This window comes from Otolemur garnettii, unplaced genomic scaffold (assembly GCF_000181295.1).
Source record: "Otolemur garnettii isolate 467f Iridium unplaced genomic scaffold, OtoGar3 scaffold00014, whole genome shotgun sequence".
NCBI classification, from domain to species: domain Eukaryota; kingdom Metazoa; phylum Chordata; class Mammalia; order Primates; family Galagidae; genus Otolemur; species Otolemur garnettii.
In genome coordinates, this window is record NW_003852409.1 from 3,725,671 (window position 1) to 3,791,276 (window position 65,606).

The 65,606-nt window shown below is 40.0% G+C and overlaps 1 protein-coding gene across 2 annotated transcripts; it reads left to right on the forward strand.

Moving 5' to 3' along the window:
• Positions 1–24,661: 24,661 nt before the first annotated feature.
• On the forward strand, positions 24,662–49,776 carry TGFBR1 (transforming growth factor beta receptor 1). 2 transcript variants are annotated; one of them, XM_023510517.1, is made up of 8 exons: positions 24,662–25,791; positions 28,193–28,435; positions 33,933–34,163; positions 38,224–38,391; positions 40,086–40,242; positions 42,246–42,370; positions 43,355–43,485; positions 45,243–49,776. In XM_023510517.1, the coding sequence occupies exons 1-8, from the start codon at positions 25,662–25,664 to the stop codon at positions 45,366–45,368; spliced, it is 1,311 nt and encodes a 436-aa protein (XP_023366285.1). In that variant the 5' UTR covers positions 24,662–25,661; the 3' UTR covers positions 45,369–49,776. The 2 variants fall into 2 exon arrangements, with proteins under 2 accessions (XP_023366285.1, XP_023366286.1); XM_023510518.1 differs by having other exon boundaries at positions 28,205–28,435.
• The last annotated feature ends 15,830 nt before the right edge of the window (positions 49,777–65,606 follow it).

Genomic DNA, 65,606 nt, shown 5'->3' on the forward strand with positions numbered 1-65,606 from the left:
CGTGCCCGGCAGCCCGAGGCCGCCCCGAGCCGAACTCCCCGGGGGAGGTGGCGTCGGGCGGAGTCGTCCGAAGTCTGGGGCTACCCTCTGGGTGTGAGTGGGCGAGGGTCGAGCGGCACGGCGGTTGAGGCTGGCAGAGCTGGGGCTGCCCCTGTGCCCAGTGGTACGGCGTGGCCTTGTCCTGGGAACCCACCCCCCTGGAGAGTCGGAGCTTGAGGCAGCCGGGGCGGGGTTGGGGGTCGCAGGCGGCTTTCCGGGCGGGACGGGAGCGCGGAGCCTCCGGGGCTGGCCGGAGCGGTGGGAGGGGGCGACGTGTGGCTCTGACCCCCCGGGTCAGCAGGCTGCCCTGGACTTGGGCCCCGGCCCCGACCCTGCTGAAAGAGGCTGCTTGTCCAGCCAGCGCGGTTTTGGAAAGGAGCTTCGGAGCTTTGTGTGAGAAGAAAGCACCAAGACGCGCGGAATGTTTCTTCTTTCCTGCGTCTGGAAGTGTTGAAGTGAATCCAGTAACCAGAAGGCTGTGGCTTGTTTTCTTAGTAGGAACTTGAACGTTTGCTCACTCTGCGGGGTTTGGGATTTGGGGGAATGACTCTTAGAAATTGATCGAACGCTTTTATTTCCTCGAAGGAACATCGCTTGTGTTCCTTTTCTTGAGTGACAGTGTTTTCAATCAGGCATTTGTGTAGCTGAGTTTCAAGGGAGAACATTTGCTGGCTTTTCCAAACTATTAAATCAGGCTGAGGGTAGGTGGTTGTCATGTACCTCAGTTAAACGCGGAGCAAAAACCTTATTAGCAGCCAAACTAAATTATATAGGAACTGAAAGAGCCTTAGTATTAGCAACTAAAATACAGTGAAGGTACATTTCTGTTTCTGAAATTGATCAATAAATGGGGAAAAAGAATTTAAAAAACTCAAGACTGAGGGTGTCAATTACTATTAGTCCTAATAGCTGTTGTCTGTTCAGAACTTATAGTGATAAGCACGAAATACACCAAAGAACATTGTTTAATCCCCACAACTAAACCTTCAGAGCTAGTGGCCATTTTATAGATGTGAAAACTGAGCTACAGAGAGGTCACGTATACAGTCATTAAGTGCTGAAGTTAGGATTTGACCTTAGGGCTCTCTGAATATCAGGTTGGCTTCATTCTGACTCCCAGCACTTTTCTGAGTCCCTCTGGGTAGGCCTGCATTGGAGGAAACAATGGATTTTTGATACTGGCCTGAGGAGGGAGGCAAGAACTGGACAGGCAGAGAATCAGTATAGTTATGTATCAAATACAAGTAACATTTCCACGTCACCATTAAGTTGGGTAACATGGTTCTTTTCTGCCTAGGGTAGCACAAAAAGTGTTCCTGTATTCAAACAACAGTAGTGGACTTTGTTGGATATACAGAACTTTGTTCACTGGTCCCAGGCCTGGAGGAGTTTAGAGTCTCGGTCGGCAGTGCATAGTCATAGCTGGTCCAGGTGCTTATTACTCTAAGCCCAGATGGCATCAGCTTGTCTGCCTGCCCTAATGGTTGTGATGATGTTTCAGTCCCTTGTTTTCATACATTCTGAAAAAGTGCAAAGCCCCCCCCCCCCAATTTAGCTTTCTTTTAAAGACCTGGAGTTGTTTGTTATTGTAGGGTATCAGTTTTATAGTTCCCTGCCCGGCTTCTCCTCTCTACAACATAGGTTTTTCTGCAGAAATTGGGTCCTTGTCCCTAGTACACAGTTTAGTACCACTCTGTCTACATGTACCTCCCATGTGAGAATGCTTCGCTTCCTTTCTGCCACTTTGTAGCTTTTTTCCTTTAACATGCCTAGAAATCCAATTCTGTATATTAATGTGTCTTGAATGTTTCCTCCTTTCTTAGTATGCAGCTTTCAGCTTAGTCTTGCCTGTCATCCCCAAATTTAGTTGCTTTCTAATGTTTCTCTCATCTACGCTTTTCTGTGGGTTACTGCCAAGCTGATCCTCCCCCACCATCTCCATGAAGTTTTGCATTTGTGTTCAGCACTCAAGCAACATTTGAGATTTATGGTTAGGGCCATCTCTGAGTAGCCAACCAGAAGTCCCATTTCATACTACTGCAAATCCTTAATTCCAGTAATTTTGGTTTTCCACTCCTGACTGTTCAGCTTTCCCACTACATATTTAATTTTGCCCCTTTTGGGAGGTATGGAGAGAAAAGTTCTCAGTCCTGACTTCCTGTGCCACTTTAGTGTCCATTTCTATAGTCTTGCACTGCTACTTAACTACACTCACATATGTAATAGCTCCCAGAGGCCAGTTTCTTTCCTTCATGGTATGGTCTCAGAACCCAGCACTATGTTGTACATTCGGGTGCATGTAAATGCTTGTTGAATAAATGAAGTCTATTTGATTAAGCATTCCTTTAGTGTGTGTACTGTTACACGTGAATTCTGTTGCAGTATCAGTGTACAATTCTGTGTATATAATCAGGGAAAGTTGTAGGGTGTGGTGAAAGCAGTCCGTTATTAGTCTCAAATTCACCTCCAATTATGCAGAAAACAGGGGGTGATGCCTACTTTGCCTAATTTGTGAGATTGTGAAGATGAGATGAGAAATTTGTATATGAGTTTGTATATGTATTATTAGTGATAAGGAGAGCTGATGATCAAGTAACAGTTTCCACTGGGCCACATGTGTTTTGGTTTAAAATCCTTTCTGATGGGTTGGTACCCTTGTAGTGCCAGTCATGATATCTTTTAATACCTCCCTGTAGAGAGTTATTAGTATTCAAAGAGGAAAATGATTAGTGTAGGCTGAAAGATGAAGGGTGCCTAGAATTCAGATGGGCAGAGAGGGGGATTTGATGAGTATTAAAGTCCCCTGTAAGTTGTCCTGTAGTCTTCTCAAGGGCAGGAATCGAAGCTTTTATTCAGCAAAAGTAGGTTCCTTATTCTGTACTGTGGGATTTGGATGTATTAACCTTTCACCCTCCCCCCCCCCCATGGTAAAAACTCTTTAATATGTGGCTAGAAATAAAACAGAAAGGTAATCTAAATGGGATGAGTGAGGGAGAATAGCATCATGAATGCCCACCAGGCATTCAGACAGTGAGAATTACAAGTATATTGTCAGTTTCAGTTTACAGATGGAATAACAGAACTCAGATTAGGTGAATTGCTTAGGGTTGCCCAGGGACAGAACGGAGACAAGAACTTTGATTTTCTGATTCCAAATGTTGTGTGCTGTATAGCGGTTTAGAATGTGAAGGACTTGGTGGGGAAGGAACAAGATTAATGGAGTAACTTACCTAAGGAGGGGGAATGATTACAGGCCAAAAGTCTTCAAGGGAAAGATCAGTTTCTTTTTTTATTACTGATAAAAGGACCTAGTATAGAACTTACTGATTGAGAAAAGTAGTCTTATAGTAGTTTGGAAGATGGTCTTTGGGTAAGTAAGGTTTAATTGTATTGGGGTGTAAGTTAAAGGCCTGGTTTAGGTTTAGAGGTTTAGATCTACATTGTTGTTGAAATTAAAAGGAGGATCAATCTTGTTCCTATCAGGAAGTCTGCTTATGTGGGAAAACTCCTGTTCAAAGGTTCTAGGCCTAGTTGAAACAGCTTTCTAGATGCAGCACCATTCTTGTATGTCATTGTATTGATTGCATCAAATATCCTCATGTGTAATAAAGAGAGTCTTGAAAACGCTGTTATCCTAAGGATGACACTTTTATCCTGAGAACATGTCTCTTCAAACCACAGAGGCCCCTGCAAGTGTTGACAGACCACATGCCTTTTGCTGTTCTTCTTGGTGGTGGCTTACATAATGCAGAGTTCTCTGAACAGATGGACTGTGGTTTGATATCATGTGATTGGGCCACATCTCTGCTTCCTGCTTCTGGAATTGAGGACAGATGCTGGCATGTTTCTCAGGGATTTTTATGCTTTCTGCTATAGAACTGGCTCAAGGAAACTTTTGGAGTCTTCTGAAAATTTATGGTCTGTCTTGATATATCCTAACTCCAATAGTTAGGATAATATTTAATGCCTTTCTTAACTGAATTTTCTCAGTGTCAAATCCAAGCAGTCTCCATAAACATTAAAATTTCCTGCTACTGTGAGTTAGATTCAATTTTACCTGTTTGGTTTGCTCTCAGCCCAAATAATGTAGATAGGTTTCTTGTGGCTGTCCTTCAGTATAAAAAAGGTTGAGTTTTTGCCTTAGATATCACTTTCTCAAACTCTAGTGGAGTAAGTCTGATTGGTTTTATGGCTCCAGTGTTATAGCTCAGATCTGGCCTTTTGTAAAGCTGCTCCTTTATTTTGCAGCCTGAGAGCAATATACATGATAAAGAATGACTTCTGACTTTTTAAGAAATTGTGACTTGAAGGATATATGAATAGATTGCTTTGATATTTCTTGAAGGAATATATTATAAGACTGTGTCAGGCATTTTACCTGCTTCATCTCATTTAATTCTCATAACCAGCCCTGGGTGGTAGTTGTAGTACAAAAAACTTCTTACATATTTGCTGGTTAATTTCCAGAAGATTCTTTGGAAGTTCATTTGTTCCCAGTTCTAGGTGACCAGTGCTCAGAAGATGATTGTAGGCTTTGATGACATTGGCTATAACCTAAGATTCTTTTCAATTCTCTTCAACATTATCCAAAAATGTATTTTGTCTTGCATCCTCTAATCATAAATACGTTTATAAATGGAAAACACTGCTTCAAATAGAACAGATGTAGACTAATAGTAGTCCAATCACTAAGTCTCAAATGATTGGGTCTTACCATTAACCTCATCTGCCTGGGTAGGCAAAGTTGCCAGGATTTTGCTCAAAGAGCAACTTGGTTTTTCTCTATGAAAGAAGAGCTTCTTTGTTGCCAGTTTATAGACCAGGAAACTGAGGTGCTATCAGTGAGTGGTGGAGCCTGCCTTTGAGCAGTCCATGGTATGTGCTCTTTCCTATACAAATGCTCCTGACTTAGCATGGGTTTACATGTATCATGCTGTTTTTATATACAGTAAAGATACTGTTAGAGTCACTTCAGCCGAAAAGTTTCCTTTTTTTTAACCACAAGAATTTGCGTAGCTTGTTTTAATTACAGCTTGACTTTTCCTTTGCAAGTACAGGTTCCTCAGATACTGGCAGTCTTCTTTGATCTTTTTTTAGATAATTTGAATTTCACTAATGAGTCCAATGATAGTTAATCACTTAATATTTGTATTAATTTGTATGTATTCATATCAGATTCCTTGCTTCTAAAAGTAACATAAGCATAGGACTGAAAATAACTGCACATTTGAATTAGAGGGGAAAAAAAAGCTATCCTCAGCTATCATTAACATTTTGGCTTATCCCATGAATTTTTTTTTAGCATAATAAACCATCTTTTATTCATTCTATTTCAGCAGTTTATCAAAGCTAATCAAAGTTAATTAAGAAAAGTTTTAAAGTTGACAAAGAGCTTCAGCTTATGGAAGAAATAGCTCATTTGTTCTTGGCAAATATTTGGTAATGGTCAACACGATGGGAAGCACAGGAAAAGTAAGAGGTAGGCTTGCTTTTAAGAAATAAGATGTTGAGGAAATAGGGCTGATAACAGACTCAACAACAGCAACTCTGGGACTACTTTACAGAGGTGGTAGGACCTGAGTTCCCTGCTTTGCATGAGGGATAGGGTTTAGAATGGGTGGAAAGGATGGCACGTGTGGAGGAGCATGCTAAGTGTCAGGAGTTTTAAGGAGAGGAATGGACGTTCATGATGTAAGATGGGCTCAGAGAATAATGGACCTTGGAAATCAGGCTGGTGGTTTCAGCATAGATAAAGAATGTCTAACTGTACTGCAGAAGGAATGAAGCAGAACGGCCATTTAGGGAGATTCTTGGAGTTAGCTTGATGGCACTGGGAATGGGGTGGAAGGGTGGCTCTTTGGTATTTCAAGGAAATGGGAGGAATTACAGTGGGGCCCTTGCTGGGCTTTTTCTCTTGCCTGCATGCTCCTTCCCCGCATACCTGCATGGCTTCCTTCTGTACTTCTGGCAAGTCTTTGCTCAATGGTCACCTTTTTCTCTGTTTTGCTTGCCCTCACCATCTTTTAAAAAAACTGTCATCATGGCTCGGCACCTGTGCTCAGTGGTTATGGCGCCAGCCACATACACCAGGGCTAGCGGGTTCAGGCCCAGCCCGGGCCTGCTAAACAACAATGACAACTACAACAACAACAAGGACAACAAAATAGCCCGGTGTTGTGGCGGGCGCCTGTAGTCCCAGCTACTTGAGAGGCTGAGTGAGGCAAGGCTTAAGCCCAAGAATGTGAGGTTGCTGTGAGCTGTGATGCAACAGCACTCTACCAAGGGCAACGTAGTGAGATTCTGTCTCAAAAAAAAACAAAACCTGTCATCATTCTGCTGTGTTTTTCTTTTCTTTAACACTTAATACTTTCTAACATACTGTATTTACTTATTCACTTAGGATATATATTTATTTATTAGGTTTATTGTTCCTTCCTTCCTACCAGAATGTAAGCTTTGTGAAAATGGTTATCTTTTGTTCACTAATGTATCTCAAGTGCATCGAAAGTGCCTGTGCATAGGCACTCAGTAAATGTTTGTTGAATTGGCAATGGGTCTTAGCTGTAACAAGGCGGAATACAAAAATTAAGAGTGACTTCATGAAAAAAAATGGCTCCAAGTTTTTTATACCTGGATAATGCCTTTAACTCATAAGGGATTTGGGGGAGAGAGAAAGATTAAGGGGAAGTGAATTCTGGTTCGAGCAGGTTGTGTTTGAGGTGAAGGTAGCCAAGTGAAATTGTTGAGTAGGCAGCAAAAATAAAAAATTGGAACTTGGTTAGAAATAGGAGAGGACCTTCAGCAAAGAAATGACTATTAGTATTTCCCCTTCACTTTATTCTCTCTCTCCCTCCCTCTCCCTCTCCTGTCCCTCCCTCTTTCCTTCCCTCTCTTTCTCTCCCTCCCTGTCCCTCTCTTTCTTTCTTTCTCTTTGGATTCCAGTGGCCTAAAAAGCCACCTTAAATGGAGGATCTAGAGTCCTGCTCATTTCACTGGGATATTTTTCCCTCCTGCTAGATGTTTCACATGTTGTTTTTTTCCGTGAATCACTTGTGCAGTTGTATCTCTAGGCCACCTTTATTTTTTCCATTTGGATTCATCCAAACTTAAGCTTGTTTTTCTTCCAGTTTTGAAGGCAGATTCAATTCATGTGACTTGGTTGCCAGAAATTTAATAAAAATCTTTGTTTACAGGAGTGGGTATATAACCCCTGACATCATTTGTCTGGAATTAGAATTAGATCAGAGCATCTCCCTGAGACTCACTTTTCAAAGAATCATAATTCCTAACTTACAGGATCGTTGTGCAGATAGTATACAGTAGTGTTTATAAAGTACCTAGCACATAGCCTGGCACCAGTAGATATTCAGTAAATGGGAATTGTTATATATTTAAATGACTAAAAGAATGTCTTTTGGAAGAAGAAATACATGACTATGTAATGAAGAACTAGAATTAATTGGTAGACTGAAAGGCAGAGTTCAGCTCAATATAAGGTAGAACTTTCTATCTCTGGTAGCTGTCACGAAAAGGGACATTGTAAATAGCCGTAGTCCCTGTCACTGAGTATTCAAGCAGAGGCTGGATAACTTTCTGAGAAATTGTAGAAGGAACTTCTTGCATTAGGTGGGAGGGTGGGCTTGATTGTCTCCAATCTATTTCTTCTCTGGAATTCTGTACTTTAGGTGTGTAGCCCAAGCTTCCTTACTTACCCTTTTTAGCCAACTTCAGGGCTGAACTCTTCAGGATTCATGGCTTCAAGGTGGGCACTATCTTGTAACTTACTGTATGAGAAAAGCTTGTTTATTTAAAAAACCTTTTTTGGGGGGGGTAAAGTTTATTGATTAACTTGTATTCTGGGCATTTTCCAAAAAGGACTTAGAAAGCTTGCAATAAAAACAAACTCACTGAAGACAAAGCTAAACACCATAAAAGATAAGAATCAGTAAGTAAAAAGGGAAAAGAAAGAGAACAGTTACCCATAAACTTAGCTGAGGAAAACTTTAGCAGTTGAGCACAATACTCAGTTCTGAGTTTTCTAGCAGCAAGGGCAAATAAGCCTGGTAACTGGCATCCATCAGCTTGTCTGTGATTGAGATTTCCTGAGGCAGCTGCCATCTTAATAGAAATGGAGCTCCGAACACCAAGATGGCAGGGCAGGGAAAATCTCCAAGTGGTAGGGGATTGTTGTTGGACCTGACAGTGCTGATTCTTGTTCTCAGGCTTCACTTTATCACATATGTGGTTCGACAATTAAGTTCATAAACTTGCCACTGTGCACTTATTCTGGCAGCACTGGGCAAACAATTCAGTAAGTTTCATAACCTTTGTATATCAGTGTCTTACAGCTGTGTTTGTGTTGATGTGGGGTGGTGTCTTGCTGAGTGGCGTTCATTATTGTTGTGTGTTTTTGTGTGCTGTCACAAGAATGGGGGAGCTTGCTTTAGAACAACAAATAACATTAAATTTCTTGTTCAACTTGGCAAGAGTGAAAGTGGTAACAGGGACATATTAGTACAAGTTTATAAGGATAATGCCATGAAGAAATTGGCAGTGTACAAATGGATTAAATGTTTTTTCTGAGGGGAGAGAAAACATCACTGATATAGGGAAGTCAGTGGCCATTAAAGAGTGGAACTGACAAAAACATTGTAAAGATTTATTGGACTGTGCATCAAAATTATCAGCCGACTATGAGAAGCAGAGCAGACCAAGTAAACACCCATAGAGAAATAGGACAATCTTACTGAAAACTTGGCCAACAACTCATGGCTCTTGCATCACGACAACGCACCAGCTCATACAGCACTGTCTGCGAGGGAGTTTTTAGTAAACAACTATATTGGAATACCCTCCCTACTCATCTGATCTGGCCCCCAATGACTTTTTTTGTTACCCAAAGATAAAGGAAATTTGAAAGGAAGACATTTTGAGGACATTCAGCATCAAGGGTAATATAACAGTAGCTTTGGTGACAAAGCTAGAAAACAGTTCCACAGTTGCTTTGAAGGGTGGACTAGTGGTTGGCACTGGTGTATAGCTTCCCAAGGGGAGTACTTTGAGGGTGACCATAGTGATATTCAGCAATGAGATATGTAGCACTTTTTCCAGGATGAGTTTGTGAATGTAATTGTCAGACTTTGTATTGAGGGTTCAATTTATTGCTGTTGCTGCCGTCTTTCTTCTCCATGTTAAGGCTCTGATCCAAGTATGGACACACTAGTCTTTCCCTAATGCCAGTGGAACAGCTGATGAAAGGCGTTTAAATCAAGCTTTACTAAAAGCTAGAGGATAATGAATAGAGAGCAACATGAACCTGTTCAGTCTGGATTACAAAGACATTTTTCTCCTGTCCTTATCTTTTGGCCTGTTTCCATTTGGCAGACTTCATCTGAGTATTGCTATCAGAGGTGGACAAAGCCAGACATTTACCTTTCTTTAAACAGGTCTAAGTCAGCAAGGTCCCAAGTGTCTTTGCTTGGGTTTCATGCTTGAAGAACTGCCTCATTTCTGGGTGTGGATGTTGGTAATGATTACTTTTAGGAGAGACCAAAGGGTGTGTCCCTACTGGACTCATCTCACAGTAATCCCAATTCATGTAAAAGATATGCACATACATAAGTGTGAGGACATTTTTTTGGTTAGAAACATTCTAATTTCATCTTCATATAAGGGTCCATGGGGAAATAAAGTGTACAATTTGGGTTTATCACTCTCCATGATTTATAGGTATTCACTTTCCTCTCTTTCTGTAGTTACTGAGCTGATTTAGATCTGTTCTGGTGTTTTCTTGTTTCACCAGTATGACTGTACCTCCTTATTTTTGTTCACTTGCTTCAGGGTAACCATTCCATCTAGATTTCCTAGGTGTGAACCTCACTGATTACATAATAGGGTGTATTTATAGTTCTAGGACACCTTGTGCCGGGCATCCTGTTTCATTTCTACAATATAAGTTCCTTAAATATGCATTGAAATACAAATAGCCCTATGGGCAAAAGCAAAAACAAATGGCTTTTTCTTCTAAAAACCAAGACTAATATACACATTTGAGAGCTCTGAACATGGTGGGTATGGTTAAACTTGAAGAGGAGTAGGGAGCTAGACAAGCCGGAGCTGGCTTTTCATTTGTGTGTACACACACTCATTCACAGCGAATGATACAAGGATGCATTGCTTTTTTTTTTTGCTTGATGTATTCACTCCCAAATCGAACTATAATGTGCTCTAATTGAGTCTCTTTGTTTAGCACATGGCTGTTGATTTGAGTGCTTTCTCCAATTGAAAAACCAACATTTTAATTTTGTTATTTGTTGTGCAATAGAGTTAAATAAAAACACCAAGATTATGTATTGTAGATTCCCTTCAACAATAATTATATATAATTATTTTACTAAAATAAGCAAGTTAAAGTAGGTTTAGTTGTTCTTTTCTCATTTTACATTTGGGGAAAAAATTACAAACCAGGGGCCAGAGTTTGCTCATGTTTCTCAGTGAGGAGATATAATTTTTTGATTGCCACTCCCCCCAAAACGTTGGCAAATTAACATGGTGCTGTAGATTACTTTCCTATGAACAAATGCTCTGTTTATTTTCCTCCCTTATTTTGCTTTCCTCTTTTCCACTGTGCGTTTTACTTTTGTTCTCTACTTGTTTTGATGAACGGATATTTATGCTCTCACATACTCTCTCTCCCTACCATCACCATTGTTTCCTCTGTTTTATTCTTAAGAAAAAATAAAATAACAAGGACACACAAACATTTTCTCTAGATCTCATCTATCATTTAAGTTTTGTCAGATCCAGCCTGCCCTTGCCTTTTGATGGGAGAAGGGAAAGGAGGGAGGAGTCTCAAGGATTTTAGGCATCAGGCAGGAATCTTAGGGGGTACTCAGCAAGGACCAACTGGCTCAGAATTAGTTATGCATTGCAGACAGATGGTGTGTCCCTGAGGAAATACTGTAGTTGCCCTAAGCAATTAGGTATTTCCATCTAATTTAGCTTAAGAGTCCCTGTAACTGGCAAGGAAAAAAGTCTCAGAGAAGAAATGGGTATAATCACCTATGAACCATTATAAACCATAGCTACAGCCTAACAATTATTGACTTGTATATAGATCTTATAATTCATCAATGTAGTATCTTCAATTCTCTGAGGAATAAATTACATCAAGACTCTTATACTTCCAACACTGACAGACTCTCCTTATCTTTCAATAACCAACCCCTTGTTAGAGGCCTTCTTCAATAACCAAGGTGCTATCTGCACTTGAGAACCCATATGCCTAGTGCTAAGTCTTTGGACGCCTAGACTTTGAGGTCTGAAAACTTTATCAGCTTAGTTGCCGTGGGTCCCAAGCATCAGTGTTCGTACACACATAGTCTAGTCCCAAAGGACAAGTGTTCCCCTGAAAGAAGTTTGGTGAACGCTAACTGCTTGCATCCTCATGTCCCGAGGGAATCCACAACTCAGTGGTTAGAAACATTATGAAAATATAAATATTATGGAAATAATATAAAGGCTTTTGCATTTTGGCTGTTGTTTATTTCTGTCCTTGCTTGGTTGAATGCAGCTGTGTTCTTCTGGAAGGTGGCAGTGAGAATTGAACTGTGTGCTTTGACATTTTGTTTGACAAGGGAGATGAAGATTTCAGATGGGAAGGCAAGCGCAGTAGAGCTTATGTATCTTATCTACATGTGTGACTCACCAAGCTCCAGACTTCTGACAGTTGCTATCTTTTGGTTAAGAGCAGTGACTTTTATTTCTTCTGCATAGAGGTGGGCGTGACACGAAGCTAAATAAATACCAAGAGACTCAGTTCACTGTTTGCTTCTGTGGAGCAGCAAATGGGAAGGGTTGAATGTTGGGCAACTGCTACCTTTAAAAAAACAAAAAAGAAACGGTAACAGCTTTGTAGAACTTTTTGTCATCATAAACTCTATACTATATAACTTCGTTAAAAATAAAATCTAAATTAAAAGAAAAGGATAATGACATGGCAGCCATAAACCTACAAAAGCTTAGTAAATCTGAAGGGTTAAGTTCCCTGCTGTAAAGCAGATTCTTAGATTGGATTAACACAAACACACAGAGGTCTGCAAATCTAGTTTTTATTTTTTTCCCAAGAGACACTTAACATGACACCAAAGTGTGAAAATAACAAAATAGAGAAAGGAATATCTGACAACAGCAAAAAGGTAGGTATGGTAAGATTAATACCTGACAAAATTCAAGCTACAAAGCATTAATGGGAAGAAAGAAGTCTGTAGTATATTTTATGTTGATAAGAAGTACCATTCCTCAAGGCAGGTCATTAATCTGTATGCAACAAATGGCCTCAAAATGTGCAACACCAAAACTGTTAGAAATACAAGAAGAAACTGATAAAATTCATGGTTCATAGATTAAGAAAGAACGAATAGTGAATAGCAATAAAAGAGATTTGATGTATTCCAATTTTATAATCATAAACAGCATTGTTCCAAAGTATTTCTGGCGTTTTCTGGGAAATTGGCTATGTGAAGGTTCACAGAGAACACTCAAATTAGAAATTAACAGTGGCTGTGAGCAGTGGCTCACATTTGTAATCCTAGCACTCTGGGAGGCCAAGGCAGGTGGATTGCTTGAGCTCAGGAGTTCAAGACCAGCCTTAGCAAGAGTGAGATCACCGTCTCTACTAAAAATAGAAAAACTAGCTAAGTGCTGTGGCACATGCCTATAGTGCCAGCCACTTGGGAGGCTGGGGCAGGAAGATTGCCCAAGCCTGAGAGTTTGTGGTTGCTGTCAGTGATGATGCCATGGCACTCTACCAGGGCAACAGAGTGAGTCTGTCTCAAAAAAAAAAAAAAAAAAACCAGCAAGTTTTTTAGAAAGGCAAAATAATAATATGTCTACTTGGAAATGTAAGATTATCATTCTCAATGATCTTTTAAAGAAGAGGTTATAGCTGTAATTAAAAAAAAATCTGTAAATGGACAAGAGCCCTACATACCAAAACTAGTGGGAGTTTTGAAAGCAAGAAGTTTGAAAGTCAAAGTAGAAAGGGAACAGCTCAGTAAGTACACACACGATCAAAATATAGAAAATAAGTTTAAGAATAGATTTGGTCAGTAAAATATGAAATTGTTTCTTTGTGAATACATTATTAAAATAGATAAATATTTGATAAATCTAAAAAAAGGGTCAACATGAATAGAAAAATGACAAAGAAGAATTGATGTTTTCTGATAAACTTTAACATGTTTTAATGTAGTCCCAACTGCACTTGCTTTCTTATTAAGGTTAGTACCTTTTGAGTCTGGTTTGATTAATCTTTCTGGGCCCAAATGTCTTTAAAATGTTTTCTTGTGTTTTCATCTAAAGGGTTTCTTATTTTCCTTTCATATTGAGATACATAGTCCATCTAGAATTTTTTATTATGTATATGAGGTTTTTCATTTTTAAAATATGGATATCAGGTTGATTCAGAACCATGCATTGGTAATACCTTCTTTCCCCCAGTGTACTACAGTGTCACCCTTATCGTAAATCAACCGGTTGTGTATGTATTGTATTCTGTTGCTGGAATCTGTTCTATTCCATTCGTCTGTTTGTCTGTCCTTGTGCCATTTCTACACTATCTTAATTATTGTCACGTTATGGATCTCGATATGTAGTAGTGTGGGTCTTCCACAAGCTTTGTTCTTCAAGATTGCGTTGGTTATTCTTGAGATGTTTTTCCATATAAATTTTAGAATCAGCTTGTCAGTTTGCACCAAAAAAAAAAAAAAAAAAACCTGTGGGGATTTTGTTGAATATACATACAGATCACTTTGTAAAACATTGACATATTTATAGGCATTGTGTCTTCCAGTTAGGAACTTGGCATGTTTGCTTATTTATAAATAAAATTTTAAATTTTGTTCTATCTTCCTTGTAGTGTACCAAAAGTAATGTTGTGAACCTTTCACTGTAGAGATCTTAACATGTTTTGTTAGATTTAGTCTTAGTTTTTGATATTTTTAAATTTTTGTTTTCTGTCGCTGGTTTAAGAAAAGCTGATATTTTTTGTGAGTGACCTCATATTCAAGGACCTTGCTAAATTTACTAATTGATTCTAATAGATGACCTGTAGGTTACTTTTCAATTTTTTATGTACATAATTGTCATCTGCAAATAATAAGGTCTAATTCTGTCTTTCCAATCTATTTTCCGTTCATTATTTTTTCTGATTTGTTATAGGCAGACTGCTAATATAATGTTGAGGATCAATAGTGATAGATAGCCTTTTCTTATCTGTCAGTCATGCATCATTAAGTGAAATGGTTGCTTTGTGTCTTTTCCTTAGTCTGATTATTTCAATTGTTTTTTATTCTACAGTTTACTAAGTCTTTTGAGAAAGCTTAATAAAGTATTGAATTTTACTTTACTCAGTAAATTATTGAACACATTTTGAATTTTATCGGCTTTTTGTTTTTGCTTAAATCACCCAAACCGCCAAACTCTCTTATTAGTACAAATGCATATATATAATATTTTTGCATGTAATTTGTCTGGAATGACTTTGCTTTCTTCATTAGCCTTCTCACTTCTTAGTTTAGATGTCATCTTTCAGAGAAATCGCCCTTTTCTGTTTTCTCTCTCTGAACATTACATCGCCATTTATCCCTGACACGTTTGTTCTTTACATTGTGAACTTGAGGGCAGGAATCTCATGGTAATCCACCCTGCCTTCTAAGGGTGTATTCTTCTTATGCAGGTTACACAGGCTGTTCTTTTCTGAGGAAAAGTGTTCAGGCCCTGCTTTCTGCTTCTAAAATTATTAACTACACAGCACTGTGAGCTCATTTCCACTGTGGCCCCAGTAGGTCTTTTGCTGTTTGCTGGCCCAGGTGTTAACGCTCCTCCGCCTTAAGTCAGTGGCAGCTGGGTGTGGTTACCACTTCCTTCTCTTACGACAGTTCTATTTCATACGTCATTCTCCTAGCCCCGATCGTCTGCCACTTGCATTTAGGTTCATCACTCGGCCTCATTGTCTCTGCAGCCAAGTCACACATGATACTGCCCACTGCTGCTCTTGTTTTCCAAAGGGAAAAAGTTGAGTTTTTTCATCTTGTCCTACTTGGGGGTAGTCATTGTAGATTATTCAGTGATTCTTTTTTCCTTTCTGTGCTGTTAGAATAAATCTACTTTATGTTGATGTAGGTCTTAGGACTTTTCTGTTTGTTTTGTTGTTGTCGGTGCAGTTTTTGGCCGGGGCTGGGTTTGAACTTGCCACCTCCTGCATATGGGGCCGCTGCCCTACTCCTTGAGCCACAGGCACCGCCTGACTTTTCAGTTTCTTATCTATAGAATAAGGGGCTAGAATCAGATATTTCTGTTCTGGTTTCTTCTAGCATGAACATATTAATGAGTTATTACTTGTTAGTTAGGGGCATTACATACACATGTGCAGGCTAGATGTGTTCCACTTTGGGCTGAGACTGAAAGCATGCTTCCTGTAGGTGTCTCCTAGCCCTGTTCAAATAGTCATATTGCTGAAAAACCCTGTGTGAGTATCTGAGTGGAGAAAGAGAAGTAATAGCAACCATGAATGTTCACTGCTTTCTGTGCACATATTTTGCTTTGTCCTATGTTATTGTTGCCTCCTGGAGCTTCCAGCATCTAGAACTGGCACGTAGTAGGAGCTCTGGAGAAATGCTTCTTAAATGAGTATATCAACACTATTTTGAGCACTTCGTTACATGCTGGGCACTGTGCTAAGTATTCTCTGTATATCGTCTAATTAACCCTCGGCCTGAGGTTGGTGCACTATCAGTGGTTCTCAATCTTCCTAATGCCGCGATGTATTTTCATTGTTACGAAGGAGTCGTGACCCACGGGTTGAGAACCGCTGTGCCATATGTTAAATGGAAGCGAGCTGAGGAAACTTAGGTTCACGTAAGTTAAGTGACTCCTCAGATTAAGCAGCAGCCGGCCAGCAAATATAGGAGTTGAATTTAAGTCTTTCTGTCTCTGAATTCCATGAGTTTAACTACCACATTCTTTTAATACCCACTGGGCAAACTACAGTCTAATAAGAACCTGGAAGCGTGCTTACTTTGAGGGAAAATAAGAAATTCCGTTACTGTTTTAGCACTCCCCATCAGGTTCCTCCCCTGCTCGGAGCCTGGGGTAAGACAGATGCACGCATCTGCTGTCTATATTAACATCCCCGCAACTCAGTGAAGTGGAGCAAAACCAAGATTCATTTGACAGGATCTTAATTGTCACCACACTGCCTACAGCTTTACTTCCTGCCCTTTAATAGTGTGGCGGTGTCCCTGTCCTTAAACATGGCTTCTAAAATATCAGCTTCAGTGGCGATACAGTCTTCCATTTACGATTATATCATAATTTATTCTGTCATTGTATTGTCATTTTTATAGGTTGTTTTAAATCATAAAATACTGTAACCAACATCTGTGTGCTTATCTTTGCTCTCATCTCCTATCATTTCCTTAGACTAAATTCAAGGAGTAGAATTAATGGATGCAAATATAGCGACTTTTGAAAGGCTCTTACTGTATTTAGGCAAAAGTTTTGAAATCATCCCCACAAAGTGGCTGAACTCCATAGGACAGATATGCTGAATTGAGGTTTGAAGGGAGTGTAGGGAAAAGGGAAGGAGCATAGAAAGACATTTTAATTTATCTTTATAACTTTGAATAGGTATAATGCACTCAGATTTTTCAAAGTTCAAAAAGAACAAGTGGGTGTGTTGGGAAAAGTCTCCTCTCATCCCTGTTTTCTGGGCACCCGGTTCCTTTCCTTGGAAGCCAGTGTCACCTAGTTCTTTTGTGTCCTTCCAGAGAGATGTTTTGTAATAGATGTAAGCCAACATGTGTATACATTTCTTTGTTTTTCCTCTTTCTCTCTCACATAAAGAACATCATTTTTTTAAAAAATAAGACTATTTGATCTTCATTTTTTAGTGGTATTTTACCAGTTCTATTGATAGCTTCATGGGAAAGATTAGAAACAATCTAATATAAACATTTAGGAAATTGACAGTGCGTTTAAGCCACTTTGTACACGTGCTACATTCCTTTTGTGCCAGAGGATATGTTCATTGAAAGTGTCATGTTGCCCTCCGTTTATATAGAGGGAGAAGGTGTTCTGGACAGTGGGATATATTACTTCAAATAGGCTGAAAGGAGATACCTCAGTGGGAATTTGGATAATTGAGAGCACTGAGAAATAGGAAAAGGAAGGTAGTGAGGGAAAAAAGAGGAACATTTGCTTGATTGGTCATTTTGTTGAGGATTCTGCTGGTAGCAACCACCCCCACGCTAATGAAATGTTCCCTGGATTTTTTTTTTTTTTAAAGAAAGCTACAGTGGATCTGTCCTGGCTACTAATCAAAGATCTAGGAATACAAATATGCAGAAAGGACTAACCTAGTCCCTGGCCTGAGGAAGTTCACAGTTTGGTGGAGGAAGCAGATAAACAATTATAAAATGAAATATACTGTTGTAATTGTTGTACCTTGAAGATGAACCTAAGTTGAATTAATCATAAAAAATGAAAACATGGATGTGTGAGTCCATGTAACTTGTAAAATAATGGAATCTTACTATTGTGAAGACTGTAGAATTTCAGACCAACCTTCCATTTAGTGAAGGAGATCCCTACTTCACATCTTTCTGTGGGTAATTAAACCTTTGGGAAGTCATGACCTTTGGAGGCAGCCAGTTCCAAATTGTAGGGGCAAACTATAGTTTTTAGGAAATGATTTTTTTTACGACACAAAATTTTGCTGCATTCTTTTATCACTATTTGATTTAGTGTTATAGTAAGATAAATGGACTCTCTTGCCAAAAATGAAGTGGTCGTCTCCACGACTAGGATACTTTTCAATTCTGATTTTAATTCTTGACTCATATTTACATGGCAGATTTATATTCAAGTGACACTAATTATTATACTGGGTATTTGTGGGATTTTGCACCCAGTCTCCCAGTTTCCCCTACCACCATTTGATACGGTTAGCACTAAATAATGTTGGCTCTTTTAAAATCTGTTGTTAAAAACAAATTCCCCAAATCTGCTAAGCAGATCTTTATCCTGGACCTGGGTGATTTATTTTATTTTGAAACTAAGTGTGCTTTTCTCCAGTATCAGTTAGCAATATCGTAACTAATCCACAAAGCCTTGGAGACTGGAAAAGGGAAGTATTGTGGGTAAACACATGCTTAGGAATTTAGAAGTGCCCCGTTCTTTTAATGTGTGGGTAAAATTACAAATGATATTTCTTAAGTGCTTTAAAAATGGCAGAGGTAAATGGAAAGTATCAGGGGAAATGTCTGGAAAAGTCAAATTTTCATTCTGAAGCTCTAAGTTTAGGGGCGAAAAGTTACCTAACCTAGAGGGGAATTTATGTTATATGGTGCTGTGCATTTTGACAGGCTCACTTTGACATTATTATGACAGAGTAACCCCCTGGGGGTTGAGTTGAGAAGAACCTCTGAGTGCTGTGAGCAATAAAAACCAAGTCTGTAGGGTGCAGGGAGTTGGTGGGTGGAATTTTAGGGATGTCTATGAAGACAAGCAGCATATCAAAAAAAGAAGAGGAAAATCCATATAGTATGCTTTACCCCAGAGCTGGATAGGAAGAAGAAAAGAGAGGAAAGCTTTAGAAAAGAGAGCAGGCAGGTTACTCAGAAGTGGAGCAGGGGGGTGGGTTTGATGACTAAGGGGTTGGCATTGAGTGCTGTAAAGGATTTGTTAAACCGTCTGACTTTTGCCCACACCTTTACCAGTGTCAGTAAGCCGACTGAATAAGGGCCATTATGCCTGTTAGATCTTTTCCTGCCCGTTGGTGCATATTCGTAATATTTGGGAGTACTCTTACTGCGCAGTAAAGTAAGATTGTGCAGTAGTGGGCAGGTAAGGGAAGCAAGAGTCAGTACCAGAAAGGTCAGAGTGGTGAAGAGATTGGAGTGCAGTCTTTGGTGAAAGATGACTCCTTCCTTTTCAACGTCCCCTTCTTCCTTTTTAACAATGCTGAGCTGTCTCAGCAAGAAGGAACCTACCAGTCCTTCCAGGGTCTTTTTTTTTTTTTATCACTATACCAGTAAGAGTGTTAGAGGAATCATGTGGTATTTTGTTTTGAATATATTGGCTTTGCACAGATAGGTAGGCCAAGCAGACTGTTTCCCAGAGGCGGTTAAAATGAGTTTTGGACACAGGTGAAAGGCCAGGAGGTTTGGAAATGTAGATCTGAGGTGTAGCAAAGGGCTGAGTGGCTGAGTGCAATGTAAAGGAAGTATAGTATCATGTAAGCTAACACGGGAAGAGTGGCACTGTGTTGTATCCTGATACACTTAGAGAGGGTTGAATTCAACCAGAAAGGCATTGGTGGTGAATTTCAAACAAAAGTTTCCGTGGAGCTTTGGACTGGGGGTAGATGGGTGATGGAAGGATGGAGGAGGCCAACAAGGGTTGGAAAAGTAGAGAGTACTGGAATGTATACACAAAAAGAGGGACGGGTTGTGTGTGTGCTGTCACTCTAGGTCTGGGAAGACAAGTCTGGTGCTAATTTCTGTTTCTCCAGCAAGATAGAAATGTCTATTCAGTATACTATACATAGGCTGTCTGCCACTCCATTTCTTTAGCTGGACGTGGGCTTGTGAATTAACACTTGGAAGCTCTGGCTTTAGTTAAAGGTAATAGTGCTGCAGTGGCACCTGTGGCTCAAAGGAGTAAGGCACCAGCCCCATATGCCGGAGGTGGCAGGTTCAAACCCAGCCCTGGCCAAAAACTGCAAAAAAAAAAAAAAAAAAAAATATATATATATATATATATGAAATAATATGCTTCCCAGTGTGGCCTCAAGACACACTGAAATGAGGCAACCATGGAAATCCGTTATAGTTGGGAGCAAGAGCCAGCGGAATGTTTCTTCCTGTGGGATTTATCACCCTGATGCTGTAATGCAATGAAAATAATAATCCCGAGGGTCCTGCTATCTCTTTACTATTGTCACTTCCTTGGACGTGCTAGACGTTTGGTTTCTGATGGTCCTTCACACCATACCAACATCTGCAAACTTTGACAATTCTGATTTATTCTGTGGTATTTGGAAATTTCACTGCTAGTCTGTGTTGCCTGGCATGGGACTGACAGTTTTCTGTGAACAAATACAGTAGCATTTCCTTTCAGTGCTGAAACGTATCGAAATTTTTGTTCAGACGTTGTAATGAGGATTAAACTTAAATTAGATTTTAGTTGCAGGCGAGCCGCCAAGTTAATTAAAGTAGTGATTAAATGAATAGGTTGAGCATCCCTAATCCACAGTTTGAAATGCTCCAACATTCAAAATGTTTTGAGCACGGACATAGATGAACACTTAACAGAAACTTCGTTCCATACCCAGAGTCGTTAAAAATACTGTGTGAATTACCTTCAGGTTATATGTATAAGGTGTATAGGAAAAACAAATTAATCTCATATTTAGACATGGGTGCCCTTCCCAAGATAGCTCATTATGTATATGCAAATATTCCACAACCTGAAAAAAAATCCAAAATCTACTTCTGGTCCCAAGCATTTCTCATCACTCAACTTGTAATATCTTTCTATGCATAGCCAAGTTTGTACATGCATAGGATACAACAGCTCATTCTGCCTTAGCTTTCTGTCCAGAGGCTGGAGTTTTCTTTTGACCTTTATTGTAAAGTATATCCAGATTTCAGAATGGTTGAAGTGTGGGGAAATGTGCATCTCAAAATTAAGAACACTATGCCTACTGGTAGAGACTGGAGCATGGAAGTGGAAGAATAGTATAGAGGTACTAAATATAAATAGGGAGTTTGGTTCTGTTTTTTGATGTGGGGAGGAGGGTTCGGTTCTTTGGTTTCCAGCAGAAAAGTCAAAGTCAAGGGATTGAAACACAAAGCTAAGCTATGATATACCTGGGATTCTGTAATGTTCAGGGTTACTTAGCAGAGGGATAGCAGAATAGGAAAGAGACAGAGTCTCACTTTGTCACCCTCTGTAGTTCCATGGCGGCACAGCTCACAGCAACCTCCAGCTCCTGGGCTTAGGCAATTCTCTCATCTCAGCCTTTCCAGTAGATGGGACTACAGGCACCTGCCACAACGCCCGGCTATTTTTTGTTGCAGTTTGGCCGGGGCCGGGTTCGAACCCACCACCCTCAGTATATGGGGCTGGCACCCTACTCACTGAGCCACAGGCACCGCCCAGGATGGAAAAAGTTTACATGTATTTCATTAATGTTCATGATGAGTGATACAGTGGGGATTCACATCTATCTACAACCTCAATTGGATAGTTATAAATCGTGTTGTTTCTCTTAAGTTTTGTTTTCTTCATTAATGAAATGACAGAACTAGATTAAAACTGGATGATCTTCCTGTGATCCCAGTATTCTACAGTATCTAATGTTCTACAGTAGGATTTTAGGCACTATGGGAAGAGGTGTTCGTTTGGTGGCCTACAAGTTAAAAACATGTTTAAAATAATGACATTTATCATATGTGAGAATTCTGTGCTTACATAATAATTTATATTAGTTTCCAAATGTGTTGATATATAATATCTCATTCATGATCTCAGTGAGATGATGAAATAAGTGAGGAAGTTATTATATTTATCTTAGTAATGAAGTGAAACCATTGTGGTTGGTACCTTGAAAAGATATTTAAATTTGATGATCTTACTTGACATGCTAGCCACTAAGGATGAAATCCTACTACTGAGGGGGAAAAAAAAAACAGTCAAGTAGCTCTTTCACCTTTACCAAGCTAGCAAATTGTACATATTCCCGAATTCTGATTTGAATGCCGTGTGCAGCTTTTCTTGATATCTCTTCTCAGCAGAATTGAAGCACTTTGATCATTCTTCTTGGGACTTTTGAGTCTAATTATGTAATGCCTTACTCTTCCACCCCTCTTCCAGTGAACTGCTTAAGAGCAAATAACCTTATCCATCCCTACACCTCATAGCCAACATAGTTGCCAGCATGTAGGGATGCTCAGTGAGTAATTGCAGAGTTGAATGTTTTTGGATTATCTTTTGCAGTTTTTGGCCGGGGCTGGGTTTGAACCTGCCACCTCTGGCATATGGGGCCAGCACCCTACTCTTCTGAGCCACAGGCGCCGCCCCTGAAATGAAACTATTTTTAAGAAATTTGTGTACAGCTCTTAGACTTCCCCTTCCTTTCCTGATACTGTGATCTCTTGTTTGAGAAACAATGTTTTAGTAAATATTTTCTGATCACAATCCAGTGGGTTCAGGATTTGAGGATGTGGCAAGCAGAACAAAACAAGTTTTGTCTCTTCTTAAGGCAATCAAAGACACTTTAACAACAAGCTGTAAATAGATTGATTCGTGCTATTCTAAAAGTATGCACAGAGAGCTATGGAACATGTCAGAAGGGTAGGGGCAAGATTTAGAAACACGTCAGGGGAAAGATCTTGTTTGAATAGGGTCTTAAAGGATGAGAGGCAGATAAGAGGATGGGCTTAAACTAGGCAGAGAGATAGTGTGTGTAAAGACCAAAGTCGTAAAAGACATGGTTATTAGAATGGTGAGCAGTATATGGCCTTAGACAACATTTGTAATGTGAAAGCTAAGTTGGAACCCTAAAGTACAAAGAAGTCTTCATTGTTAGACCAAGTGTTTAGCCCCTATCTTATATATACCAGGGGAGCTGCTGATGCTCTTAAAATTGGGAGAGTGCTCATGGCATCCTTTTTTTGTATATAGCAGTTATCACCTTGTGTTATAATGTTCTCTTTCACTAGTCATTGAAGCTCTTCAAGGGCCATTACCATTAGTTATTAATCTTTGTATAGAAAGCTTTTGGTAGAATAACTGATAAAAGTAATGCTTTGGAAACGTAGGTAGAATAACTAATCCTGAGTAAAGAGGATTTAGGAGAGAATGCTGACAGTCTCCCGTGGTGGTAGTTTTAATCTTTTGTGAGTCCTAGACTTGTTAGTTCTGTTGAAAGCTGTAGATCTTCTCTGTGAAAATGCAGACACATACATTTGTTCCTGTAGTTTCATGGGGTTCATGTACCTCGGAAGCCAGTCCATAAATTTTTGATTCAGAATCCCTCCTTAGAAAGTTATTTTGCCCAGAAAACCATCAAACATCATCATGAATAACAACAAGTGTCTCTTTTAACAGTCTGTAAATAGATTATGATGTGCCCCTTTCTTGTGCTTTTCTTGAGTCCCCTTTGTCCTTAGGAAGAGATAAGTCAAATTGCTAGCTGAACTATTTGTGAAGAAAACATGTTTATAGTGATAAAGGTAAAACTTTACTGTAAAAATAATAAATGTGTTAATTAAGCAAGCAGCTGAGAAACAGCTGCTCAAGGAGAATGAGGTCTTCCTGAGTTTGAGCTTAAGTGATTTGGGGTCTCCAGGATGACCCCCAGGCTTGATGATTTGTTAGAAGAGGTGACAGGACTTAGAAAAGCTGATATATTCATGGTTGTGATTTATTATAGCAAAAAGATACAGATTAAAAATCAGTAAAAGGAAGGGGCACCCAGGGTGGCAGAGTCCAAGAGAAACTAGGTACAGATTTCCAGGTATCCTATCCTGGTGGGGCAGCATAGATGGCTTTAATTTTTTCAACACAATGTGTTGACGTGGTGAGTGTTGTCAACCAGGAAAGCTCACCTCAGCGTGGGTGTCCAGAGTTTTTACTGAGGCCAATGACATAGTCTTGCAAGATCTGCATGACTGGTTTCAGCAACTCAGACTCTGTGCCTCCACTGCGATAATAGGTGTTTGCTGTAAAACATTATAGCATAAATTGTCTGATCAAGCTGGTATCACGTAACCCAAGGCCTCAAGCATACGAAAACATTCTTATCAGGGAACGTGTTCCAAAATCTCAGAGCTCATCTTCTAGGAACCAGCCAAGGCCAGTTCTGAAGACCAGACTTTCTTGGGAATGTGCAAGGTTTGAGCAGCTCAGGCCTGAGGAGTTAATTGTTTCCTGCACAGCAAGTTAGCTGCTCAGGGAGTCAGCTTCCTTCCAGCCTGCCTATCTGTCTGCCTAGCCACCCCTTTTCTTGATGCTGTGGACCTTCGTGGTCCCATCAGAGATGGCCATTCTACATATCTCAGCTTACTTTCACCTGCCAGCAGGTAGTCGGAAAGTTTGATTAACGATGTGTCTGTGCTTTACTGCTTCTTGAGACCATGGTGAAGTGTAAGCACCAAGTCTACCATTCGTTTAACAAGTAATTTATTTCTATTTTTATTTTTATTTTTGAGACAGTCTCACTATGTTGCCTTGGGTAGAGTGCTGTGGCATCACAGCTCATAGCAACCTCAAACTCCTGGGCTCAATCGATTCTCTTGCCTCAGCCTCCCAGGTAGCTGGGACTGCAGGCACCCGCCACCAATATCCACCAATTTATTTATTTTTTGGTTGTAGTTGTCATTGTTGTTTGGCAGGCTCGGGCTGGATTCCAACCCGCCAGCTCCAGTGTATGTGGTTGGCACTCTAGCCATTGAGCTACAGGCGCCGAGCCTCAACAAGTAATTTTTGAATGTTGCACTGTATCAGACTTACTGCTAGGTAGCAGATTTACAGAAATGATAAATGCAAGTCTCTGGCCTCAGGAACTTGCAGTTTCATAGAAGAGAGAAAAATAAAAGTAGCTACCCTGGTAGGCAGTGTGTGCCTTGGGATCTCTTAATGTCACTGGAGAGCATGGTCGAGCTTGTGCATCTGTGTGTATGGGAGGGTGTTGGTGTTAATCAGAAGGCTTCCCTGAGGAGGTTACTCCTAGATTTGAGCCACAGAGATCAAATAGATAAAAGTGGACGTGGAGCTAGTGTTTCTCCAGTCATTTCCATAGCTAGGTTGCCTGTGTGGCAGGAGTGTATTTGTGCTGTTAATGTTGTAGCCTGGATGGCTTCCCTAAGAGAGTTTTGGGGTCAGTTCTAACTAGAAGATACATGTTTTATGGTTTGCACCAAGGGGAATAGAGAGTGTCTGGCTCAAGATGAGTCTGTTTCTGTTACCCCATTACCATAAATCCACTGAAGTGGCATTTCCAACTTAACAACGAAAAGGTGATAGTGTTTTCACACGTTGTTCCCCAGTGGAGGAGTATGTGAATTTATAGTTTTGGGGGGGGGGTGTGATAAAAACAAGTATAGCCATTAAAAATTTAAATAAACTTTGTTTGAAATGAGGGCAAATATTTGCCTTACCTCAATGAAATTGCATGTGACAAAAGTTGTTCTGTACTTGAAAGCAAGAAGTTTTTAGGGAAAAAAAACGTGGGTCCAGTTGTATGTACATTTCCTTAGGCTTTTGCATGTATGTGGTTCTCAACAGAATTTGGAACTTACAAGAGAAACAGTTATTTTTTGAACAGTGCATGGAAATTGTGTGATAATAGGATCAAGAATGTTTTAAAAAGAGTGAATGTTGGATATTTTCACACTATTAACCTTGAGATTTCTTTCTAATAGAATTTTTTCCTCTTTTTTCCAGCATTACAGTGTTTTTGCCACCTCTGTACAAAGGACAATTTTACTTGTGTGACAGATGGGCTCTGCTTTGTCTCTGTCACAGAGACCACGGACAAAGTGATACACAATAGCATGTGTATAGCTGAAATTGACTTAATTCCTCGAGATAGGCCATTTGTATGTGCACCCTCTTCAAAAACTGGGTCTACAACATATTGCTGCAATCAAGACCATTGCAATAAAATAGAACTCCCAACTACTGGTAAGTTACTGGATAAGATTTTTTTTTTTTCCCTGAACACTGCAAGTAAAGTCTTAAGAGTCTGACTATGATTTTAGAACTGGAAGGGATCACAGGTATCATCTAGCCCAACTTCTTTAGTTTAGAGGCAAGAAGTAACTTGTCCATGGTTGTAGAGTTATAAGAGTAGCCATGATCCTGCCTCTGGAGTATGTGTTGTTTGAGAAGCTGGTTCCAGAACACAATTTCTCTGAGGTCTCTTATGCCTAAAAGGATCGCCTCATAAAAGCAAATTCTGACACAGCCCATAGCAGCACTGTGTCCTCAGAGTCCCCACCCTGTCCTCAGAGTGAATTTCTTCTTATGTAAGGCTTCTACTGTTAAAAGCAATCAGCAGCCTTTTAATTGGGCAGGGATTGAGAGTTGAAAGCAGCGCTGAACAGTCCAGGTATTTTCATTTTGTAATTTCACCTTGCTTGTGATCTATATGTATACGCTTATTATACATGATTTTGAAATTTTTGGTTCTTCACCCATAGGTTACATTTTAAAATGCCTTGGCAGAGCCATTTGAAAGCTTTATAAACTCTTTAATTTTGAGGTTCTTTTTTAAGATGGAAATGTAAACACATGAATTTAAGTCTTTTACCATTTTCCCCAAACCCCAAATTCCTAATACAATAGGAATGAAGAAAGCAATTGACAAATGAAGGAAACCTGTATTAGTACTAGGGAAAATAATGGAATAGTGTCTCCTGCATACTAACACTTGTGAGGAACTTCTGTGATGTATAGTCCAGGTGATACCAGACTAGTGAAGGAATGACTAACCAGGCCTGACAGAAGGGAAAGGACCTCTCAGAAAGTCCCCCCAGTACCTTGAGATGAGGGGTTGAGGATGAGGTTAGGCTACAGAGGCAGACTCTCAGTTCTCTTCTAGGAAGCACCTGGTGGCAGTGCTCAGAGGAGCAGACCACAGTCTCACTTTTCCACCCAGATTGGTCCAGACCTAATTTAATAAAGTAAGAAGCCCTGTGGTAACTCAGGGGGAAAGGCCATTCTTAGGAGTTGCAGAAGGAAAGCAGCTCTCCACCTGCTAAGCATGGTGGTCCAGCTCCCCGTGGTAAGGCTCTGTCAGGCTGTAATTTCTGTGTGACTTTTATGAAGGCATCTGCAGTTCTAATGTCAAAGAAAATGAAGTACACAGAACTGGGTACGTTAGAGTAGTTGTCATCTGTCTTGTGAAATAGTATACCGCATTAGGAAGGAACTTTCATGCAGTGCAGTGTCTATTTTCAGTTTTCATTATGAAATGCTTTCAGATGAAAAGCTCAATTAATGAATGTTTTTTTAAAAATACAATGTTGAGAGTGGACAGCAGACTGGATGCTGGATTTTTGTAGTCAAGTTTGAAACAAACTTAAGGCAAGACAACCTTGAGAAATTGTGTTATAATTCAGAGAAAAAGACAACTGTTGAGCAAATTGAGACCTGTAGAGGATAGATCCAGATGACCCAGTTTGTTTATTATCAGAATTAAAAAAAAAAGAGAGAAAAAAAGAAAGGCACAGCAGCAGAAAGAGAAGAATATCAGGCAAAGCTAATGGAAAAATATTAACCCAGATACATATAATAAAAACTATCAATTTCAAGAATTAAAAAATTACATAAGCATTTGGCAGAAATAAATGCTGTGTACCTATTAAAGTGGAAAAGTTCACGTTTTCTGCTTTAAATATGAGAGAACAATGAATTACATATAACATTAAATGTTGTCACCCCAAATAAGCCAAGATTTTTCATATACAAAGGCAACAGCCATCTTTCAGTAATTAAGTATTCAATTTGCAAGGATCCATATGGACTCTTCCCGAAAGAAGTTACTAGAATTAGGGTTCTGTATGGTGATAAATATATTAAATTGTGACCTGATTGGGGTGGTGAAGCTATAGGGTTTTTTTTTTTTTTTTTTTTACTTTTTGCTCATCTGTATTTATATATACTTTTGCCTGCTACCAGCATGTACTGATGTAATGGCCTTGGAACAAGAAGACAAGTGAAAAGTACTTAAAAAAAAAAAAAAAAAAGACTTCAGAAGATGTTAATGGGAGTTGTGCCAGGCTATTCATTCATTTATTATGACCTGAGGTGGTAAGTGGGGAGGGTGTTAGTGGTAGCTGGCCCTGTGGTTCTAGATGATGGCTGGAGAACACAGGGAGAGTAAGTGGGTGCTGACAGAGCTGGAGATTGTGAAAGGAGAACCCATGGGAGAAGCCCGAGTGATTTGTGAGTTTGAGCCCTGATGAGCTGTCATAAGGAGGCTTTTTGACTAAGTGGGAGCAGTGGCCAACTGCAGAAATCGTGGAGGGTTGGGAAGACGTGGGTGCCACCTACAGTGTTCTTGTTGTTTATTTCACTTGAGGCCCTTTTTCAGTAAAGCCGTCACCTGGCCTTGGTCCTGTGGAACTGGCAGCGGTCATTGCTGGACCGGTCTGCTTCGTCTGCATCTCTCTCATGTTGATGGTCTATATCTGCCATAACCGCACTGTGATCCACCATCGAGTGCCAAATGAGGAGGACCCTTCATTAGATCGCCCTTTTATCTCAGAGGGGACTACATTAAAAGATTTAATTTATGATATGACAACATCAGGTTCTGGATCAGGTAATGTAATTGTTTCATCTTTTTCCTAAGAAGCCTTAAGAATTCACTGTGTTGTTTATTAATTTGCTAAGTTAGTTAAAATTTGAGCTAGTGTAAGCAACATTCCGGGTTTGAGCCTCATAAAGGTGTTTAAGCATGGGATGTATTTGACTGTGGCTAGTTTAGTACAGACAGAATAGAACTTTTACTTTTGAAATGAGTTAGTAAATTAGTTCCATAGTTGTATAATTTCAAAGCATTCTCTCCTGTATAATCTAAATTTGCTTCTCATGACTGTGGAAGGTAGAAAGGATAAGGACAGTTATTCTCACATAAATGAGGCTGAAGTTTAAAGATGTTCGGTCTGCAGCTACCCATTCTATTCAGGATTACTTGGCCGCTTTATTTTCATATTTGAAAGCAGGCATGAGAGAAATGTGTTTGGAATTATGAAGGTTATTTACTTTTTTTGACATTATAATATTGCTATTTTTAGTGCAGTTTTTTTTTCAACTTTTATTATACTAATGAATTCACAGTCATTTTCTCACTTTGGATAAATCTGATCACCTTGTGATTTCATATAGCTTTGTGTGAGTCTATGGGCCCCTTTGAGTTTGCTATTTTCATATCTTTTTGTTGAGTTTTGTGAGATCAGAAATAGACTTGGCTAATTGCCAGATTTTGGAATAGCAATGCTACATGTTTAAACCAACGTGGAATTTTACTTTTTCTTGCATGTTGTTTGGAAGGATACCAAGAGAGGAACACCTCTATCCCCTACAGTTTTGGAATTTGATACTTGGCTAGGAATTAATAGATCTGGATTCCAGTACAAGCTTTGTCATTGAACTTGGTTAAACAGTGTTTCCTCTTTTAGGCTTCTATTTCCTCATCAGAAATATGGAACAGGTACTATTGCTAAGAGTACTTCAAGTGTTTTGTTAAGAGTTTTAAATGGGATGTGATATCCTTTGAAAAGTATAAATCTTCTTCAAGTAAGAGCAAAATTCTGGATAAAGTGAAAATTTGAAAACATGTAATGAAAGTTTCACTAATTTTATAATCAGGTTATGTTAAAGGAACACTAAAGCAGAAGTTATGACAGGGCAAGAACGTAACACTCAAGCACAAAATCATGTAGTATTAAAGAAAACTTACAGAATGGCAAATGTCTATTTTAAGGAAATGAAGTATATATTGCTATGTATGCTTATCTGTTCATTTAAGTATGAGAAATTGGTCTCGTTACCTGAAGTCTTCTGTAAAATTTTGCCATATATATTCAATAAATGAGTGCTGTTCTTGACCACGAGGACTTATGCAGGCTTGTATTAGAGCCTACGTTTTTTAAGGCAACCTTAGGGACTCCTGAGACAGTTGTGGGAGGAAGGCAATGAGAGGTTGGACTGAGCTGCAGCAGCCTTAGTCCTGAAGACGTGATAGTTTCTGTGTAGAAGTTATGGAGAGAGGTTATTTTAGGGCTTTCCTGCTGTTTCCCATTGATTCCTAGTTCACATCATTCCCAGAGACTTCACTCATTCCAGAAATTACCCTGCTCCAAAACTGATAAACAAGGACCAGAGTTACAGAAAATTCATGTGGCTACATACCATTTTGAATTAATCCCTTAGACATGTTCTCTTGTCACCACACTTATGCCCAGGGAAATCACTAGCTCATGCCAGTGGTACAGTGGATCAAGCCTATAAATGATTAAAAGAAATTGCCTTGTGCATGGCAATTGATTTCTTTCTTTTTTCTTTCTTTTTTTTCTCTGAATATACTTTAGTTGTTTTTGTTTACAACTAAAACTGTGCGATTTCAAAATTAACATCATGGCTGAGCGCTTCTTAATAGACACCAGAAAAGGTTCCAACCTTCACATTATTCTGCTATGCTTTGTCCAAACACACCTTTTTGATTCAGCTTCATGCAGAGTCTCTTGCCCACAATTTCACTTGGGAAGACTCAAGTCCTCAAGGATCACAGTGCACACAGCTATTAGAGTGCAGCTCCTGGGACCCTTTTGCTTATTTTTGGTATGTCTTTTCCAAATTGGCATAGGCAGAATTCTCTTCTGAGTGATAAAGACATACTTCCCATTGAACTTTTTTTTCCAATTCACATACAAGCCAGATTTGTATTTCTGGAAAAATTTCAGTTGCTGAAGGGGAACAAAGATTATGATAACTTCCTGACCACCACCGACTTAAGTTTCCTTGCTTGTTGTTATATTCAGTCCCAGAGGAGTCTGGGAAACATCAGTCTTAAATCCAGAGCTTCTCACCCTTGGGCTCACGATGGTGGCTTTTGAGCATGGCCTTCTGCTGACAGCTTGTTTAGGGAGAGCATGATGTCTGAATAAGAATATGTTTGCCTTTTAAGATATGGACATGAAATTAAGAGTGGAATTTTTCTTTTTTGTATATATTTCTAGATCCATTGGGGACCACAGCTCTGTTGTCTGAAAGCTTTTCTCCCTCTTATGCCTTACCCTGCAAAAACTTGCCTGTATTGCTTGCTAGTTGACGTCTCATCCTTGAGTTCTTTCATCTTTAAAATGAAAGCAATGAACCCTGCCCTGCACCCGTCATTCGATTGTTGTGATTGGATTGTTATAAAGTTCAGATGAGACAAAATCTCTTCATGAAAGCACCTTGATAAATCGTAAAGTTAATGTCCAAATGACAAGTGTTAATCTTAGTAAACACATATTTGGAAGAAAAATCTGATATACAGTATCTATTTGGTATAATATAAAAAGCCGACGTGTTTTGTTGTTTTGTTTTGAGACACAGTCTCTCTCTGTCACCCTGGGTAGAGTGCCATGGCATCATAGCTCACAGCAACCTCAGTGTCTTGGGCTCAAGCGATCCTCCTGCATCAGCCTCCTGAATAGCTGGGACTACAGGAAAGCTTAGTTTAAGGCCTCCTTTCTATATCATCGTTCATGGTGTACTGAATTCCCTCAAAACTTACCCAGGCAGAAGCCATCTTCTGTTGAATGACAGTGGAAAATGCCATCTGTTTCCCTTCTATTCACTATAAAGCCATAATGCCACCTTATGCCTGGGTCTTGTGCCTGTAAATACATAAAATATCTATTTATAGTGCCCTTTTTAGTTCTTCCACTGAATGAGGAAAAGGTAAAACTGAACATTTCCTGTTTGGATTCACATGTTTACTACCCAGCATCATGACGTTGAGCAATATCCCATCTCTACCTGTCCAGGACTGTACTTTTAACAAGGAAGACAGTGAAGAGCCGGGTTCTGGCAGCCCTGACCAAGTGTGTGAGCACGCGCATGTGCCCATGTGCCAGTGTTTGAAGGAGTGAGTCTCCTGGGCCAGTGCTGGTTGTGTCTTGTGCCTGCTTCTGATGCCTGCTGTTCAGGTCTTATTTTCACTGCATGTCAGGCTGCTGGGACCTTGTTTCCTGGTTGGAGTTTTTTTTAAGCTGTTCAAAAGGCACAAAAGAGTAAAGGGGAGAATATAGTGATCTAAATTAGACCAGCTGAATTTTGGTGAATTTTTTTTTAATTTCAGAATATTATGAGGCTACAGGTGTTTTGGTTACATGGCTTGCTTTTGTACTGCCTGAGTCAGAGTTTTAAGTGTGCCCATTACTCAGATGGTGTGCATCATACCTGTTAGGTGTGATGCGCGCGCACACACACAGACACAGACACACACACACACACACGCATGATTTCCATTGAGTTTTATTTCCATCTATACACAAGTGCTGTTTACTTTTGTTATTAGACGATAATTGTAATTTTTATAAATGCTCAGGTATTCCTATGAGCTGTGGTAACCCAATATAGATAATTTGATGAATCTAGATTTTGTTTTTAATTTCAGTTCTGTATCTAGAATCCCATGGTAAGGGAAGATGGAAATTTCCCCTGCCCTGGTAGCCTTTCTTGACTATACCATTCACACGAGCCCTGAACATGTCAGGCATTTTTCAGGCTTCCTGCTTGTGATCTCTTTTTCTTCTTTATTCCCTGACTTTGTAACTTCCAGATAAGCCTCTTGAAATTAACTCTTACAATATGCTTCTAAGTACATGTTATGGCCCTTAAAAGGCTTTAAGAAAATTTAATAAATTAGCTTTTATAGTAAGTGATGATTAATCAGGAATTAATTATTCATTGTACAGAAGAGCTTGATCTAAATAAGAATTCGAAACATCTATTTTTAACAGGCAGTCTTTTTATAAACAAAAACAATTGTTTATAATTAGATTGCTAACTATTCTGCAAGAGGTAGGGAGGGTGGAGCGAAGGGACAAAAGGACCCATTTGAGAATAAAGAAAAACAAAAAGTTTCTGATACTATAAAGTCACACCTGGATTTATAAGCATTTCACGTCAGGGAACCAAAGAGTGCAGATTATTTCATTTACTGTCGTTGGGTTAATTTGATCTAGCAAGCAGCTTTGAATGAAGATTATAAATGTCACAGACTTATGTGCACATAGATTGTATAAATAAAATAGTAGTGTAGAACATGATGTACACCGGCATTTTATTTTGTTAGTGTCAGTGTAATTTAAAATGATAGTTCCTTAGCCGATGGGAGATACGGTACTAAGTGATCATATCAGATACAGTGTCACTTTAAAGTTGTAGGTATGTAGTAAATCCTTTTAAATGAAATAAGTATGGCAATATTTTAAGATATATATTTGGAAATAAGACGAGTCAGTAGAAAAAAAAAGAAAAAACAAACACAAGTGTCCCATTTCTAAGGTAAGTTACCTGGCCTTGTTCTTAGAGATACTGGTATCGCCTGTTCCTAACAAGTAAATTTGGTGCCTTGAAATAGTTTCTGTGATGATTTTTGCTGATTCATTGAAAGTTAAGGCCAGAACTTACTGTTTCTGTATCCACATCCTTTTCTCTGCCCATCAGTAAAACCATAACCAAATCCATCTTTCTAAAATAGGATTTTAAAAATTGTCTCCTCCCCACCCCATTCATGCTCCCTTTTTTCAGAAACCTTTAATGGTTCCTTTTTTAACCTCAATCTCTCAGGGGTCATTTTGAACTTGAGCATCTTTTCCTTCTGGTGACAGCGTCTCTTCTCTGTCCCTGCTTTGCCACACACAGGCTCTCTGGTTATCCCAGCTATTTCCTAAACGCGTACCCTTCATTCCCCCTCCCGCCCTTGCTTTGCATCTTTGCATATCCCCCTACCTAGCCACCTTCCTTCCTTCTCTTTTTTGCCCCCCCCCCCCGAAGGGTCTATGATGAACAGTCAAAATTCAGCTTACTTTTACAAAGCCTACTTTTACCCTCCAGACAGGAGTTTCTGGATCCTCTTATGGTATTTGTTATCTTATTTTCCTTTTTTCATTATTTGATTGCAAATGTGGGCTATATTTCGCCAGTAAGACTGTAAAATATTGTAAGGAATAATGCCTTTCTGGGTCACTCTTTAGTACCAGATATGAAACACATACTATTGTTGATTGATTCTGTTAAAAACTGTTTATTTTTATCTTTAGGTTTACCCTTGCTTGTTCAGAGAACGATTGCAAGAACTATTGTGTTACAAGAAAGCATTGGCAAGGGTCGGTTTGGAGAAGTTTGGCGAGGGAAGTGGAGGGGAGAAGAAGTTGCCGTTAAGATATTTTCCTCCAGAGAAGAGCGATCCTGGTTCCGGGAGGCAGAGATTTATCAAACTGTAATGTTACGTCATGAAAACATCCTGGGATTTATAGCAGCGGACAATAAAGGTTGGTAACATTTGCTTATATGACAAGATCTTTGTAAGCATTTTTAAAGACACAGCTATGAAAGAGCATGAGATTCGGTGAGAAACAGATGTTTGCCATGTAAATTAGACTCATTAAATCAAACACAGTACATTAGAAACTTTCAAAAATAGGAACTTCTTAAAGATTTTCACTGTTGACAACATATTCCTAAATCTTTAATTGTTTATAAAATGTAAACATTATCCTTTTTAGCTTGGTCAGATCTGTGGTCATCTTTTTCCTTCTCTCCCCTTTCATTTTCTTTAGCGTATTTATTTCTTTAAAATGTTAACAGCGTTTATTCTTAGTTGGTGATTGTGGATAATTTTTATCATTTTCTTTTTGTCTCTCTGTATCTTCATAGCTATTTACAGCAAGCATGTATTGTGTCTTTATTTTTTAATTTTTACTTACAGGAAATTTGTAGGCTCTGCGCCCCCGTAGCACAATGGTTACAGCACTGGCCACATGCACCAAGGCTGGCGGGTTCGAACCCAGCCTGGGCCAGCTAAACAACAATGACAACTGTAACAACAACAACAAAATAGCCGGGCGTGTGGCAGGTACCTGTAGTCACAGCTGTTGAGAGACTGAGGCAAGACAATCGCTTAAGCACGAGAGTTTGGGGTTGCTGTGATCTGTGATGCTACGGCACTCTACTGAGGGCCATATAGTGAGACTCTGTCTCAAAAAAAAAAAAAAAAAAGAAAAAAAAGAAAATTTGCAACATATAGAAAAATAGAAAATTAGTATAACATTCCCTCATCTGGCTTCAGTAATTATCAGCTCACTGCCAGTGTATAATTGATCTCTGATCCTACCTACCCTGCTGGTAACTGCATTGTTTGAAGCCAGTCCCAGAAAACATATTTTTTGTCTATAAACACTTTTAATTTATATCTTTAAATAATGAGAAAACTTCTTTAAGAAACAATCATACTACTCTTGCTGATTTTTAAAATGTCATCAAATATTTAGTCTCAACGTTTTGCATTTGTCTTCTGTTTTAAAAATATTTATTTTATTTTTTTGAGACAGAGTCTCTGTTGCCCTGGGTAGAGTGCCAGAGCCCCATCATAGCTTACAACAACCTCAAACTTTTGGGTTCAAAGGCTCCTCTTGCCTCAGCCACCCGAGTAGCTAGGACTACAGGTGCCCAGCACTATGCCTGGCTAATTTTTTTTATTTTTAGTAGAGACAGGGTCTCTCTCTTGCTCAGGCTGGTCTCCAACTGCTGAGTTCAAGCAATCCTCCACTGTGGCCTCCCAGAGTGCTAGGATTACTGCCATGAGCCACTGTGCCCAGCCTATAAAAATTATTTATTCAAATTAGGATTTTGAGTCCACACATTGCATTTGGTTGATACTTCTTTTATATCCCTTAAAATCTTTAGATTTCCCCCTCTACCTTTTTTTTTCTCATAGTTTATTTGTTGAAGAAACTGGATTGTTTGTTGTTGGTCTTAATCACATTCTGCATTCTGCTACTTGAATTCCCGTAGTGTCTCTTTACTAGCTCTTCTATATTTTCTGAAAACTGGTAGTTAGATTGAAGGCTGGATCTGATTGAACCTTTATTGGTTTTCCCTGGAGTACATACTAGGGATATTGTATACTTTCTATTGCACCACATCAAGGGGTGTGTAATGTTTATACCAAAGCAGTGGTGGTGTAGGTAGCTATTATTATTACTGGCTACTAACAATTCAGTGCTATTTATTTTAAAAACAAAATAAATAAAAGCGGTAATCACAGCCCGTCTAAACCTCTAGTTCTCATTTTGTCTGCCTTTGATACCATTTAGCTCCTTCCCCACCTCTTAAAATAACCTTTGCTTATTGTCTTCTGTGACCCTAGACTTTCTTCGTTTCTTATTTCTTAACAGTTGTCTTTGTTTTCTGAAACTCGTCGTCGTCTTACTCATTCACATGAAGGCTCTAATTCTACAAATAGTAATTGCTCCCTCAAAGAACTTAGCCACATTCCTGGTTCCAGACTCTAGTATAGGTGGTTATTTTTAAATCTGCACTTTGAAGCTTAAACCTCACCTAGGGTCTGTTTTAAACCGTGTTCCAAGTAGCAAACACAGAGGCACAAAACGCTGGTATTGCTGTGCTCTGAACTTTCTCCAGCCAACCTGATGCTGTCATCTGGTGGTCACCACGGGAACTCACTGACCCTGCTGGCTTTTCTCTACTTCCTTCTTTCTCCTTTGTTCAGAGTTAATGCACTTTGTTCTGAACCTAGCCCTCCACCCCGAGTCCCTCTTCCTTTATCTTCATCTTCCTGATTTAGTGAATTCCACCTCAGACAGCCCTCTGTACGCACAGCCCCTTATGTAACCTGCCTCACTTGTCGGTAACCGCAGATCTCCCTTCCATCTGCCCGTCTTCCTGTGTATTTCTTATGTTTGTGAGCCTTTCCCAACCAGTTATGATTAGTAGGCCTACAAGTAAGTTAGTAATGTACCTATAACAAGGAAAAGAAATGGTGCTAATTTGGACAGTTTAGAGAGTTTATGAAGAACGAGTTAATATGTTTATAAAGATTATGGTTCTTATTGGATGCACTACTGGGAAGTGGAATTAAAGTGACTGTATTTTTAACAAAAATGTCTTTGTGTTACAATTTCTTCATGTGTAAAATAGGGGTAATGGTCTTTCTCTATTGTATATGGTGTTTTGAATGTTAAGTCATTAATTAGAAATTTTTAATTTTAATAGAGCCTAATTCATTATGAAAAAAAAGAAGTTAATAAAGAACTAGTATCACGAATCTCTTATGTTCTTTTGAAAGTACCCCAAAATTCTCTCCAGAACCTTCTGAACAATTCCCGTCTCCTTTCATATTCATTTCTAACAAGTTATTTTTCTTCAAGTAACAGCCTTCAAAATGTAGAATTTTTTAATGTTAATTTGGGGTTTTTATCTTTTGTTTGACAACTAGTAGGGAAGGAAACAGCCCATTTGAAGTTATTATGTACTATTCTGCATTTTAAATCTTCTTAACAGTCTTACAAAGTAAGGTCCCATTGTTGATGTATAACAGAAAAAACAGAGGCTTGTTGGTTGAGAAACTTGTCTGAAGTTATGCATCAGTAATGTAGGCCTGAGTTCCAGGCCAGGTCAGAGTGACCCACCTGTGTATCTTTCACTGACTTGTGCTCTCGCAATATTGTAATGCTTTTCCTTTTCGGGATTTAATTAAGTATGTGGGTTTTCCAGCTACTTCTGGGTTAAGTAGGCTTTTGTGGATAAGTCATCCTAAGAGCCTAGCCAGTATTTTTACTATTAGAAACACATTTCAAACTCATATATCAGCTTACTAAGGAACTTTTAGAACCCATATTCCTAGCTGTTTGGGTTCAGAATAACTGTGTAAAATTAGTTTCTGTCTCAGCTGTTCTAGCTTTTTCTTGTCATGTTTCGGTTTCTGTCTCAGCTTTCCAGACCACTCTTTTTGTTTTTCTAACCTAGCAACCTTAGAATCATCATCACCTTATCTCGCATCTTTGTGAATTATGTGTATAGTCTGTTACTGAAGCTTGTCATTTCTCATCAAAACTCACTTTCAGTTTTGTACCTCACTATTCCCTTCCTTTTGTGGCCGTGCTGGGATGCTTCTCATCTCTCTCCCTCTCTATGGCCTTTTTTCCTTCTCTCCTTCTGAAAACAGCCACTGAGCACCTAACCCGAACCAGGCATTTGTGTAGGCACTCAAATCCTGGCTCTGCTCCTATCTGTGTAGACTCAAGAAACTCGAGTCTTGGAACTATAATTCCTTGTGACTTAAATGGAATCGATTATCCATGCCTCATCTCAAGAGTAGGGGGGCTTACCCTGACGACCTAAAGGATATAAATGTGTAAGTAGAAGACAAACTGAATACATGACAAGTGTGAAGGGGATGCCTGCAGACTGAAGGTGGCATCATACTGCAGTTGTGTAATTCAGGATTGAGAGTAAAAAATGCTAAGATTTGAGTAAACAGATCATAAATGTTCTGCAAGCCAACTGAAACATTGTTATTCTGTTTTATAGACAACGGTACTTGGACTCAGCTCTGGTTGGTATCTGATTATCATGAGCATGGATCCCTTTTTGATTACTTGAACAGATACACAGTTACTGTGGAAGGAATGATTAAACTCGCTCTGTCCACTGCAAGTGGTCTTGCCCATCTTCACATGGAGATTGTTGGTACCCAAGGTAACTAAGCAGTTCTGCTATTTAATCTTTAAATTCCCATGAATAATGTCTACTAAGAAAATAGTCATCCTCGTTAGTATAGTAGTGAAAAAAAAAATAGAAGACAGCCTAACAAGAGGTACTTAAGATGCATGTTTTAGATGAGAACATTTTATATTTCCATTAAATCTCACATAGAGTTCGGAACCTGGGAATTTTAGAGATTCTCTAGGCATTGTAATAACACTGGGATTTTTTGAGGGTTCTCAAAAGTAGCATTAAGTCTTGCTGGTGATGTTTAAGAATTCAAGTCTTTGAGTGAATACGTTTTTGTGGGCAGCATCAAATGAGCCATGATGAAAGTGCTTTGTAAATGTCACCCTCCTGTGTAAATGTCATCTGGCCACCTAACAATGATGATTGACCCTGAGATTAGGGGACTTCATGAAATTGTTTTACAGTTGAAAAATTAAATGCTGTTTTAGTTATGAAATGTTTTTGCTGTGGCTGTCAGGGGCCAACATACCTTTCTGTTTAGCAATTGTCCCCTTGCTGCCCGGTGGCTCCACCACTCTTGCTTCACGGCACACATGCTCCTTCACGTCTTAGCCGCCCCATCTTTGTGGCTGTTATTATCATTGGTCACAACAGTTCTCTTGAGTTACATATAGAGTGGCCATAAAGTTCGTGTGAAATTGCACCCTGTATAATTTACATAGCATACAATTCACCCATTTAAAGTGTCCAGTTCAGTGGTTTTTAGAATATTCACAGAGTTGTATGGTCAACACCACAGTCAATCTTTATCACTTCAGAGAAAAACCCTGTAGCTGTTAGTCATCATTCCTTTCACCCCCAAACTCTATCCCTAGGCAACCACAAACCTGCTTTCTGTGTATAGACTTGTTTATTTTGGTCACTTTATATAAATGCATCATACAATATGTGGTCTTTAATACTGGCTTCTTTCATTTAGCATGTTTTCACGTTTATCCATGTTGTAGCATGTATCAGTATTTCATTGCTTTTTATGGCTGAGTAATATTTCATTGTATGGCTTTGCCACATTTTGTGAATCCATTCATCAGTTGATAGACTTTTGTGTTGTTTGCACTGCTGGCTATTAGGACTAAGGCTGCAGTGAACATTGTAGATGTGCATTTTCAGTTATCTTGGGCATATACCGAGGAGTTAAATTGCCAGGTCATATGGTAACTCATTTAATGGTTTAAAGAACTGCCAGGCATTTTTTCCAAGTGCCTGCACCCTTTTACATTCATACCAGCAGTGTGTGGGGCCCCAAGTGTTCCACATTATAATTATTGTTTTTAATAGCACTCCTTCTAGATACTACATGTAATTGTAAGTACGTGCCAGTTTATGGGAAAGGGGAATGACGATCCCTATGCCTGCTTCCTGGGTACAAGTTATCTGTGACTAGGATTCTTGTGAAGAATTTATAATGTGCCTACACACAAACGGATAGCTTTCTTCACCTCTGGTTTTTTTTTAGTTTACTTTTTGAAGCATCTGGTGTCCTTTTTCTTTAAAGTTTAGCAACTTTTGGTGTAGCAGTTCACTTGAGTTCTTTCTAGTAATGGCCTAGGTATTGTGTGTAGTGTGACTAAAATGATTTGATGCTAGGACTGGGAGGAAAGGCTTTTGAACCTGAGGGTGAGAGTTGTAAGCAGTCTGTCTCGTTTCTGGTTCTTTAGGAAAACCAGCCATTGCTCACAGAGATTTGAAATCAAAGAATATCTTGGTGAAGAAGAATGGGACCTGCTGTATTGCAGACTTAGGACTGGCAGTGAGACATGATTCAGCCACAGATACAATTGATATTGCTCCAAACCACAGAGTGGGAACAAAAAGGTACACTTGTGAATAAAGAGCATTTACTGTCTTCTGAAATCAGCTTTGTTTCCTTCTCATTTTCATATGCATATACATTTCTTTTTCTGAAACTCAACTCAAACTTGTACTTTATAAGATTGCCCACAGGTAGAAGATCTCATGGGCTTGTGCTCTGAAGCCAAGGTTACCTGACTTAAAAAGATTCCTGCTGATGAAAGGTGGCCCTTCCAGAAATATTATTTAAATTTTAATTATGTTAATTATAGTAACAATAGTAACAAATATTTATTTATAGGGTGCCTGCTATGTGCCAGTCATCCTAATAGATTTTTTAAAATATATATTACTCATTTGATGCTCTCCTTAAATGCTGTGCTATAGCTTGCCCAACTGTTTTCATATTTTTAGTTCCTGAAAATACGCCTTTTTTGTTTCCATAGAACTTTTGCACGTGCCGTATCCTGGAGCATACTTTGCCTGCTGTTCCCCTGACTCAGGCTAACCTTTCCTTTCCAATAGGAAGCCTTTTCTGGTCCTTAAGATTCTCAGGCGTCCCTGCCAAGGGCTGTCATATAGCACACTGAACTTGACCTTTTGCAGTACTTACCACATTGTGTTATAACTGTCTATTTGTTTGTCTGTATAATCCACTGGACTGCAAGCTGCTTGAGAGAAGACTTGCGGTCCCAGCATCTATCTCAGTGTCTGCTACATAGTAGAACCTCAGTAAATTTTTGTTGAGTCCATGAATCTTCAAAAGAACCTAATAAGTAGGTGTCTGAATTCACAATTGAGGAACCTTGTGGAGGTTAAAGTAATGTGGCCAACTTAATGAGGATGGTAAGCTGAGTGCTGAGATTTGAACCTAGGCTTTTCTGGCCCAAAGGCCTTTATCACATAATGTTACCACACCATTTCTTCAAAACTACTACTTTGGCCATGGAAAGAGCCAGCAGCTTTCATCTGTCTAAATTATATTTATGATTTTGGGATTTCTAGATTCAGTGGGAACTCTCAGAATTCTCACTTAGCCTAAGGGGTGGTCTCTGCAGGTCTTTGTGGGTTTCTGACCTTGACCTTAGAGTTTTGGAAGCTTCTGAACCCTCTACTGTGGCATCAGTGTGAGGACTGGCATTGTTTTGTATCTTTTATTTTCTTCCCTGGAATATGTTCCTGCCCTTCCTTTCATACTCTTTCTGTGAGAAGACATCTAGATTAAAACATGTAGTCCTGCCTAGACCCTGACAGAGCAGATGGTGTGTGCAGCAGGACGTTCACCGCAGTTACATGTGCACCTTTCATCAGAAACCAAGATCCTAAGGCAGATAGTGTGACACTGCTGTTTCAGCACCTCGTGGGATTTAGTTGACATTAATATACAAACCAGTGTGGAGACTTAATATTTTCTATTTTTTCTTTTCTTTCTTTTTTTTTGAGAGTGTCTCACTCTGTTGCCCTGGGTAGACTATGGTGGTGTCATAGTTCACAGTAACCTCAAACTCTTGGTCTTGAGGAATTCTCTTGTTTCAGCCTCCTGTGTCGCTGGGACTACAGGCATGGCACCACACCTGGCTAGTGTTTCTTTTTCTTTTTTTTTTTTTCTTAAAGTAGTGACAAAGCTTTACTCTTGCTCAGGCTAGTCTCAAACTCCTAAGCTCAAGCAATCCAGCCACTTTGGCCTCTCAGAGTGCTAGGATTACAGGAGTGAGCCACTGCACCCAGCCTTTTATTTAGTATTTTCCTTGAGTCTAGTATGATCTCAGTTAAGTAATAATGTATGTGTATGTCTGTGTATAGAGAAATCTCTGAAAGTAAGGGGCTGGTTTTCAAAGAACTATGTACTTAGGGAAACTTTTTCTAAGAAGTATGAATCATATGTAAAAACAACAGAACTATACAAAAGAGGGGGAAAGTCTAAAGGAAATAATTTTTTTTATTCTCAGGAGTAAAAGAAAATTTATGAAACATTTCAAAAATTATGTGGTTGTCATTCAATAAAATAAAATGTTGACTTTTTTTAGGTACATGGCCCCTGAAGTTCTAGATGATTCCATAAATATGAAACACTTTGAATCCTTCAAACGTGCTGACATCTATGCAATGGGCTTAGTATTCTGGGAAATCGCTCGACGATGTTCCATTGGAGGTAAATTGCTTCCCTTTCTCCTGACAGTTTATGAGCAGAAATTGTTTAAGAATTGCCTTCTTTCTTATTGAATGAAATTGTGTACTGTCCACAGCCTGAAACATGTGGTCACTGAGAGTGCCAGAGAAGACAAAGGAGATGGGACCTGTAGAAGGGGACAGTGGTGTGGGGTGTACAGGCAGCTGGCCTTGGCCATTTGCTTCCTTTTGCCTTTGAATCTTGAGAACCATCAGAACCCAACCCCTTGTTATTTTACAGTCTAGTTATTTAGAACAACAGCTGTTTGAGAGGCCACCCTAGGAAGCTGTTTCTAGCATGTACCTGGGTCAGACTTATTTTTTTTTCCTTGAGATTATTTGTGGTTATTTTCTCTAACTTGATATTTGGAGATTACATTACATTTTAGAGTAAGTTTGTTTTCACTTTTAGGTGTTTAGATTGAGTACTTTTTAATGTTTAGTAAGGTAGTTTTTTATCTCTTAGGCTTGACAGCCCAGGCCTGGCCAAGACCTAGAGCTTCAGGATTTTGAGGCACCGTATGGCTCCACCTTGTTGCAAGTAGGACATGTTATTGCCAGGTACAAGCAGAGGAAGGAAGGGACCTGCCCTCAGGCTGGTCTACTGGGACTCACGTCTCAGTGATGGAGTATACTATGTCCTGTATGTCCCTGTACAAGTGGGAGACTGCGCTCTCACAGGACAGCATCTCATTTGCTACACAGCCTGGTTCTGGGAGAACATGTCAGTCGAGTCATCACAGCTCGTAGTTAACTTGTCACGTACTTAGTTTCAAGGCGTAGACCCAGTACCAGTTCAGGGAGGTGAGTTGTGGATGCCCGTAAGATACAGAAAGCTGTTAAGCGCTGTCCCACCTCCCAAATTTAGTAATGGCACATTGTAAGTGGCCTCTCGGGATCTTTCTAATGGTTTGGCATTAGCTGATTAAACTCTTCAAAATAGAATTTTTCCTTTTTACCAATATAGGAATTCATGAAGACTACCAGCTGCCTTATTATGATCTTGTACCTTCTGATCCATCAGTTGAAGAAATGAGAAAAGTTGTTTGTGAACAGAAGTTAAGGCCAAATATTCCAAACAGATGGCAGAGTTGTGAAGTGAGTGTTTCTTTTTGATATTAGGCAGTTTTCTAAACTGCTTCAGCTTAGTAAGTTGAAATTTGCTACTTTTCTTTGAAGAAAACAGACAAGAATTCTCTTTCCTTTCTTTTTCATTGCAATTAACACAATGAATAAAGGAATAATTAGGCTTTCATGTTTAATTTTAAGCATATTGAAAAGGCCATAAAGCATTTGCAATGGCCATTAACATGTCAAAACATTGTTTATATCTGCCAGGTGAAGTAGGTAGGGCACATGCTTAAAAAAAAAAAATAAATGAAGTCTCACTCTGTCACCCAGACTGGAGTGTAGTGGTGCAGTCCCCACTTACTGCAGCCTCAAGCTCCTGGGCTCAAGCCATCCTCCTGCTGCAGCCTTCCGAGTAGCTGGGGCCACAGGCCAGGCACATGCTTTTATGCTTTTTTTTTTGGAGAGAGTTTCAAGCTGTCACCCTGGGTAGAGTGCTGTGGTGTCACAGCTGACAGCAACCTCCAAACTCTTGGGCTTAAGTGATTCTCTTGCCTTAGCCTCCCAAATGCTGGGACTATAGGCGCCCACCACAACACCCAGCTATTTTGTTGTTGTTGCAGTTGTCACTGTTGTTTTAGCTGGCCCAGCCAGGTTGGAACCACCAGCCTCGGTGTATTTGGCTGGCACCCTACCCACTGAGCTATGGGCGCCGCCAGGCACACGCTTTTTAAATGAATGCTTCCCTTCAGCCAGGTTGTCCCAGCATGGTGGGATGAGTCCTAGCTAAGAATCAGTAGACTTATATTCCAGACCAGCCTGACTACCATTTTAGGGTCTGAGTTGGAACATATAACTTCGGTTTTTGGATCTTAATATCCTTTTAGAAAATTAGGAACTTGGATAAAATGATTACGAAGATGCTTCAAATGATTTTTCAGTATATTTTTATGATTGCCTAGAGCAGTGGTTCTCAACCTTCCTAATACCACGGCCCTTTAATACAGTTTCTGTTGGTCACGACCCATGAATTGAGAACTGCTGGCCTAGAGGTCCATTAACCAGGAATTTGGGGAAAATGCTTTCCAGCAGCATCTGAGTTTCTTAACTTCAGCTCTCACCAAAAGTTTTAAGTTTTAGAAATGCTTTCCTAGTGTAAATTTAAAGAATTTATAAGGTGCATTTTATTTATCTCTGCTTAATTTCTAGCTGTTACTATTATAATATAGGTGAGGCAGGGCATATTCTTCCAGATTTGAAGTTTTGTGGCTTAAAAAGGCTATGAAAAGCTGGTCGCCTCAGTATTTTATTTTACATCTTAAAGTAATGTGGGACTCAGTAAAACCTCTGATATCAAGAGAACTTGCTACCAGCAAAATCAAGTATCCAGGCTCAGATGAAATATATCTCAGCATGCTCAAAGAATTTGCATGTGACATAGTTTAACGAATAAAAGTAGAGCAGATTTTTGTCTTTTGAAAATTCGCTCTGGATACTTCACAGTGCAAACTTAAATTTGCAGTGTGAGTCAGCTTCCTTCTGTGCCTTGCCCAGCTCTGGTTCAGGCTTTGGCTTTTCCAGGTCTGCTAAGTAAGTTACCCCTTGTCCATCTGCCTCCCAGCAGCTGGCCACAGTAACCTTTTGATGACATTTTAGGTTGTTTCTATTCATTTTCTACTTTTGTACATGTGTCACGTATAAAGAAAACTGACAGTAAAGATTTTTATCCAGGTCACTGGAAAGTAGAGCATATATTAATTTTTTTTTTTTTTTGTATTTTCTTATAGGCCTTGAGAGTAATGGCTAAAATTATGAGAGAATGTTGGTATGCCAATGGAGCAGCTAGGCTCACAGCTTTGCGGATTAAGAAAACATTGTCACAACTCAGTCAACAGGAAGGCATCAAAATGTAGTTCTGTGGCTTTGCCTGAACTCTCCTTTTTTCTTCAGATCTGCTCCTGGGCTGTAATTTGGGAGGTCAGCTGTTCTACCTCACTGAGAGGGAACAGAAGGATCTTGCTTCCTTTGCAGCAGTGTGATAATGTCAACTAAAAACTTGCCAGGATTTCTTCGGACCCGGGAAACAGCCGTGTGGGTCCTTTCCGTGCACTATGAACACTTCTTTCCCAGGACAGTTATGAAATATTGTGTCGTCTACCTTAATTTTTTTATTAACAAAACATCTTGTTTTTTAAAAAAAAGATGATTGCTGGTCTTAACTTTAGGTAACTCTGCTGTGCTGAAGATCGTCTTTAAGGGTAAAGGAGCTGGATTGCTGAGTTCTAATGAAACATTTCTTATTTTTAAAAGGAAATGATTTACTCCTGGTTAGTACATTCTCAGAGGATTCTGAACCACTAAAGAGTTTCCTTGATTCAGACTTCGAATGTACTGTTCTATAATTTTTCAGGACCTTAGAACTAACACTTATAAAACTCTTATCTTGAGTCTAAAAATGACCTCATGGTAGTGAGGAACATAATTTATGCAATTGTATTTTGTATACTATTATTGTTCTTTCACATATTCAGAACATTACATGCCTTCAAAATGGGATTGTACTATACCAGTAAGTGCCACTTCTGTGTCTTTTCAATGAAAACGAGTAGAACTGCTTAAAGACTGTGTGTCAAAACCAGTGTTTGAATCTGAAAACTTTATTTATTTGGGTAATCCAAACTTTTTCTATTTTGTTCTTTGGAAGGGTTTTTGTGGTATGTTATCTGGTATTCCATTATGAAAATGCCTTTCTCCTACCAACATGTGCTTAAACCACGAAGAAATGAAGTGGTGTTAACATATTGTTATCATGGTCACGTCTGAATATTCTCACACCAAGCATTTTGACTGTGTTGTCTCAGTATACTTAAAACAAAAAGTAAGTGGCACTCTAGATGCTTATAGGACTTTAATAATTTAAAGTTTGTAGCATACAGACTAATTTTTCTAAAAGGGAAAGTTTGTCTAGCTGCTTATGAAAAGTTGTGTGGTATTCTGTAAGCCATTTTTTTCTTTATCTGTTCAAAGACAGTGTTATTTTTTTAAGAAATGAATTACATTTAAAGTTAGAATATGGTTAATGTTAAATAATAGGCCTTTTCCGAGGGAGGCAAAAGTAGTTAATAATTTGAATAGATAACAGGTGTGCGAGAGAGTCACATTTGTTATGTAGGAGTAAGTGTATGGTGGGTTCTCTGTCTTTGTAACCAAGGTTAGAGTTAGTGTGGTTTGGAGGTCTCACTACACTTTGAGGAAGGCAGCTTTTAATTCAGTGTTTCCTTATGTTTGCAGATAGTGCAACTAGTTAATTTACTTACATTTATGCAGTTAATTCAGTGCTCCCTTGATATTTGGGCAAAGTGGTAGCTAAAGAACATTCTGAATATAGGTTCTCCATTTGCAGATGTTTTCAGTCAGATTAAATGTTCAAAGCAAACTTGTTGCGGTCTTCTTATATTAAGTTGAAACTAGCTTATGATAACTGGTTTTTACTTCAGTGCTATAAAGTCTTTGTAGGGCTTTTGCAGTGTTCAAAGTCCTTTTAATCACTGTGATCTTACTCTGAGTGGGGAAAGAACTATCATAGCTGTGAGGCAAGACTGACTTTATAGTGCTATCAATTCCCCAGTATGAGGGTCAGAATCACCTTTACGGTATTCTTCTGGTCAGGAAGAGGGAGCGGCCATTTGCGCTGAATGAGTTGCATTCTGGTGATGTCTTATCTCCTATACATAGAATAAATTCAAAAGACTATTTGGTCTTAAAACCAAAGTAATTTTAGAATGAATGACATGTTCATTAAATAGGAATTTAATGTCAATTTCATGTGTTTCAAAACATGGGGAAAATGTGCGTAGAGGTTACTATTTTGACTACAAATTTGAGTTTTTTTCTGTAGTTACTATCATTTCATCGAAGCAAATGAATGAGTTTGAGAGGTCTGTTTTTATAGTTGTGTTATATTACTTGTTTAATAATAATCTCTAGTTCTGTGATCAGGTACTTTTTTTTTTTCCTTTGGGCCATTTCTAAGCCTACCATATCTGCTTTATGAAATCCAGGGGACCAATGCATTTTATCACTAAAACTATTTTTATATAATTTTAAGAACATACCAAAAGTTTTCTGATTTAAAGTTATAATACCTGATTTCTCATTTTCATATAAGGTAATCAACTTCTGCTGAAGATATTCTTTATTAAGTCACAGATTGAGTTACACTTATACAGTTCTTGCCTAAGTGGATAAGATATACTTTTGGTGAATCAGGGAATTTTTTTAAGGATTGGAATTTAGTTCTAAATTGAGTTTACATTATTACTGCAGATAATTCCTTTTTTGGCTAGGGACAGACAGCTTGATAAACCTCAATTGGCTAATATTGAAAGTGAAAGTAACTTAAAAGATGAGATGGATTATGATTACTGTGGCCATAACTGCAAATAAATGTTATTAGAGTAATCATTTTTTCATTTGGAAACACAATCCTTTTTTTATACTGCCTAACCTAGGATGCTCACCTTCCAGTATTCAGCTTAGCTAAAACATATCTTCTGGCAAGTCACCTGTCCACATTCATTTTGTCAGTGACCTGAAGGAGTGGGACTGGGGGAAGTATGACTTAGTGGGCATGGACGTCCCTGGTCCATTCTTCCTATCTTCAGCTCTGTTTCTCCCAGCCTGCTGGGCCCTGGCTCAGAGACCATTGCCTCCCCAGCCTTTTGACTAAAGAGCTGCTTCTGAGACCTAGAGTAAAAGGACTGAAGGAAGTTGTGGGATATATTGTTGTTGTCTTTTTCCTTGAGTCATTAGAGGTGGCAGGGAGGGAGCTCCCACGTTCGGGGATTGAACAGATGTGGCTCAGGTTGCTCCTGCTGGTCGCCCTGCTTTGACTTTAGCCTTGGACGAGGAGCGGGATGGCAGCTGTGGCAGTGGGAGTTACACCAGAAGCAATGGCCAGTTGTAACCCCTGTAGGACAAGGTAAGGCCTGAAGAGCTGAGCCTGTAATCCTGCTGTAATGACAGTGCTCAAGAAGTGCCTTGAGTCAGTGTATAGTGCCATGGCCACCAAGAATTTCAGATTTCTGTCCTGTTTAAGTGGTAACTTGGGCCATTTTTGTAGTCCCTGCGTGAGCTACCCTTTCCTTCTGTGTGTCTGAGAACTGTCGGGTACAGACTCTTTTCTAAAACAAGGTGACAGAGCTAATTAAAATGCACAAGAAAATCAGTATCCCATAGACATGTCATGTCAAAAGCTTATTTTTATCCTTGCGCTGAAGGGAAAGATTGTAAGTCAGCTGTTTCTTTTATTTCTTGACTGTGGCAACGTTCTGGCTCCAAATTGTGGAGATTCCAAATAATGGTTTTGTTACATAGGTCAGCAGAAAATGTCGATGCAGATCTTTTGAGATCCTAAAGAGTAGCTCTGTACTTGCACTGCAGCTTCTTGGGTCTGTTTTGGAATGCTGGAACACCCGTGTGCCCTCTCTCTGAGAATGCCGAGCTTCTTTCCAAGGATTGTCTGTACGTTATTAGCCTTTCCAATCCCATTATGCAATCTCATTTGTAAATGTCAACTTAAAAAAAAAAAACATGGTCAATAACATTCAACCTGTTTCTTAAAACTTAAAAGGAACTTCAGTGAATTTGTTTTTATTTTTTTAATAAGATTTGTGAATTTAATATCATGAACTGTGTTTTGATATCCCTTTTTCACATTGTGCCAATGGAATCGGGTGTTTGATATTTCTTTATATGTCAAGGAGATGCTTCAAAATGTCAATTGCTTTAAACTTAAATTACCTCTCAAGAGACCAAGGTACATTTACCTCATTGTATATATAATGTTTAATATTAGAACATTCTCCAGGTTTGCGGTTTTATTTCTATAAAGTGTGGGTGTTATGTTGCTAAATTACACAAATGGTACTGTACTGTTTATATTTGTACCCCAGATAACATCATCTGTACTTTCTGTATTTTATTGTATTTGTGCAAAATTCTTTTGGTTTTATCAGTGTAATCTCTGCCCTTTCAGATATGTACAGAAAATGTCCATATGAATTTTCACTTAAGTCGAATGATTTTGAGAAGCCTGTAAAGAGGAGAAAAAAAGAAATAAGCTGCGTTTCCCCATAAGTTTTTTAAAATTGTATATTGTATTTGTAGTAATATTCTGAATGAGCTGTAAATAGGAAATAGAAGAGTGACGCTTATGTTAAGTCCTAACACTACAGTAGAAACATGGAGGCAATGCAAATAAATACTTTTTCCTCCCCCAAGTACCAGTGGTTTATTGTAAAATAAAGTGTATTGGAGTGAGCCATGCTCTTAGGAAATGTAGTTGCTGGAGATCGCGACTGGGATCTTTAGGTTAGGAGAGTGTTTAGAGGTTTTCTCAACCCCTCCCCTCTGCAAGTTATAACACTGTAGCATATTGGGACATGCCCACCTTCTTAGAGGTCCCGCACATCTGGTGGCTACTTCCCACTGTCTGGGGATCTGAGTCTGCCAGTGAACCTACCTGCGAACTCCTGAACTCTGTTGCTTTCAGCAACAACGTACACTTTGCTAAGTTTGTTAAAGTGGTATTGTTATTTTGATTCATAAGGTTTTTCAGTGATTTTCAAAAGAAAAAAATAATGTGTTTTCATCTTCTTTCCTAATTTAAGGATTTGTGAGAATGGGCATAATATATAGCAATAGGCTTTTTTTTTTTTTTAAGTAGATTTGAATAGTCTGGCTCCTAGGGGTGAGAACTTGGTGTAACGGGGGGAAATCATGGTAAAGAGAGGAGATATGCTCCTTAAACCCTTGACAAGAATCTAGGGGTTTTAGGGATGGTATCACTCATATGTCAGAGACTAGTCACTTCAATTTAAAGACTGATCTAGGGAATTTTTCTCTTTCTTCATAGTAAGAAACATCACTGGGGATATGAAGCTTTTATTGAAAGTCGGAAAAAAGTGAAATCATTTTTAAAACATCATAGATTTAGAGAAACAGCAGAACTAGCTTTATGCAGGACCCTTCTGCTTTTGTATTTTTACATATGTGGCCTGATGGAGATACCTGGCAGCTGTTTGTGTTTTTGGTTGTGTATTTGAGAACTTAGAAAACAGTGGGGAAAATGGATAGAAAAGTGATATCACAAAAGTAGAGTTCAGCTATGCATGGTTTAGCCATGTATGGCTTTTAAGAATCATAGGCAGGAAATAATAGTCATTATGAAAATAAAGAATTTTTTGTGAGTGAATTAACGAGCAGGGAAAAGGGAAGAAACTCAAGATTACATAATATTTTCTTTGCTACTGTGAAAAAACAGAATTAGAAAGTGGGGAGGATTTGGCAACCTTAGTATTCCTAAGAGGAGAAAGATAAAAGGTTAAGAGAGTTGAAGATAAGTAGAAGAAATATGGAAAGAAAGGGGTGAATTGATAGATTGCTTGGTAATGTTAGACTTTTTAAAAAGAAAAACTGGGAAAGTTATTAGAACTATTGCTTGGGAGGGATGATGAGGCCGTCTGATCTCCTTTCTCATGGTTAGCAACACAGTTTTAGGGGATCCCCTTGGCCAAGAGGGGGTCCATTCAGTCAGCTGCTGGGGGGAGCCTTAAAATTTTAAGTTCACAATACTATATGCCATAAAAGGGCTCTCAGCGAATTAAAATCACAGAAAGTATGGTCTCCAACTATGTTGAAATTAAAAGTCAACAACAGGAAGTTTGCAAATCCCCAAACACTTGGAAATTAAACCATACATTTCTAAATAACCAATGTGTTAAAGGAATCACAAGGGAAATTAGAAAACAATTTTAAATGAAAAAGTTCAGCATGTCAGAATGTATAGTGGGCAGGTAACACATTGCTTATAGGGAATTTATAGTTTTAAATACTCCTATATAAAAGGTATTTAGAGGCTATTGAAATAGATGCAAAAATCCTTATAGCACGATATTAGCAAACTGAATCCAATAACAGTTAAGAAGATTTATACAGCAGACCAAATGAGATGTATCCAAAAATCAATTAACGTTGTTATACCACATTAATAGAAGAAATAATAAAACTCAACTACACAGACACAGAAAAAGCATTTGACGGAATTCAGCACCCCTTCATGATGAAAACTCAGACTAGGAATAGAAAGCACCTTCCCTAACCTAATGAAGGGCATCCAGGGAAAACCTATAGCTAATATAATGGCAAAAGAAGACTTTTCTCCTTAAATCAACAAGTCAAGAATATCTGCTCTCATTGTTTCTATTCAATGTTGCAATGGAGATCTATCCAGTTCTTGTGCCCTGTTCCTCCTGCAAAAGGCTAAAGGCATCAGATTGGGGGGGGGGGAGTGAAATTGTCTTTATAAGTAATGTGATTCCTTAGAACATGATTCTAAGGAATCCATCCAAAACAGCTACTAGGAGCAGTACCTATGGCTCAAAGGAGTAGGGTGCCGACCCCATATGCCGGACGTGGTGGGTTCAAACCCAGCCCTGGCCAAAATCTGGAAAAAAAAAAAAAAGCTACTAGAACTAATTTAGCTAAGTTGTAGGATACCCATCAATATTTAAAAAATTGAAATTATATTAGCAATGAATAATTACCTCAAAATTTTAAAAAACCCTCGAGGACAGCACCAAAGGAAATACAAGAATAAGTTTATTTCACTGAGAAATAAAAAATATTGCTGAGGGAAATTAAGGAAGACCTAAATAAATGGAGAGACCTTCCATGTTCATGGATTAGAGAATTCAATACTGTTGTGATAGCTGTTTTCCTTAAATTGTTCTGTAGACTCAGCTCAATCCCTATCAATATCCCAGCAGCAATTTTTTCTAATTGACAAGCTGATCCTAAAATTTATATGGAAATGTACAGTATCTGAAATAGCCAAAATGATTTGAAAAAGAACAAAATTAAAGGAATTACCCTACCAAATATCAAAACTTACTGTAAAGCAGTGGTTCTCAACCTTCCTAATGCCATGACCCTTTAATACGGTTCCTGATGTGGTGACCTCCAACCATAAAATTATTTCTGTTGCTACTTTATAACTGTAATTTTGCTACTGTTATGAATCGCAAAGATGCAGGATGGTCTTAGGCAACCCCTGTGAAAGGGTCGTTCGACCCCCAAAGGGGCCGCGACCCACAGGTTGAGAACCACTGTAAAGCTACAATAATCAAGACAGTGTTTACTGACAGCAGCATAGGGAGAGAGCGCAATGGAACAGAATTAAAGAGTCCAGAAATAAACCCTCATGTATATATGACCAATTGACTTGCAGCACGTATGTCTAGATAATTCAGTTGGAAAAATGGGGCTGTGACAATTGGATATCTGTATTTTAAAAGAAAAAAGGAAGAAAGTTAATTAAACCCTTAAAAACCTGAAGGTAGAGCTAAAGCTATCCAGCTTCTAGAAGAAAACAGGAGAAAATTTTTGAGATCTTGCTTTAGGCAAAGATTTCATTATGATATCAAAAACAAACTCTATTAAAAAAACAAGTTGATAAATTGGACTTCATCAAAATTAAAATCTTCAGGGCTTCAAAATCACTGTTAAGAGAATGAAAGGACAAGCCAAAGACTGAAAGAAGATATTTGTCCATATATATACATCTACTGTAATAAAACTGCATTCAGAATATATAAAGAACTCTTACACCTCAAAAAGAAGACGACTTAATTTAAAAATTGTTGAAATCAAACTTTATTTAAGACTCGGCGCCTGTGGCTCAAGCAGCTAAGGCGCCAGCCACATACACCTAAGGTGGCGGGTTCGAATCCCCAGCCCGGGCCCGCCAAACAACAATGATGGCTGCAACCAAAAAATGGCCGGGCATTGTGGCGGGCGTCTGTAGTCCCAGCTACTTGGGAGGCTGAGGCAGGAGACTCGCTTGAGCCCAGGAGTTGGAGGTTGCTGTGAGCTGTGATGCCATGGCACTCTACCCAGGGGGATAGCTTGAGGCTCCGTCTAAAAAAAAAAAAAAAAACTTTATTTAGTAGACATTTTCACCAGAAGATATGTAAATGACTAATAAACACAATTTTTTATTAAGAGCATTGATGAAGTTCACACCACCATGAGAAACTATTTCAGAATCAAAAAAAGACAATTCCATGTATTGATGAGGGTGAGGAAAAAAACATCCTCCTATACTGCTGGAATGTAAAATGGTATAATCCCTTTGTATACAAAACAGATTGGCAGTTCCTTAAAAAGTGAAGTATAAATCTATCATATGATTCTGCGATTCCATAGAGTTGCCAGGTAAAACATAGGATGCCTGGTTAGATTTGAATGTTAAAAAGACAACAAATAATACTGCATGGAACATCGTCATACTAAAAAATGTTGTTTATCTCACATTTAAATTTAACTGGGCAGCCTGTATTTTAACTCGCTACATCTTTTAACCCTAATCTAAGAAAAATAAAACCATGTCCACCCAAAGATTTGGAGGTGAACGTTTGCAGCACCATCATTTGTAACAGCCAAAACCAGAAACAATCCATCTGTCTACCAACTGGTGAACTGATTTTTTAAAAAGCGATACGTTTACATAATGATTTATGGACTGATCCCTGCTGCAATGTGTGGATCAACCTCAAAACCACCATGCTAAGTCAAGAAAGTGGGATGAAAGGCTGCAGTGGTCACGGGGGACCTTTTGGGATGATGGGAATGTCCTAAAACTTGATCTGTGATGGATGCACAACTCCGTAAATTTACTGAACACCATTCATTGTACACATGCAATGGGTGAATTTTATGGTGTGTAACTTATACTTCAATAAATCTGTTAAAGAAAAAATATGAAATTCACCTTCTGCCTTTCTTGGCACCCAGCATTCTGCATGTGCCAGCTCTTGTTCTCCACGCACCCTGCTTCCTGCCTTTCTGCTCAGGCTCTGCTTTCAGATGGAAAGATACTTTCCTCTCTGCCTTGCTGACCTGAATTATCTACAAGGCTTAGGTCAAAAGGCATTTCCTCCACCACTCTTCCTCATTCTGCTTCTTGGTAGATCATGATTCTCCTTAGCAGGGTTTCCAAATCATTGAGTTCTGCCTCTGATTATACTTCATTCCCATTTTGACCCCCTGAGGGATTTTTAGGAGTCTCTCCTCTCCTCCCTTGAAGGAAGTAGATGGTGTCCATGCGTCTCCCTTTCCAACTACCTAACATAAAAATAAACAAAATAGGTTTGATGATTATTTGCCTGCTAGCTCTGCTGGATCCGTGGATGTCCAGGGAGCCTGGCATGTTTGGGGGATGCTCTGTCTGAAGTACATCTTCTTGGGGGGGCCTTCTCTACATGTGCCCCACCACGCTGTTTCTGGTGCCACATCCTATTGTACGCAGGCTTCTTTCTAAGCGCTTGTATTAATTAGTTTTGCATCCTTGTGTGGTTCCAGAGGTTGCTGCTGTACTAGATACGAACACCCTGAGAAGAGCACCCACCCATGTCTGAATCATTTCCGTGAACGTCTTGCCTAGCCCAGGGCTCGGCTCAGAGTGGGCCCCGAGAAGAGCTTGTTGAATGTATGAACATCCAGTTAAAGGAATCCTCAATGAATATGAACTGACATGACAGGACGCAGGATGGAGATGGATATTTGCTTTCTAGAAACAGAGCCCTTCCCCCTGTGCTCCCCAAATGGAGGGCCTGCAAGTCTTTTATAAAGGCCTTCTTGACCTTGGCTTACCCTCTGGTCTTTTTGTTCTTTCTTACCACCCAGCCAATCTCTGGCCTCCTTTCACTATTCTGTTTATTGATTCCATCAACTACTTCCATGGTCTTTTTTATTAGTCTGTGTTTTTCTCATATTTGATGGCATTCTTTTTAAAACCTTGGGCTCTCTTTAGTCAGAACCTAGCCAGCACCTTTTAGAAAGATGAACGTTTAGGACCTTTAGATTTAAGTTATTTATTTTTATTTATTTATTTATTTGTTTGTTTATTTATTTATTTATTTTGAGACAGAGCCTCAAGCTATCCCCCTGGGTAGAGTGCCATGGCTTCACAGCTCACAGCAACCTCCAACTCCTGGGCTCAAGCGAGTCTCCTGCCTCAGCCTCCCAAGAAGCTGGGACCACAGGTGCCCACCACAATGCCCGGCTATTTTTTGGTTGCAGCCGTCATTGTTGTTTGGCGGGTCTGGGCTGGATTCAAACCCGCCACCTTAGGTGTATGTGGCTGGCGCCTTAGCCACTTGAGCCACAGGCGCTGAGCCAGATTTAAGTTATTTAAAGTAAAAGAATATTTTTACATTCTCAATAAATATTGTACTTTGACTATATAACAAGTCCTGTACATACTATTCACCTTTCTATTTCTTTTCATGGATGTAGACTGTCCTCCTTAAAAACAACCAAAGCTCTTAGTAACAGCATTCTAGACTTCAGCTCAGTTTATGGGTCTGGTGACCCAGATGATTTTAGAAGTCTCTCCAGCTTTAAAATGTTGTGATTCAAATATAGTTCTTTATAGGTTCTACTTTTAAGCCAACAAGTGAATGAAGTCTTGATTTTAAAGGAATGTTCATATTTTCAATCTTTACTTTAAAAATGGATCAGACTTTGGATTATCAGATCATTGCACCTAAGTTCTTAAAGAATGTGTCCTACATGTGGTTAAGTGTGATCCGGAGATCTAAATCCAGCTTGCCAAATACAAGCTGGGTTTCACAGGATGACTCACCAGACATATAGTTTGATTCCTTCTAGATTCTTTGATGGCTTGGCTATGCTGAGTCATTTCAAAAGCCAGTTGAATGGGATCTGTGACTCTGGGTGTAAGGGACCTGACACGGTACCTAACACAGAGTAGGCCCCAATAAGTATTTCTTGGATCCATCCCTGTATGCAGAAGTCTTACTGTCTAACTCTCTCGGAAATGTAGGCATCCTTCTGTAATTTCCAGAATAAAGGGTCACATTGCCTCTCTGTTGACACATTTTCAGTGACCAGGTACATTCATTGTGTTCATAGAACATTGTTATTTTTGAAAAGTAACACTTATTTTAAAATTATTTATAGTTGGGTAGTGTGGCCCACACCTGTAATGCCAACTACTCAGGAGGCTGAGGCAGGAAGATCGCTTGAGGCCTGGAGTTTGAGATCAGCCTGAGCTGATCAGCCATCTCTAAAATTTTTTAAAAATAATACATAAAGAAAGAAACATGACTTCCAGCAGAGCAAAATATGTCACCCTATAATTCCTCCCCATTTGTCTTCTAGGGTTCCACATTCTGAGGCTTTGCCATAGCACAGTGAGTCAAAAATTAGAACCAAGTTCCCTGGGGTGGGCTCTTGTCTGCTGGGTGAACAGACTCCCATTTGTTAAACTGTTGTTCATAGCTTCCCAAGAATCTCTCTATATGATCCTGATTTCTCACTCGTATGTATGTATTGCCAGTAATCCATGTGCATGGGGGAAGATAACCCAGATTTCAGGCCTTGTACAGATCTCAAAAGGTGGTGTTTAACAAACAAAACAAAAAGCGTTCCCAACTCAGCTTGTTCTCCAATAAATCTTCAATAGGTGGCAGTGTTGCTCTTTTACTGATTTTTGTTCTCTTGGTATTTTTGGTCGGTTGGTTTTGTTTTCATATAAGAGAATAGTTGAGGGCTTTCACTTAGCTTTAGTTGAGGTTTCCACAAATGTGGTTCTTTTTTACTCAATCAGACTTTTTTTGCTTGGGGCTTTGCCAAAAGCAGTGTCTCCTAGGCAGGCTAAAAATGAGGTATATCTCCAACTGACATTCTGTCATTTGAAATTTCTTAATTACAGAAGTTACATGTGGTTATAAAATTTCAAAAGTTGCAGAAGTAGAGAAAGAAAGTGAACATTTTCCAGGTGTTTTGCTACGCGTACAAAATGCATCTAAATGTAAAACATACAGCTATGCTCTGTATAACATCACACACGCGGGCCCACAGTATCATCGCATTCTGCAACTCGACATTCGCTTCCTGGCCTGGTGTGCCTTCTTCCCTATGATCTTCCTTCTTCCTGCTCTCATGCCTTATAACATTTACATTCTGTTCTAGAATTATAGTCAAGTCTTCTAGGCTTGAACTCCTGAATACTTAAGCCCAATAAAAATAGTATTTACCATATTGTGGTTATGTAAATATTAGTCACTGAAGAACCAAGTGTGATCAGATCTTTAGAGAAAGAATATTCCGTGTACTGAACCCCTGCCACACAATAAATGTTCAAACCTTTGCCTTTTCATTTACTCTTTACTTCCCTCACTTTTGCTCAGCTATCACTGCTTTTTGTTTATTTTAGTATCATGTTTTTTTGTGTCATGTTTATTCCTTTCGTTTTGCCCAAGTCCTTCCTTAAGCAAATTTTACATTTGAGCATGTACATGATACGTTTTCCTTTCACAGCTGATTGCTGGCCTGACCTGGAGGATAATTTAGGCTCAAATTCAGATTCCACTGGAATTTTAAAGGCATGATTTTAATGAATTTCTGATGGGAAGTTTGATGTGAGTCTTCATTTCTTTGTAGATGACCTCCTTTTTTCTTTCTGGAAGCTTTTAGGACTTTCTTATAGTTCTCACGGTTCTGAAATTGCTGCAAGTATCTAGGTAAGAGTTTTTTTTCATCCGTCTACTTAGTGGGCTTTCAGTCTGAAGGTTTGTGTTTTTCCCCAGCTCGGGAACATTTTCTGTCTTTGATTTGATGCCTTCCATTTTTTTTTTTTTCTGCTGAATTAATGGATATTGAGCTCTGAGAGCTTTCCTCTAGTCCTAGACTTTTATTTTTTGCTGCTTTGTCCTTTTCCTTGGATTCCTAGAGATCTCATTGGCTTCCAGGTAACTGGTCTGGTTTTTAATTTCGGCCATTCTATTATTCCTTCTGTTTCGTGGATTTTAAAATTGTGACCATAAATTTCTAGAAATAACTGCTCGTTCTCTGATGTCTCCTTTTTGTGGCAGCTGGCTCATTTTAGAGAGTTCACACACTCTCAAATCTCTCCAAAGATCATAACTTAACATTTTCTACTTCATCCTGTTGTTGTTTTCCCCAGGAAGGCTTGTTTTGTTTGTTCAGCTCTGTCATGCTATTGGTTTTCCTCAAACGTTTGGGGATCCATGATTGTTCATGCACTTTAATAAATGAAGGCTTAGATGAATCTGTCGAGACAGCTGGTGTGCCCTGTTTCCCCAACAGGCCTCTCCCTTGAGGAGGAGGCCCAGCTCCAGGTTCTTCTAGGTAGTTGGGCCATATTGTTGGCAGATATCAGTGGTCTAGATGGTAGAGAGTAGCCTGAGATGGGATTTAAATAATGGACTGGAGTACTCTGTCTTACTTTCCTCTTGGGCAGAGGAATTTCCATGCCCTCCATCCCTTCTACCTTCAATTTACCATACATGTCTGTTGGAAAGATCTAGATTGACTTTCAGCCCTGGTCTCGCCCTGATTCTTTTTTGAGGTTGGACATTCATCTTAGGATCCCTTCCAATAGATCACCCCACATTTCTGAGACTAATTCTTGGATCCTAGGAATCTAAGGGAGAAAAGGTAGTGCTAGTTGCTCCTTAGGGGTTGAGGGTATGTTGAAGGGTTGGGGGAGTGTGAGGGATGGGGACTCCAGCTGGCCCAGCCACTGTGAATGTAGTCCTTTCCCTGATTATTCTAATCTTTGCCATCTGGCCTACTCTTGCTTTCTGTTTCTTGGCTCTAAGTTTGGAGTTTCTCTGGGGGTCCCTTGAGAAGGAAAGTTTTGGGGGACTATGGTTTACTTCTGCTCTTTCCCAGTCAATCCTATCCCATCTACTTTCTAGTTTCTAGACTTTCTACTTTTCTATTTTCTCAGACTTTCTGATCTGTTTGAAACAACCTGTCCTGTTTTCTTGTGCTAATATGATTTCATTCTTTTAAAAATACATTGTTTTATTCTCATGGGTCTGTGGTATGGTGGAGAGATGGATGCATGTACTCAACTTGTGACATCCAATCTCATGTGTTTTTCTTTTTTTTTCTTTTCTTTTTTTTTTTGAGACCGAGCCTCAAGCTGTCCCCCTGGGTAGAGTGCCGTGGCATTACAGCTCACAGCAACCTCCAACTCCTGGGCTCAAGTGAGTCTCCTGCCTCCGCCTCCCAAGTAGCTGGGACCACAGGTGCCTGCCACAACGCCCGGCTATTTTTGGTTGCAGCCATCATTGTTGTTTGGTGGGCCCCAGGTTGCATTCGAACCTACCACCTTAGGTGTATGTGGCTGGCGCCTTAGTCAGTTGAGCTATAGGCGCCAAGCCCTCATGTGTTTTTCAAACTTAATTTTTTTTAATTCATGTGGTTCAAAAGGTACAAAATGATATATCATATAAAAATTGTCCCTTTCACCCTACCCCATAAAAAGACTAAGTTTTCCTTTCATATTTATTCTTCCCTTCTTCCTTTAGAAATAAAGTCCCCAATTTCAGGTTCATGACTGCTAAGGAAGGCATCTTCTAGGTGTGTCCCAGAGATTGAGTTCAGGTCAGTGGTTTGTGAGTAGAAGCAACGTGCTTGACATTCCTGCAGGGCATAGATATGCTTGCCTCTTGCTTGATTCCCCTCTTCCAATTGGCTGGATCCATGCACATCTGTGCAGAGCAGAGCAACATTGTAAGGGTGGCTGAGCAACAAAATGGAAGGAACCTGGGCCCTTGACATTTCATCACTTCATCACTATTGTACCTGTCCTGTTATGGGAGAGGAAATTGAAACATCTTGCTTAAGGCTTGTATTTTAGGATCATGTCTTATGACAGCTTATCCTATCACCTAACTGATGCAATCTCTAAGCTATTCAGCTCTCCTCCTTAGAGGCAGCTAATGTGATCATACTGCTGGATTCTTCCAGGGATATTTCATGGATAAATGCCTGCATGCATTGATGACACATATATACATAAACACATACATACATACTTATAGCACCCTCTCCATTTTTACATAAATGGCACTGTTCCAAATAGCTCTTCTAATTCCAATCCAATTTTTCTGCCACTCGCTCTTATTTATTTTGGATGGGGAAGAGGTTGGTGGATGACTTGTAATTATCCTACAGTTTTAAAAGAGAAAAACATAAATATGAACTCGCTTGATGATTTTATTTTCTATTTTAGGGGTTATATAAAATAATTAAAGTGTTTCTGTCTGACAGGATCTGAAAGGGTTTGAGGCCAGGCTCTACTGGGAGGAGGATTGTTGGTGACCAGACTCAACTCAGCTTCTCTTCTTACTGACATTCACTGCCGCCCTAGCAAACCCAAACTTTGTAGCTCATGGAACGTACACCCCTTTGAGGCAATATGTTACTCAAGCATATCCCTTAGAGACTCATTACCTTTACCTCTCCACTAAAAAAAGAGATTTATTGAATGTTCTAGCCATACAGAATAATCTCCTATAAGGAGTTCCAGCAAATCAGTAAATTCCTTTCTTTTCTTTCCTTTTTCTCCATCTTTCTGGGATCTTTGAATGACAGGCTTAGTGCTATAAGTGGATGCTTAGGGGACCCAGCCATTGGCCCAGACCTGCTGCTGCCTATGGAAAGCCCTAAGAGCACATGGCAGGTGTTTTGCTGAAGAGCAGAGCCAATTGTCAAAGGCCTCCTTGAATGGCTTTCTCTCTGTCCATCTTCCCTTCCCCAGGGCCATGTTCCCACCCCAGTCCAGTGCCCTGAATTGACCTCATGAGAGAAAGCCCTAGAGATTGGGCAGTATCTCCTCTGAGCTTCCCTTTCTAAAAAGGAGGGGGAGCCAAGAATCCACTCAGGTTGGAGGGTAAGGGCAAAGGCTTGTAGGGGTGGGGGCTGAGTCTCTGTGCTGAGAGGCAGCTATGGCTGCCCTTGGCCATTGTGGTATTGTCAAACCTACATCTTTCTGATTTTCCTTACTCCTTCCTCCTGTCTGAAACCTACTAGGTCAAAGCTCCTACACTCCACTCCAGGTAGTCCCCTCTTCAAGCCAGCAAAGTCTGCCTGTCTGCCTGTCTCTCCTCTCTCTCTGGGTCATACAAACATACACACACACACACACATAGGTTGTGTCTGATTCATTTCTCTGATCCCAGAGTCCATCATAGGGGTGCTTAGGAGCTTCCTGTGGATTGAATAGCTTTTTAAATTTTAATGTTATTTTCTAATAAATAGCACGCTGAATTCATAAATCAAAATATCTTTCACTGATACATCTCGCCCTTGGCCTTGTCCAATTTATCTCACCCCAACACCTCCACTGATAACTGTGTCTGCTACATTATTTATCCTTCCATTGTTTCTTTGTTCTTATTCCTCCCTCCTTTCCAACACCAAAGATAATGTTCTGCTTTTATATTCCCATTATAACCTGGATGTTTTTAAAGTAATAAATTTAAAATATTTATCCATTTTGTTTTTCACAATAAAGCATGTATAGCTACAACCCCATGCTTGCTAGAATAACTTACTTATCTCCAAAAGAAGAATGTATGCAACCGTGGCCTCTTCCTGAGAGGAAGGTTTCAGGAGAGAAATTGTCCTGGTGATGGTAGAATCCTTAGCCCCAAAGAAAACCAGGCTTGGGAAGCCTGAGAACCCAGGTGAGCACAGAAACTCTCTTACCAGGGGCTCTGGGAGCAGCCAGCCCCAACTTGCACTTATGAGAAAGAAAAAATAAACATTTTCAGTCAGTTCCACCCGAACCTGCTATGCAGGGGATTTACACTGAGATTCATGTCAAGGAATTGGCTTACAGAATTATGGAGGCTGACTAGGTGAGTCCAAATTCGAATCTGGAGAGCAGGCCACTGGGAAAGGCAGGCTGGGACCCTGGGACAGGATCTGAAGATGCCATCCACAGGCAGAATTTCTTCTTCAGGAAAGCCTCAGCTCTGCTTACCTGATTGAAATCTCATGCCCACCGGGCTATCTAGGACAATCTCCCTTACCCCAGTTAGCTGACTAATGCCATCTATAAAACACCTTCCTAGCAGTACTTAGACTAGCACTTGTTTGAATTGCTGAGGACTGTAGCCTCGCTGAGTTGGCACCTCCAGCTGCCCATCACACTTAGGTGGGGAGACTGTGAGAGCAGAGGTTGTGTGTGGCCGCTGGGGAGGGGGTGCTAGAGCCTTTTAGTGTTATTTCCCACAGGATATCTCAGGGTAATCCCTGCCCCAGTTCCTTACCTCAGCAGGATGAAGCATTTTTTGGTCAGTGTCATCTTGATTGGTACTTGTCTTTCCTCACAGACTCTTGGAAAGTGACCCCTTTAACCTGTTTTCCAACTGAGGGACTCTCTTGTTCATAAACAACAGTAGGAACCACTGAGATTTTTTTCCCTGTCCTCATCCTGGTCGCTAAGGGGTTAAACCTGCTGCAGCTTCTGCTGACCCTCAGGGGTTTCAGCCCCAACTCCCAGGCCATTAATCATCTGGGGGCTTGGGGCTGCCACGAACAACACTTACTAGCAATTAACCTGCAGTGGAGGGAGCATTGTTTCCCCCGCCTGCACCCCTCATCTGCACGCCCAATTACTCTAAATTAACATTTACCAAGCAAAGTGCCTGTTAATTGGAAGGGCAGTGGAAAGAAAGGCCACACACCTACCCAATCTAACTTAATAACCTCAAAAGCAGCCATTAATTACCGAGGCTGCCTTTCCATTCAGACCTTGTTTAGACAGTTAACTACGTGTCTGTGTTTCTGAGCTCAGCCCTGCACCCCACCTCCCGCCGCCCCACTGCCAGCAGCTCAGAAGATAAAAAACAGTCATAAATACAACTTCACTTTGAAGAAGGTCCGCACTGGCCAGGGGCCTTAGGGATTCCCAGAGACAACCTTCTTAGTGTCCAGAGGGGGAAACTGAGGCCAAGCAAGGTCCCAGAGTCCGAGGCAGACACTAGCTGGGGGCGTCCCGCTAGGCCTCATCGCACTTCCCTTGTGAACTGATGTGGCAGCAGCTCAAACTTAGGTTTGCGGACCGACACTCAGGAATCTCGGGGCTGGGGAAGAGGAAGGAAGGTAGGCACCTCCGCACGTGGGCCCCGCGGTGGAGCGCCCCCACCCCCCAGCCCAGAGAGCAGAGGGACCTCGTGGACACCCCTCGCAGGACTCTGGGCCCCACCCAGTCCTGCCAGTCCCGATGCTCGCAGGCGCCCAGCTCTTCCTGTCCTGCCCTCCCTCCCCAAGGAAAGTCCCCTGGGTGGGGCCTGCTGAGCTCCCCTTCCTGTGGCTAGGGCCCAGCCTGCCCCGCCTCCAGAGCTCCTCCTCTGACCCGACTCTCCAGTATCACTCCTAGATGCTCCCTGCAGCCCTGGAATACTCCTAAGAGACACCTACCCTAAAACAGCCCTGCTCTCCCCACGACCTCCAAATGGACATCACATTCACTGCTTAGTTTCACCTCCACTCATTGTTGCCATAGGTGACCTCTTGCGTTCAACTACTCCCCCCCCCCCAACATCCTTTCCCAAGTTCAAAATAACCTCCCGGTTACTAATACAGGAAACACACTTTAGGTTATTTATTTATTTATTTTTGAGACAGAATCTCACTCTGTCAGCCTAGCTCACAGCAACCTCAAAACTCCTGGATGCAAGTGATCCTCTTGCCTCAGCCTTCCCAGTAGCTGGGACTATAGGCCACAACACCCAGCTGATCTGGGGGGGGGGGTCCTCACTCTTGTGCAGGCAGGTCTTGGACTCCTGAACTCAAGAGATCCTCCTGCCTCAACCTCCCAGAGCGGTCGGATTACAGGTATGAGTCACCCACTGCACTGGGCTTCAGTTTTTATTTTTAATACGAACTTTTTGTAGAATTTTCTATGTTGATCACTCCTTCTATCCCTCCTTCCTGAAACTCAGCTTCTGTAATGGTGCTGTGTTTTACCGGCATCTCTTCTGCCTATCTCCTCTGGACTTTCTGGGCTGGGCCCCTTCTCTTCCCTTCACATATTCTCCATGGGCGGCCTCATCCATTCTGAGGCTTCTGTTACTAACTAGATGAGGAGGAGGAGAAGGGAGGGGATGACAACCATGACCCCGGAATCTCTGTATGGGGCCAGGATCTGATTCCCGAGGCTCAGACTCAAATCCAGTCACCTGAGAGACACCTTTGGGAGTCTCACTGGCACCTCCCACTCCTCATGTTGGAAATGAGCTTATTATCTCCCCTTTTCCTGCTTCCGCTCCAGGGCTTCTCATCTCATTAAAAAGCGCTATCATGCACATCGGAGTCGGCCTGCCCAGCTCTCATGTCCAATCAATCAATCTTCAGTGCAACAAACCTCTGCTCCCACTGCGTCCCCTTAGCTGTGACAAATTCCAGTCTTACCTCTGGAGAGGCAGAGTTATCCTGCTAAACCTATATTTTATCAAGTCACACCCTTCAGAAGGTCAAGCTCTTTAGAACATCTCATAAGCCAGACTCCTCAAGGTCACCAGCTAACATGATACACTGGGAAAATTCCTGAACTCTACCAGCATTCTAATCTAAGCTCAGTTTTCTCATTAGAAAAAAATAAACATGCCCTCAACAATATCGATTCTTAGAACTTGGAGATTCTTTTCCTAATTAAGTCCTGTCACATTTCTTTGAGGTAAGTAGTAGTATTCTCATTTTATAAACGAGAAAATCTGAGTCTCAGGGAGTCCAAGTTCACAAGCACAGTAAGGCAGGATTTGAACTCGGGTCTGACAAATCCTGTGTTCTTTCCAAGATCCCACAGCTGAACAATTTGAGGGAGCAGAGGTGGGGGATTCCAGTGACTCAGCGACCCTTCTGACCAGCCACAAATGCAAATGTCTTTTTCTGTGTGACACGTAGGGCCTGAGCCCCCACCTGAGCTCTGGTCAGAGAGAGCCTGCTCCCACACCTTGTCTCAGATGGAATAGGGGTGACAGATGAGCAGAGGATCAATAGCCATCTGTCCAGGCTCCACTGACAAGCTAATCTTTTCAGTAAACATTTCATTAGCTCCTGCCAGGCTGCACCTGCCCACAGGAGAGGCGAATGAACGGGGTGGGGGAGGGGCCTCTGCTTTATCCTGTGGCTTCGATGTCAGCAGGGACTCAGCTAGAAACCCCTGCTGCACACGGGGGGGTGGGGGGGGGGAATCCAGACCATCCCACAGGAGAGGCGAATGAACGGGGTGGGGGAGG

Coding starts and splice junctions, on each gene's coding strand:
- TGFBR1 (XM_023510517.1), top strand. CDS start 25,662: ATGTGTATAGCTGAAATTGACTTAATTCCTCGAGATAGGCCATTTGTA. Junction 25,792..28,192: donor AATAGAACTCCCAACTACTG/GTAAGTTACTGG, acceptor ATTTCACTTGAG/GCCCTTTTTCAGTAAAGCCG. Junction 38,392..40,085: donor GGAGATTGTTGGTACCCAAG/GTAACTAAGCAG, acceptor CTGGTTCTTTAG/GAAAACCAGCCATTGCTCAC.